At 31.0% G+C, this 54885-nt stretch overlaps 4 protein-coding genes and 1 long non-coding RNA gene across 5 annotated transcripts; 1 reads left to right on the top strand and 4 right to left on the bottom strand.

The window, feature by feature from the left end:
• Positions 1 to 10907: 10907 nt before the first annotated feature.
• LOC120251602 (protein SEMI-ROLLED LEAF 2-like) lies at positions 10908 to 23999 on the top strand. The gene is made up of 20 exons (XM_039260179.1): positions 10908 to 11010; positions 11511 to 11651; positions 12291 to 12365; positions 13941 to 14056; positions 14896 to 15010; positions 15119 to 15247; positions 16126 to 16173; positions 16935 to 17125; positions 17218 to 17414; positions 17581 to 17873; positions 18115 to 18264; positions 18352 to 18753; positions 18878 to 19027; positions 20204 to 20279; positions 20513 to 20640; positions 21307 to 21489; positions 21587 to 21727; positions 21799 to 21921; positions 22719 to 22946; positions 23427 to 23999. The coding sequence occupies exons 2-20, from the start codon at positions 11517 to 11519 to the stop codon at positions 23586 to 23588; spliced, it is 3042 nt and encodes a 1013-aa protein (XP_039116113.1). The 5' UTR covers positions 10908 to 11010; positions 11511 to 11516; the 3' UTR covers positions 23589 to 23999.
• Positions 24000 to 24580: 581 nt separating this feature from the next.
• LOC120251393 lies at positions 24581 to 25546 on the bottom strand. The gene has a single exon (XM_039259922.1). It carries the CDS (start codon positions 25544 to 25546, stop codon positions 24581 to 24583), a length of 966 nt encoding a protein of 321 aa, XP_039115856.1.
• Positions 25547 to 27260: 1714 nt separating this feature from the next.
• On the bottom strand, positions 27261 to 28516 carry LOC120251780 (GATA transcription factor 19-like). The gene is made up of 2 exons (XM_039260424.1): positions 27896 to 28516; positions 27261 to 27770 (listed from the first exon to the last, which is right to left on the bottom strand). Exons 1-2 carry the CDS (start codon positions 28256 to 28258, stop codon positions 27417 to 27419), a joined length of 717 nt encoding a protein of 238 aa, XP_039116358.1. The 5' UTR covers positions 28259 to 28516; the 3' UTR covers positions 27261 to 27416.
• Positions 28517 to 33201: 4685 nt separating this feature from the next.
• LOC120251244 lies at positions 33202 to 36468 on the bottom strand. Its single transcript, XR_005533404.1, has 3 exons — positions 36402 to 36468; positions 35910 to 35957; positions 33202 to 35740 (listed from the first exon to the last, which is right to left on the bottom strand). It is a non-coding gene; the product is annotated as an uncharacterized LOC120251244 (long non-coding RNA).
• A 517-nt stretch (positions 36469 to 36985) lies between these two features.
• Positions 36986 to 39069, bottom strand: LOC120251648 (3-ketoacyl-CoA synthase 4). The gene has a single exon (XM_039260249.1). It carries the CDS (start codon positions 38839 to 38841, stop codon positions 37267 to 37269), a length of 1575 nt encoding a protein of 524 aa, XP_039116183.1. The 5' UTR covers positions 38842 to 39069; the 3' UTR covers positions 36986 to 37266.
• Between the last annotated feature and the right edge of the window lie 15816 nt (positions 39070 to 54885).

The following is a 54885-nucleotide window of genomic DNA, read 5'->3' as shown; positions in this document are numbered from 1 at the left end:
TATATATATATAATTGTTAGATTTGATGATGAGGGCCATCAGATTGACTATTTGTTTTTTACCCATTATTTGTGGAACCTTTTGATATTTTTGCTTTTAAAAACTTTATATTTCTCTCCAAGATGGGTTTGATTAAGTTTAATATCGAATTAATTTATTTACAAACCTAACATATACTATTTGGTAAAATGTTTTGGAAGAGTGTGTTACATAGTTTTTCTTTTTTTAAACATGGTTACTGGGAAATATTTTGTTATTTGTGCCACAAAAATTCTAAATTTGTGGCCAACTCATGAAAAAATGACATTAGACATGAAAAGATGGAAGCCTAACTTTATTTGTAAATTCATATTTATTGTAATTAAATACTTTTTCCCATACCCATACAATTGCATGTTTTAGTTTGGGTATATAGTATAATTGACTCTTATGTTTTAATGATCAAATCCAACACTCAAGAATAAAATTATGTGCATTTAAATTTACAATTGTTGGTGCTAAAGCAGTATTACCATAAAATTTAAAATATATATAATAAATTTGAGTGTATTCAAAGTTTAAATTGTTGCTGTGAAGTGGTTTGTATTTATGTTTATTTATTTATCTTTTTCCCTGTCTCTATTTAAAAAAAAAACCCCCTACTATTTAGTTAATGTTTTGAATCAATGTGTCACATAAGGTGTTTTTTTTAAAACCAACATGGTTAGTGCGGAATATTTCGTTATATGTGTTTTTTTTTAAACTTAAAGAAAATCTTTAGTCATGTTTATCTTTTACAATTTTTTTAAATAGAGTTTTGTTGTTTAGCACTAAGACTAGTAAGATCACCAACAATAGTATAATATTAAAAAATTGACAGCTTTGTTATTGTTTGAAATAGTTAAAAAATGATAGATGTATTACTTAAATTGCAAATCAAATCATATAACTATTATGATAACACTACTATTATAGAATGTTATTGGTTTCCTAACATATACTATTTTGTAGACTTATGTTTGACATGGGTTAGGTTTTTTTTGGGTTTTTGTGCAACTCTGCTGGATAATAATTAGTTTTTTGTGTTGAGGGAAAAAGACTTGCACAAAAAATATTAAAATATGAAAGAAATGAGTGGTGATCCCACAGACTCGATTTTTGGGATTTAAAATGGAACCGAGGTGTGGGATCATCTGGTATGCACAATCACTTGATCTATAGTGATATTAATTTTTATATTAAAATATTGTTAAGGGTAAATGAGGTATTTTACCCTCAAAACACTTCTCCCTTGTCCATGCACTCATCCACGCCTTCGCCCTAAAACAACAGAAGTCCTTGGGAATCACCACTGTGACCTCGCTCGGTGTCGCTCTCCGACCACCTGAATCCGTCCTCCTTCTCCTCTATATCCTCCTTCTTGAATGGGAATGAAAAACTCCTGAATCATATCTACAGTAAAAACCTTTCTCTTTTTTATTTCAAAAATATGATTAAGGGTAATTTGATTCTTATTTATAGCAAGTACAAGCTCCAATAAAAAAAAAAGAGGCGGTGCTTTGCTTGAGTGAGTTGTACATTTTGATTCATCGGAGATTGAGACCTTGGCGCTATTGAATGAAGAGAAGAGCGAATGGCGAAGACCCCTGAATCCACTCTCTTCTTCTCCAATTTCTATTTCTCTCTTGGCGATATTCAAGGGTTTTTTTTATTTAGTAAATAAAAAATGTACAAATAGCAAGGAGAGGGCAAGGCCCGTTATCATTTTGAAGAACGATCAGAGTAGAGCAGCCAAGAAACTCAACTACCTTTGTCTCCTTTGTCTTGTAAACAATTTTCTTCGATTTAGGGACCTCTTTCTTCATTTCCGGCACCGCCTCCGCCTCGACGTCCATCCCGGGCCAGTCAACACCTCTTCAATCGAATCCTCAAACTCTCAAGGAGGCAAACAAGGATTGGAATCACACTATTGAATCAAGAGAAAGAATGGCGAAGACGCCTAAACCCACTCTCTTCTTCTCCAATCCCTCTCTCTCTCTATATATATATATATATATCATCACTATTGAAGAGTATATTTTTATTTAAGAAATAAAAAAATAAAAAATTTGAGAACGGTTGTGCTCCCGATTACTCTTAGCAGCATATGGTTTTGGTGGACCGGTTAGGGATTCAAGACACAAGAGCTTGCCAATCAGAGAGTGAGTTTCTTAAGGATCACATCAACGCCCATGAAGAAGATGCTGACCTCACCGACGTCACCGCTCTGAGCTGCTCCCAATTCTTTCCCTTCTGTTTTGATGAATTTTGAAGCAGGGAATTGAATAAAAACCTTGGATTCAGGTGGTCAGAGAGTGACGCCGGCGAGGTCACGGTGGTGATTCCCAAGGACTTCTATCATTTTAGGGTGAAGGCGTAGATGAGGGAGAAGTGTTTTGAGGGTAAAATACCTCATTTACCCTTAACAATATTTTAATATAAAAATTAATATAATTGTAGATCAAGAGATTGTGCGAACCAGATGATCCCACATCTCGATTCCATTTTAAATCCCACGGAACCGAGTCTGTGAGATCACCACTCGAAAGAAATAAAGTGATTTAACCAAACTTTATTTCTAATATTCTATTCATGACCCGTTTTTGTTTTTAAATAAAAACCATACAAATGTATGCTTGGTTTTGCTTATATATAAATGACTAACCAAGCAAACCAACTTGCAAACTCAAGAGTGAAAACAACTTTCTTGATGGCAGGAGTAATGAAAGATCAGCTAGACTATTCTGATAAGCAATTGGGATGACTTAAAGGTGTTGTTAGCTTATTAGAGTATGTGATCAATGCATTTTTGGATGGGGTTGCTGTAACAATTGTGGTTGTACGAACTAGGCCATTTGTGAGGTGGTGGATTCACAATCGTCAAGACTGTCAAGCCCACCGGAGGCGGAAAAATTCAGACACAGGCCAAAAAAAAGGAAGACAATGAGAGCTAAAGTGTAGAGGGCTGAGATGTAGAAGCGGCTTTGACACGAACCTTAGTTTGGAATTAGGAAATATGGCTAATGAATGGTTTTTTTTTAATGAAATGTATTAATTTTGGAAAATATTTTGGGCTTGTTTGCTAAATTGTGCTTTCTTTAGTTGTTATTATTTATTTGGTTTATAAACTTAAAAGACTGGGTAACAACGGGATTTGTATTAATTAATTTAATTATTTTCCCTAACTAAATATATGGATTGTATTTTGCAAATCTACTATAAGTTCTGAATAATAGAAATTATCAAATGGGATATTTAATAAAATTGATATTTTTTTTGAACTTTTTATTATATTTTCCTTCTTATCTAAATACTCTATTTAAGTTGAGACATGCTTCATTGGGGAACCATATCGAACACATTATTGGTGTCTTGAAAATGATATTTCCTCTACTCAAAGTTACAACCTTTCATCCAATAGATTCTCAAACCGATATAGTAGTTACTGCATGTGTCTTGCATAATTTCATACGGATACACAATGGCACGGACGAAATTAAGGAAATTAGTAATAGAGCTGACGAAGTTTCCATTCCAAATGGAGATTATACATACGAAAATGATGTCAATGTAATGAACTCTGAACATATTGCAGGTGCTCGCAAAAGAGATGAAATAGCAATGCAAATGTTGGATGATTATTGTAACTTTGTAGAAATGTAATATAAATGATGTGTAAGGTTATCTATGTTGCCTTGTGTTGGGGCTACGATTATTATTTACAAACCTTCCTTTTTGTTATTAAGTTTAGAATTTCAGCAAATAATTCAACAAACTATCCGCAAATAAACAAGTAGTTCTAAAATAAATAAATAGAACTTATAAACAAGACGTCTTATATAAAAGATTTAAGTCATTGTGACAATATTAAACATCCTCAAACATAAATTGCATGTAACTAAATAGAAAAACCATAGCACATAACATTGTTTTTAATCAATTATTTGTCGAAGCCACTACACTTTCCGATCTTCCTTGAGACTCAAGAACATTTCACGATTTCCCTTATCTTTAAACAATGTTGTAGCTTTAACCAAGTCTTCATCTGAAAACATATTACACCCCACATTAAATGCCGTCATGCATTCTCCTATGGTATACTTCTCCTCTACTTGGTTCATTTTCATAACATTAATATATCGATCAGTCTCAGAGTGACGCATATCTAAATATTGTTCTAAGAATGCCTCTTGTATATTTTTTTCTCTTTTGGTCCTTTTTCCTTCTTTGCATATCATCATCTCCTAACCTTTGTCGTCTTTCACTACCTGAACTTTGGTGTTGTAAAATATATGGTTGATTGCATGGAGGTCCCACTTGTGCAAAATAACGACCCTTTATCTCTATTTCAGGTGTAGACAATGATTGAATGGGATCATTTAGAGCCGGAATACTTGGAGATGGAGTGTCCATTGGCACATTTGCATAATAATCTACATCACGAGAGCGTCTTCCTTCTACATATCTCCCTGTATGATAAATCTACAAATGATTAGAAAATTTATTATAAATCTTTAAACAAACATTAGTAAACAACAGCGAATTTTTACCCTCATAAATCTCCTGCAATACTGTGAGATATGGAAAGGGTCTTTGATGTCATCTCCTTGTTTCTTTATTTCTCTGCATATTATGATGAAAATGTTTAAAAAAAAAATTATTGCATAAAGTTTGTTGGTTATGTGATAAATATATATACCTTTAGTAGTGGTGCCCAAACTTCATCAGTAGCTGATACCATATTTTTATCATAATCCCATTCAAAGCCACTTAATTTAGTAAACCCCTTCAGAAGCTTGAATTTTTTTTTTTTTATCTCTTGCTCTAATGCTTTAACTTGTACAACAATGCAGTTTATATTAGAGAATTTTGTTACCATGTCACGCAATATTCTATTCCATGCCTCTTTAGTCTATCTATTTTGTGAGCCGTACGCTGGAACATTATAATCACCTAACAATTTCACTAGATTAGCCTTATAATTTTCATTCCATTTGCCCTTGTGTTGGTTTTTTCTTGATTTGCCATCCATAATACAAAGTCAATGGTATTAGTCAATGTCATTTTTATATTGCTGCACAAGAAGCATTCAACAGTCCCTTGAAAATTAGAGAACACATAACAAACACACAGAAGGAGTCACAAGTTAAGTAGATAAATGCATGATTTAGGCATCACAATTTAAAATCACTAACATCATGACGGAAAAACCTAACCTCTCTTATTAAAAAGAAAAAGAAAAAAGAAAATTCCTAAAATTTGGAAAATCCTTCAACTTTTACGCAAGTGGCAGAAACAATGTGCAATATACAAGGGTCATCTCAATATACATGGGTCATCCATGGATTGAGAATAATTGTTAAGATGAACCACAAGCATTAATAGAGTAGTTGAAAAAAAAAAGAGAAATAGAGGGAAATAAAACTTAACATCCAGGGAGATTAATAGATTCGGAAGTAAAATAAATTGATAACCAAACAAGCATTCTCTTTTGAGCTCACAACAACCATGAATTAGATTTTAAAAATAATTATCAAACTTGAGTGGAAGTTTCGCACAAATTTGGGTAACATTCTAACTTTATCCTGAAATACAATCACATAAATGTAACTAAATCAAAATAAAAAAAATCAACAAAACAACAAACTGCATCTTAATTCAAAACAAGGTTGCTTTATCACTTCAATGGAACTGCTATATAATCTATTGTAAAATAAACATGCAAAAAACCATCATCTAATCATGAGGAAACCATCTAGGTTCTTTTAAATTAATTACTTATTATAACCCTTAATTAGCAACATGAATTTGCTAAATAATTAGATAATAACTAAATATTTAAATATATTTTAACTATTAAGACAGTAGACATCATTCAATATCAGTATCTTTCAACAGTTAAATAGATTTATTCCTATGAGATTCTCTATATTCCACCACCATGGCAATTTTGAGACCAAATGTTTGGGACCAAACTTCTATAACACTTATCTAGGCAAATATCGTTTAGATTACACTAATAAGGAAGGGCTTTCAAAAAGCACTTCTCATATGAGAGGTGTTAGAAATGAGCAATCTTTCATCACAAGCCATCATCAATAATCACAATGAAGCAGCCGATTATAAGAATTAGACCAGATCAATGTGTTCAAACCTTTCCAAATATCATCTTTTATTAATCTGCCATGAAGAGATGTATATATTAAAAAGAGAGAATGAAAGATAAATAGTCTACTAGAGCACATCAACCACAACTGCTCTGCTAAAAAAACACAAGCATTCCTCATAAAACCATCCCTTCCCCCATTTATGAATTAGATAAATCAATAACAAGAGTAAATATTTGAAATAGTTAAATCTATGATCAGGAATAGACGCATCTTGTCGAATAATAACATGTTTTCTGCATCACTCAACAATTGGTGATTGAAGCAAATAAATCAAAGGAGACAAATTAAAAGCATTTCCCTCTCTCAACAGGGGCATAAGTAAACCATCCAAGCGATATACCAAATAATAATAATAACACACACACACACACACACACACACATATACCTATATATTACTTGTAACTCTCAGCAATTTGTAATTTGTAGAAATTGATGATAATATAAGAAGAACAGAGAAGGAATACAAAGCTATAAACCTTTTAAATCTAGATCATGAGGAAGCAGAGAGATTGATCGGGAGAGACGAGATAGGTAGGGTTTCAAGTTCCCAATGTCGAACGCGGTGAGGCAGGCTAGACCTCGGATCCTCTCTATTCTCTTGCCAAGCCAGGCTCGGTAGGCCAGCAAATGGCGGCAACAAAAGGTAGCTGCAAGCAGCGGCCGTAAATCAAGATGGTGGAGAGTGTGAGAGAGAAGAAGATTAATGTGAACCTATATGCACATCGGGGTGGATGAAAGAGATGGAGAGAAGGTTGCCACCACGGATCGAGGTGGATGAGAGAGATGGTAAGAAGGCCGGAGTGGATCGGGGAGGACGGGTGAGATGTTGAGAAGGCCAGCGCTGCTTAAGATGGACGAGGAGGCCGGGGTGAAGGAGGAGGTTTTATAATTTCCCAATCAATGCTCTGCCCGAAATGTATAGGAAAAAAAAATTGGGGGTCACCTCTTTTACAAAATTAGTATGGAATCATATGATTCCATACTAATTTTATACTGTCAAAACAGTATCTAAACACCCTTTATTATACTTTCCTCCATAATACTAAATTCCATAGGAATGGGCACCATTCCTATGGAATTTAGTGGTACCCAAACAGAGCCTTATTGGCTATTTAGTTTTTAAGAAAACTAAAGACAAAACCATAGCCATAATTTTAAAATGATTGTGAAAAAATATTTAGAAAACAAAAACATGCCTATCAAATCATATCAAATAGAAATAATATCTGTAATATATACACATCAAATCATATCTCATATCTCTTTGACTAATTTGCATACATCTACACATCTAAAATTTGTCACAAATCCCAATCTTCATTTGATCTCAATTCACATTAAAAAAAAAAAAACTTAGAAAATACAAAATTGATGACTACCAGTAGTAATTAAACTAAGAAAAAAATACAATTGAAATTGTATACAATATTTGAATTGAAGAAAATACAAGATAAATACAATCAAAAACTGGTTTTTCAAATATGAACAAACTAACAAGCTGGGAAAAAGGTATATAATTTCCTTTGAAAATACTATTCAAACAATTGCGGAACAATCAATACAATAACAAGCGGAACAGTTTATATTGTTGAACAATTCTATAAAATTATTTCAAGACAAAAAATAAAAATATAATTCTACCAAATGGAAAATCAAATATAATAAAAAATATATATAATATAAAAAATCTATTCTTCTTTTAAGAAAATCTACTATTCTTTTGGATTTTGTCATAATTTTAACATTTTAAATTACATTTTTTTTTTTAATTTGTTTGAATTGAAAACAAATAAACTCTTCTTTTAAGAAAAACCGACAAAACATAATGAATATCTTTGACTAAGCATTCAAAAATTTAATTTAAAAAATTAACCAAAGAAAAACAACACAAGGCAACCGCTCTCTCTCTCTCTCTCTCTCTCTCTCTCTATATATATATATATATATATATATATATATATATATATATATATATATATATATATATATATATGTGCATTTCTAAGGTAGTAGTGGCTATCTTAAAAAGCAAAAACATATATATATATATATATATATATATATATATATATATATATGTATGTATGTATATAACACCTGATAGAAATAGAGTAATCTTCTCACACAAGCATCAGTCTCCTAGATCAGCCTGATAGAAATAAAGTAATCTTCCCACACAATCATCAATCTCCTATATTAGACGTGGTAGCACTCAAACAAAAAAATACATATTAACAGCCTTATTTCCCTCTCGTTCCAAGATCCTCTTTTGCTCATCCTTCCTTATTATTATTGTTATTCAATTGTCAACCAGTTTATTTTTTTTTATAGCAACAAAAAAACATAGCATAGTTGCAGCTTTAATTTATCTTTCCTTATTATGATTTAATGCAATTTGCAGTGTTAGTAAATCAAAACAAAAGAAAGAGAATGAGTACATCCAAGTTCAAGACAATTTGTGTTTTTTTTGTGGTAGTAACCTAGGAAAGAAAAAGAGTAACCAAGATGCTACCATTGATCTTGGCAAAGAGTTGGTTTGGCTACTTCCTTTTACTTAATTTAATTTCTCTTTTCATCACTCTCTCTTCCTTTCCATCATTTTTTCTCTATTATTGTTCTTATAATCATATAGCCTACTCATTTGTGTATGCTTAACTACAAATATGTGAAATAACCTAGCAAATCCCTTAATGTGATGAAAAACATTAATTTAGTATATGGAGGAGGCAATATTGGATTAATGTGCTTGATATCTCAAACTGTCTTTGATGGTGGAAGACATGTTCTTGGGTATGGTTTTTTTTTTAAAAAAAAAAATATTGAAAGGCCATTCGTTTAAAAAAAAAAACTTACGATATTAACATTTTTTTTCCCATATACTCAGTATCATTCCTAAAGCTCTAATAGATAAAAAGGTATGAAAAAAAAAGAATTTTATGACAAATTATTCTTCATTTTTTATACCCTTCGAACCAAGGCCTATTCAGTAATATATTGTCTCTTGAATTTGTTAGATCATTGGTGTCACTTTAGGAGAAGTAAAACCAGTTGCAGATAAGTATCAAAGAAAAGCAGAGATGACTCGCAATCTTGATGCCTTTATTGCTATGCCTGGTTAGTACATAACCTACATTTCATATTTATTATATGCCATAACATTGTTTTAATTTCTTATCATTCTTTCATCACTCATTATGCACAAAGACACATCCTCTCACAAGTCATTATATTTTTATTTTCTTGAAATAAATAACCAAAAAAATACAGACTAATTAATCTCAAGTGGAATTGTTATGCATGAGATTATGGCACTCTTGAGGAGCTTTTTGAAGTGATTATTTGGGCACAATTAGGCATACATAACAAGCTGGTAATTCAATGGCAATTATACACATACACAATGGAAATTACGAACAAAACATGACTAACTTATTCTTTGTTTTAGGTCAGGATTACTGAATATTGATAACTGCTACAACTCATTGCTTTCTTTCATTGACCAAGCTGTAGAAGAAGGTTTCATCAACTCAAGATCACAACATATCATTGTCTCCGCTTCAAATGCAAAGGAGCTAATTGAGAAGCTCAAAGTAATATTCAAATGCTGAAATATAATATTTACTAAATGTTACTTTCTTAACAATTATTATTGATTATTAAGAATTATTTTGCAATTACAAGACTATTATCCATATCATGAAGAAATTCCATTGAAACTAAATTGGAACTCTGAGCAACTCACCCATTCCCAAGACAATTAAATTTCTACTTAATTAGAAAGATATAATGGAAAACAACATTTTTACCAAATTTTGCCAGTTAAGAATGTCAAACTATATTTGTAACGTCTTGTTATAAGAAATGTTGGTTTGCGTAGTAAACAACTAATATTTTTGTTTAGCATGTTTAAATAAAAATGCATGCCAAAAAAAAAAAATATATAAATAAATTGTCAACAAACCTTACAACTAAAGCTTCTTTGCCACATAAACATAACACACTATGAATACCTTTAAAATAAATAATTTACTACAAATGCAAAACTAATCTAATACTAAACTATTATATGCATGAATTAATAGACAATAATTTTTCCAAAAAACCCATTCATTAATACATTTTGCTTTTACAGGTCAAAAAATACACTACAAATGAGAATTGAGACCCAAAAAAAAAACATATAAACAAATACTCCAAAAAGCAGAGTAACATCTCAACATGAATATAAACAATACAAAACTATAGAGTACAAGAACACAAATTACAAATGAAAACATAGTTCTTCCAAACTCAACTTTACCACTGTGAAAAAAAAAAATCAAATTGTGACTGTATTCATACTAAATATGTGTTTTTTCCAAAATTACAATATATTTTCAATCTGATATAAACCAAACGAATTTGATATATAAACCCTTATTAGCATCATCACGGGTCTTCCACATTAGTATCTTTTATAAGCATATAGAAATAAATATTATTTTTATTACAATAATGGCAATTACCCATTTGGCCATTTGTAACAGTCCAACGGATATGCAACCCATTATAGAGACTATTTTAACAATATAATTTTTTTTTTTTAAAAAAAAAACATACTTGGAAATGCTGTCCGATTTGAACGGGCGGGCTGCGGGGCCCACCAGAAAGAGAAAGAAAAAGAGAGAAAATGGGAAAGAACAAAACCGATTTCTTCTTTTTTTTTTCCTTAAATTTTTCTCATTTTCTCGGAGGATGTTGGAGATCCGCAGCTATATTTCTTGATTTTCCTTTTTTTTCTACGGATTTCCACAACCTCCGTTTTGCTGCCTTAATCCCAGGTATCATTGTATTTATTTTATTTTATTATATATATTTTTTTTTTGAGAAAGTGGATAACAAGTATCATTGCAATTGAATTCGGAAGAGAATTGTTTGTTTCTTGATGGATTATTATTTTATTGATTTTTATTTCCTTTAATTTGCAGCAAATTATTTTTACCTGAATTTGTGGGGTGGGGGTTTCGTGAATTTTGGTGAAATTCGGAGGTTTTTAATGGTTTTTATTAATTTCTTCATTCTATCTTCGTTTTTGTTTTCCTTCTCTTCTATTCATGAATTTTGGTTGTCTGAAGGACTGTGATTCTGTATGTATTTTTCTCAAATTGTTTCATTGTTTCCTTCTTTATGTCGGGTGAGATTTTTTTTTTCATGGTCCAATTTGACGGACTTATTATTGGGAAACATCATAAAATTTCAAATTGTGATTTTTGTGTGCAAATTTTAGTGTTTTTTTTTTTTAATGCTGATGGTTGTTCTTCTCTAATTGTTTTTTATTCAGTTAAAGATGGGGATTATGTCAAGAAAGGTTCTGCCTTTATGTGGGAGATTGTTATTTTTATGTCCCTCATTGCGAGCCAGGTCTAGGCAGCCAGTAAAGCGTTATAAGAAAATTCTTTCTGAAATTTTCCCTCGGTTACAGGTTTTGTCCTCATATCTATTGCTTTTGCTATGCTGATTTATTGCATATTCTTGTATAAACAACTCTGGGTTGTCATTGGTTGATGAGTTCTTTCTATCAATTTGGTCAATTTTTCTGTTAATGTGGAGAATAATGTTTTAATTTTGAGAATTAGTTTGAGTTAGGGAAGTCTATATTAGTGTGGCAATTTGGCTTTAGTTGTCGGCATCCAATCATGATATGGTGAATTGGAGTTGTCTTGTGCAATGTGTATTAGCATTGGACAATGCATACAATTCCCCTCCAAAATGTTCTCTTTTTTTTTCTGTTCCTCCCAAAAGCTTTGAGACCATTTCCTCTTTTCCTAGATGCAAATTGAAAAACGAAGAAGTTATAGAATTGAATCACTTGTGCTGAAGTATGCCTTTGCATTCTAATCTTCCTTGTCATTTTTCCTCAGATTTAACAATCGTCACTCTTAAATGATAAATTTTATAAGTTAAGGCCTCTTCAAACTCCCTACGGCTATGATACTGTGAAAAATGGTAGAATATTGTAGTTGAGAATTTTCAATCATGCTGTAAAATTTCTCTAGTAATGCTTGCTCATTCAAGTTCTCCATACCAAATCTAATCCAATTATCATGCTATTTTCTTGAAGGATGAAGAACCCAATGATAGAAAGATAGGCAAACTTTGTGAATATGCGTCAAAAAACCCATTGCGGATTCCAAAGGTAAGTTCTTTTAAATGTATTGATCCATATTAAATAGCAATTTTTTCGTGCGGATATTATAGTATATGTACAAGCTCAGCTTGGCAAGGATCTTCCGCTCATTGAAGCTTCCTTTGCTCTATATATAAGCAAGTTTGCAGAATACAAAAAACATGAGGGAAGTGAAAGTATTTGACGATGACTTATTTGTAGTAATTTAGTTAGGTAGTTACATATGATATTGTAGAAAATATTGCAGAAAATATTATCTTTTCTGTGGTTTGCCAATGTGTTTGTTTTAGATAGTTTTCGATTCATTTAATGCAGAAAACATTGTTGCAGAAAGATAATGGAAAGGGTTGGTTATTTCATTATATTTAGAGAAATCACTATTGAGTATGAAAGGAGTTAATAGCAGATCTTTGAGGCATTATGATATATGCATATTTGTTTTGTACTATAGGTGTCTCTTGTGCAATAAACATGCTTTCAGTTCCCAAACTAAGGCCCTTTTGTCCTTCTGGTCCCTGATTGGAAAAGTGGGCTATTTAGATCCCTAAACTAGAAAAATTGTGCACTTACAGTCACTCAACATTATGTGATCAGTTTCCACTGGATCATTGGGCTTACATGGCATATGGCTTGTGATGTACATGTCAGCACATATAACATGTCATTTGCCAAATGTGTTATGGTTTTTAAATAGCATATGTGGCAGAAGTTGCCATCTTAGATATCATGTCATCTTCCACTTGTCATTTGAGTTTACTTTCTTCCTTAAATTCTTTATGCCATGTCAATTTTCTATTTTTTTTAAACACCAATAATAAAATAAATCTATATGACACATGGCAACTGACATGACTTAGGTGAAGGCTATTGACCCACTTCAACAATGAAAGTTGATGAAGCACGGTAAAGGACTAAAATTGCAATTTTTCCTAGTTCAGAACCTAAATGACATTTTAGTGGTTGGAATTAAAATGAGTCAAATGACTAAAAGGCCTTAGTTTAAGAAAAGGACTAAAATTGCATCTTTTTCCTAGTTCAAGGACCTGAATGACACTTTAGGGCCGTTTGATTCGCGGTAATGTAGAAAGATTACCACGTGTTAAGTGGTAATCTGAATATATTACCACGTTTGGCATTGCACCAGTGGTAATCAGAATGGTAATATCACATTACCAACTTATAAATATTATCAAGAAAGTTGGTAATCGTATTACCACCAAATTTGGTGTCTATCTTGGATTACCGTGGTAATCTTATAATTTTTTATATTTTAGCAAATTGATTACCATGACAACCAAACACGGCAATGAACTATTCCCAGTAATAAGAATTCCCAACCAAATATGGTTATATCAAATTACCGCAATATTTCCAACCATATAACATTCCCACTCATATTACCATGGTAATATGTCATTACCACGAACCAAACGGCCCCTTTAGGTTTTAAGGAATCAAAATGACTAGAAGACCTTAGTTTAGGGACTTAAGGTGTACTTTGTCCCATCTTTGTTCAATCGATGCATGTTACATTTTTCATCACCCCGCTTTTTCTTAGCTAACTATATGCATGTTTTTTACCAGATTACAGATTATTTAGAACAGAGATGCTACAAAGAACTAAGGATCGAGCACTTCGGCTTTGCAAAGATTGTCATGCGTATCTATCGCAAATTATTACTTTCTTGCAAGGAGCAAATGTGAGATAATTTTTATAATACATATGCTTTCCTTTTTCCTTCTGGATGCCGTAATTTTAAAGCTTTGTGGATCTAGCAAAGTTCGTATTTCTTTGATATCATGTGCTTTACTGCATAATAAACTCATATGGATTCTAATTCAAAATGATTTTATTTTCTATATTATCAACATGATTATATTTCCTATATTACTCTTTCATTTTATTTGAGAATGTGTTTCTATTTGATTATGGATTGGTCCAGTTTCTAGCTTTGCTATATGGAGTCTTTCAAAGCATCACATCCATTTCACCCATAATGTTTATAGAAAGAGCTCCAGTATGATATCATGTTCAAAACTTGGCCTCCTCTGACTTGAGAGTTACCTTTAGGTTTTCAGAATCATTTTCTAATTCTCCTGCTATGGTCTTGGAATGGTTTACCAACAGAATGATTTTATCAATGTTTCTCTCCCTTCCACCAATTTCAATCAATAGGAAACCTCGGAAATTCCACCCAGTAGAATTGACCTATAGTCAAATGATTGTCTTATAGTTTCTTTTGCTATTAACATTTGATTATCCATTTCCTGCACTGTTTAATTGTGGTTCCAAGGAATGTTGTTAAGGAAACAAGTAGCGGCGACTTACTGCAATTCATTCATATTTTGGCTTATATGTGGTCACATATTCTCTTGTTATTGTTAGATTTTTACTAACTATAAACCCTAATTTATGTTCGCCTTTTCTGGGTGAAATCATTTAACCGCCAATAGTCAATATTTATTGTCTTATTTTTTTTTGTTCAATCCCACTCTCTTCAGTGTATGAGTTGTCATGATTAGACTGGATACGCTACAGGCCATTGTTTGCAGGTAGCTTGCTGAGTATCATACATACATTATTGGACCAAACAAGACATGATGAGATGCGCATCATTGGATGCCAGACACTTTTTGATTTTATAAATTGTCAGGTGGGTTTATGCTCTCTTTCTCATCTTTAGATCAGCGACATCTGTTTGAGCCACATCATAGATTGCTTTTGATCAAATGAGATTCTTTTCTGTCTATCATCATGTTAGATGGATGGCACGTACATGTTCAATTTGGAAAGCATGATTCCAAGACTCTGTGAGCTTGCTCAAGAAATTGGAGAGGATGAGAAGACACATAACACACGTGCGGCTGGGCTGCAGGCTCTGTCTTCTATGGTAAGTTTCCATTATTCAAGTGGCTTATAATCTTAATACAGTGCATCCTCGCATTTGCTTCTATTTGAACGTTAGATCTTGATTGCAGAAAAATCTTCGCATGTTTGCATATAGCTTCTTAGATTTTTTGCATTTACCCTATATAATCCTCTTGCCTAAATTCCTGATACAAACTTTCATTTCATATCTGATCATTTTGGGAATGTCAATTATACTCTTTACAGTTTCAATTTGTAATTGGAGAAAAGGAAATGAACAAAGCTCTTACTATTAAACCCAATTTGTTGATGCAAAACTGAAAGGTCATATTACAGTCATAGATAACTATGTTCTCCTTTTGTTGATTTGGGGTAGATGAATGAGAAAACAACTTAACCACAATTGATGTAATATTCCTTCTTGTTTGGGTAAATTTTGCCAGAGGAAGTATTTGCACATACTATTCAAGATTTCTTACATTGAATACTAAAGGAGAATGCATGTGAAGGACACATAAAAGAATTTGCTCTGTTATTACCCTTTTTATTCCTGATTTAGTGTTTTTTTTTTGTTCGATGCAAGAATTCATGTCCTTCATTAGCCAAAAATCTGATTGTTTTTATGTGAGAATAAATTTAAGCTCCAGATTTTAATAGGTTTCAACCACAGTGACAAAACAGTTTGATGAGAGGATATGTTAAGTAGATTGAAACAGTGGAATAAGTTTATCTCATAATTTGCCAGTTTGATTTAGCTTCTAAACTTTTGATTTGACCTTCAACTTGTTCATAATTTTCAACCATTTCTGGTAACTTATGATTTTGTTCAGCGCTTGTTCCCTGTTTAATTTTTTGTTTTGTATACACTGACTAGTTTCTTTTTTCTCTTATCATCTGCAGATTTGGTTTATGGGTGAATATTCCCATATTTCAGCAGAGCTTGATAATGTAAGATAATGTGAATGCATATTGTGCCTTTAATTTTGTCAAATGGTTGGTCATAAGTGGTTTCATTAGCCTAGTCCTGTTACTGAAAATTTATGAATCAGTTTTTAGTCTTATCATTGTCATCTTAGATGTTATCATAGCTATTTTGGTAGCAACTGGATCGTTTATTTTCATAAAAGCTCACTTGTGTGATTTCTGAATGTTGGCTGGGAATGATTGAACGCAAAGTGCTTGATAACCAAGAATCTATTTGTAACCTTGGACACATTGAGGAAAGGGGAAAGAAGGCAGTTTAGTCAAAAAGTGAATTTTTAGAAGAGAGTATGATGGGAAATAAAGCTGCATAATCCATTACAGTAGGCATTTTATTGAATGTGAGTTTCTTAATATTGATATGGTCAACCTTATTTTTGACTCTAATCATTCTTGATTTCAGTCAGTGTTATATCTTGTAGGTTCAATGTCCTAAGGGATTTGAGACTCAAGAATAGTTTACTAAGGAAACATGGCCTAAGTTTGGAAATATGGGTTTTAGGATCTAGGGTTTGGATGCTATCAATGATAAAGAAAATAAAAGAAGTTAGGATATTGTCAATAGAGTATGACCATACTCCCTATGAGTGATGAGAAAATTCCATTTTCTGTCAGTAAGAATCTTTTGAGTTTGAATTATGGTGGTCACATGAGATCTGATCTTGGACATTTGCAAATACATTTGTTGGTTTATTTGTTAGTGAACATTGACTTATTTTCTATTATAGATTGTTTCAGTAGTCCTGGAGAACTATGAAAGTCCTCAAAAGAAGCCAGATGTTCTTAACAAACAGCCCTCCCAGAATCGGTGGGTGCAGGAAGTTCGTAAAACTGAGGGTCATATGTCTCCTTCCCCAATTTGCATTACAAGAATTCCATCTTGGAAACACATCGTAAAAGATGAAGTAAACCTGACATTGTAATAGCCACCATCTCAAATCCTGTATTAAGTCATTCTTTGTTCTTTTCTGATAGATTGTTGTTATTCTTACTGTCCCAATGTTTTAACAGCGATGAAGGCAGAAATCCTAATTTTTGGTCAAGAGTTTGTCTACGCAATATGGCCGAGCTTGTGAAGGAGGCCACTACTGTACGCCGTGTTCTGGAGTCTTTCTTTAGATATTTCGATAATAACAATATGTGGTCACCTGAAAATGGGCTTGCTTTATGTGTTTTACTGGATCTGCAATCATTAATGGAAAAATCTGGTACTTTTTTAGGAGAACAATTGATTTATTTTTTATCTTACTTTAGATTTCACCAGTTTTTTCATCTTTAATTAGATCATGTTGATCATAAACCTGAACACTCTTACTTAATGGCTGTTTATTCCTGATCTCAATTGACTGGTTGTGTTCTGTTTTTAACTTATAGGACAAAACACTCATTTGCTGCTCTCCATTTTGATCAAGCATCTCGACCACAAGGCTGTATTAAAACAACCGGACATGCAGCTAAACATTGTTCAAGTTACCACTAGCCTTGCTGAACACTCTAAATGTCAGACTTCTGCTCCACTGGTGACTGCTATAAGTGATCTTGTTAGGCATTTGAGGAGAACCATGCAATGTGCACTTTGCAGCCTAGACTTGGGTGATGACATTATCAAATGGAGCAATGAATTTCGTGCAGCATTAGATGACTGCCTAGTTCATTTATGTAAGAAGGTCTGTGTTTTCCCTTGATAATTACATTTCTTCCTTCTCATGGCCATCTCTTAAACTCACAAGCCAAGAGGAAATTCCTTAAAAAAAGATCTGCTTGCATAATTGATCACGTTCTCATGTTGCTCCTGTTTCAGTTGGGATGAGCACTGTATACATCTCTATTAGCAAGTCGATTGTTTTTCTTTCAATGCGGAATGCCATCAGAAATGTTGTTAATAACCCTCTTTTCTTATGCAATCAGGTTGGTGATGCCGGACCTGTTCTTGACATGATGGCCGTGATTTTGGAAAACCTCACATCTACAGTGTCAGTTTCCAGGTCCACAGTTTCTGCAGTTTATCGTACAGCTCAAATAATTGCATCTGTACCAAATTTGTCATACCAGAATAAGGTGAGTCAACACGACAAATGCTCTTTTTGCTGCTATCGCTTGGTTGACCGTTTGTAGTAACAGATTAGCTTCCACTCTCCATTTCAGGCATTTCCAGAAGCACTTTTTCATCAGTTACTTATAGCAATGGTTCACCCAGATCGTGAAACACATTTGGGAGCACACCGCATTTTTTCTGTGGTTCTTGTTCCGTCTTCTGTATGCCCTCACGGTTGCTCGGCTGTTCCAGATTCACCAAAGATGTCTGATCTTCGAAGGACTCTCTCAAGGACTGTATCTGTCTTTTCATCCTCAGCTGCTCTATTTGAAAAATTGAAAAGGGACAAGTTTTCATCCAGAGGAAATGGTAACCAGGACAGTCAGGATAATGTTACTGATGCAAAACTTTATAAACTTCAGTCTTCTAAGAGTAGAATTTATAGCATGAAGGGCTCTTCTCTACCTTCAGCTGGGGACAAACACTCTTCGAACAATTCACCTAAGGAAATGGTATTTTATTTCGTCAATAAGTCATATTCAATTTTTTTTTATTATTATTTTTTTATGATCATTGTATCATGCACAATTTTTGGAATACATCTTGACTCTATACCTTACCTTTGCAAATCTTCAGGATCCAGTTCCCTTACGGCTAAGCAATCGTCAGATTATTCTTTTGCTTTCATCAATATTTGCTCAGGCGACATTCCCTGAAAATACTCCTGAAAATTATGAAGCAATTTCTCACACTTATGGCCTTCTATTGTTGTTTTCTCGAGCAAAGGTAGAGTAGATCTTTCCAATGGTTTCACCTAAATTGAATTCTTTGCAAGATGGATGATACGTCAAATTGTTTTTGTTTTTGTTCTATTCCTTTTTTTTTGTGACCTTTCTCTTTTTAGAATATGGGAAGTTGTTTTCTCATCTGGTATAATTTCCTGCTGAATCATTGGGAAGCACAAGAAGCTTTCCTTGCCATTCTGGCTGTGATATATTATTGCCTATTTTTGCGTTTGAAAACAAGACAAGGAATTAAAATAATTCTGAAGTCAAACCGGAGATATGCATTGTAGGATGCAAGCTAAACTAAGCAGATTAAAGAATATGAAAACAAGAAAATCCATTAACAGATATCTAGTATTAGTCTTCCTAATTTCAAATAGGGTTTTCCATACTCTCACAAAGAAAAGAATAGAATTAGGGTTATCAGCATAACCCAAAAGACGTAAACTGTTTAACTTGAACTAGCATACTGATTAAATAATACTATTTTAACAACCCCTTAGACCGTTGATGCAGTGAACATTAGTAATTTTGCTAAAAAAAAGTAAAGAAATTGAGGTAAAGAGGGGAGAAGGGGAATTGTTGACAAAACTTGCCTGAAGAATCACCTTTGCAACTCTTACTCGAGTTGAAGATGAATGACTAGGAGATTGTGAGGTCAGGGGATGAGGTATGATCACTAGGTGATGCAAGATGAAGCAAAGCTGATGGGAAGTGTTGGGAGATGGCTTTGCAAAGGGTGGGTGGGGGTTGTCAGTGAGGCCTTTTAGGTTTCAGCTAAAATTAACCAAACTTGCCCAAGATTCCTTTCACTTGGACAAGTCAACGAGTCATGCGCAAACACAAGTGATTCACGCCCCAAACAATGCCTTTTAGAGGAAGCCCGAGTTGGCTATGTTTTGCCACCCTGATGAGAGCTTAAAACAAGTAATTTGGCCAAGTTGGCCGACTATTTTTATTTGTTTTGTGGTTGCTGGTATTGACCTTGTATATATTTAAGTTCTGAAATGCTTCTCATCAAGTATTGATATCTAACAATCTAACCCACTCAGTGGTGTCTCTTTCCATGATTTCATCTTTTATAATTGTTGGCATTTCCTCATTTTTCATGTTTCAAAAATTTATTGAGTTTGTTGTGTATAACTTTGTTGTTGTACTTACTATTTGACAATTACAGACCCCAATTAGTGAAACTCTTGCTCGAAGTTTTCAGCTTGCATTTTCCTTGAGGAGCATTTCACTTGGAGGAGGCGGTAAGCTTTAAATTTCACTTGAATATCTAATTTAGTTGTATGCTGCCAACGTCGTATTTTTTTCTTTAATTTTTCTACTTTTCACTTGTGTGACTGTGCACACAGATAAGGTCATTTCTAGCATGTGAATATGTGACTTAGATTTGTGAAATTTATCCGCTTAAACATTTGGTTTCTGTAATGCTGGCATAAATACAACTTGGGTATCTGATCCTACACCAAATCTTTTGTAGGTTCATTGTCACCATCACGCTGTCGATCCCTCTTTGTGTTGGCGACATCAATGATCATATTTTCTTCAAAAGTTTTCAATATTACACCTCTTGTTCCAATTGCTAAATTATCCCTCAACGAAAAACTGGTATACAACTTAATGCTTGTGCAAGTTACTTCTGTTCTTTTATACATGTTTGACATCTTGTACCTTTTGATATATATGGTATTGTGTTTAATGCTTATATACTTGCTTTTGAGGAGACTCATAAGATAGTCAACAAGGAATTCTTAGTTTATTTTTAATATGGTTAATTAATAGAAAACAATGCGTAGTAATTCTACAATGCCTAAAATTCTTAGTATAGCTTCAACTTCTTGATCTTAGTATTGAGAAGTAACATTTTTGTTTGAAGTTGACCAAACTTTTAAAATAATTTTTTTATATCAAAATTATTCTTTTCTAAATAATGATGGTTGTTTGTTGATATTTAATAAATTTTAAAATTGATTACTAATTATATTTATTGAAATAATTAAAATCTTTTAGAAAAAAAAAAAATGTGGGATAACCCTGACCTAACTTGGGGTGGTTGGTTGGAGGTAGCTGGATACCCTGGGATAACTCAAGATATCCCTCAAGTAAACAAATTCTGCCTCAGCACTCTCAACTGAAGTTTACCTTACATAGAATATGGTATATATAATATACTTATGAGAAGTGGTAACTTTTTGGTAATTTTGTTAAGGAAATATATTTGCTTTTGTTTCATAAACTAAAAAGTGTCCTTTACAATGGTGATCCTTGTGTCAGGTTGATCCATTTCTTCATCTAGATGATTGTAGACTACAGGCTGTCAAAAATGTGAAAGTTTATGGATCCAAAGATGATGACAACGCTGCTTCAAAATCTCTTTCAGCTGTTGAGATAAAGGAAAGCCAATCAAGAGAAGCTATGGCTTCTGTTATTTTGAACTGCTTAGGAGATATAGCAGATGTAATTTTTCTTATGATCCATTCAGTTTATCAATGAACTGTATTTTTTTTACCTATCTGTTTGGTTAACATCTTATTGACTTAGCACATCTCTGCAGTCAGAACTATCTGTGGTGAGAAAGCAGTTACTAGCAGACTTTGTCCCTGATGATGTATGCCCATTGGGGGCTCAGTTTGTTGAACAATCTGGCCAGCTCTCCTCACTAGTTTCTAAAAATGACGTGGAGTCTCAAGAAGAGGTACTTCAGTATCTTTTTAGAGTTATAATAACTTTCATGAGCTAAAATTGCATTATTCTGTTTGCTTATAGGTCATAGCTGCAAACCTCTCAGTAGAGGACGATCTCCTAATATTTGAAAATGTGGCGGATCCTGAACCTCAATTACTTCCAGACACATCCACTCTCTTGGGTGTCAATCAACTTCTAGAATCTGTAATGCTTTCCTTAGACTATTCTCTATTTTATTTTGTTCTTGCATGAAAAAAAAAAAAAAATGAAGTATCGTGACCAACATTAGATGAAGTAGTTTAGTTAATGCTTAATAGGGGTGTGACATTTCATGTTGTATCACCGGTTTGCCCGTTATTACGTCATTTTGGCATGGTAGATATTTTCCATCTCTTGTTAACTTCTTAAGAATCTTCTGTGCTCTAAACCCTGTTTCTATATGGCCAGTTTCCTATGAGTGGGAACTTGCTCCAGATGAATATAGACTTCATTTTTCATTTCTGCTTCCTTTATATATATATATTGCTGCTCCTAGTTAATGCTTGGTCAGTTTTTGTTTTTTGTACATTTAGTCAGGATCAACTCTTGTATGGTACTCGAACGTTTTCATAAATATGGGATTGGTACAGTGAAGGCTTGGCTATTATTATTATGGTAGTTTAATTTTCTTCAGCTGATGTGTTATTTTTTAATAAAAACTTGTTGAAAGTGTAGCATTAACAGAGAAGTAGCTATTGTGAAGAAGAGAAATTGTTTAGGAAGATATGGGCATTGAGAAGTTCTTTGATCCATAGGCATGATAAGGACAGTGTATCCTTGAATCTTTGTTCTAATCAGTAATCCTTATTGTTGCTTTGGTTCTGCAAGTATCTGATTCTTCTATAATATATTCTTATTGGAGAACCTGTTGTGCTCGTTACTCGGATTTATTTTGCACTTAGTGCTGTGTTTCATTAGACAGTATCTTATATATGTGCTTATATAGAAAGAAACTGGTGCAGGTTCTGGAAACTGCATGGCAACCAGGAAGATTTTCAGTGTCAACCACACCTGATGTACCATTCAAAGAAATGGCTAGTCACTGTGAGGCTCTTTTAATGGGAAAACAACAAAAAATGTCTGTTTTCATGAGTGCCCAACAAAAACAAGAACGATACTTGACTGATCTTTCGCAAGATCAAAATGAAGTAAACCAGCCCTTATATATGTGCACAGAACAATTCTACAGGGTGAGAATGTTGTACTAATATTCCATGTTTATGTAGTTGTTATGCATGTGCTTCGATATATATATCTGTGTATTTATGTATGTATATGCAATTAGATATGTGCTTACAAAGTCCTGTAGATAGCATTCCAAGCATGCCAAATTGTTTATTTTGTTATATTCATTTTTTTTTTCCCTTACTAGCAAGTTTCTTTATATTTGACTTGTATCGTCTTCGCTTATATTAAAACAATAGCTATCAATTGCCAAGCACTAATGGCTTTATCTAAAATTCTCTTTTATATATCTTATGGATGCCACCTTAACCATGGAATTATTTGATGGAAGGGGATCTAAGATCTATTTCTCATAGACTGTTAAACTAAACTAATTTCTATTTCTACAACACAGCAATGCTCTGTTCGGTTTTTGGAATCTGTTGGCTGAACAAAGGAGAATTTGATTTCCTGCTGCCAAACTGACAATGCAATTTTCTATGCAGGTCGGAAATCCTTTTCTTGATCCAGCTCCCAACTCCTATCCATATGCCTTGTCTACTACTGCACCAGTTTTCTACCCATCACAAGTTCATTATCAACCAGAGCCTTTCAGGCTCCCAGCATCAAGTCCTTACGATAATTTTCTGAAAGCTGCTGGCTGTTAAAGTTGCATTCTGCGAGGTGGTTCTTTACGGATAGTTGCTATTTTTAAGCCGGAGAAGTTTTACAGTATCTTGCTTGATGGCATCTCAAATCTGGAAAGCATCAATATGAGTCAATCTAACTGATCATAGAGGTGTATTCCATTTATTATTTCCTCCATTCTTTGATTTAATATTCCATTGTAAATGTGCATAGTTGGTAAATATTAATGTGGAAAGAAGAAGGTGAAGGTGGTGAGCTTGTTGTCCTTGGTGTCCATGGTACCTCTCAAATCCATTAAACGTCGGCAAATATTTCTATAAAATTGTAATTGATGTGTATGTAACCTTTGTAGAATTATCATATGGTTGGAATATATGGCAGAGGAGATCAAGTGACAACATCACCATCTCCTTTACCTACAGTTTTGTTTACTTCTCATGTTGGATGATGAAGGCATTGTATTGTTTATCTTTAGGTTCCATTATGCTATTCATTCTTCTTTCTTTGAAGGAAACCAGGTCTCCTCTATGATAAGCTACCAAAAACAAGGGAACCAAGATGCCAAGGAACGCGAGCAAAGGAATTTCGGCAACTCTAGCGTACAATTTGAGGTATATCGATAAAGTTCGATGCTATGTTATTTATCTTGTTTCCGACAATATAATTGCATTCTTTTTTTTACAGTTGTGCTCTAAATAGTGAAAGGTCAAGCTTGCTAGGATTTCAAGAAAAGAAATGACTCAGTGCATAAAGAAGCATGCAGACATGCAGTACATGATACTCTATAAGTCAGTAAATAGGTATATAAATATACAAGCTTTGAATCTCTCATCTTATCAACTTAATCTTTAGGCTTAGATTATGTGTTTTTGGGAAAAGAGCTCTTAGAGCTATTTTATTGATTTAAAAATTAGGTTACAAAAAGTTTCAATTACAGACCACCCAATCAGTAAAAACAAAGAAAACAAAAAGAAAAACAAAACAACATTCAGACAAACACAACAGAAACAAACTAAAAGGATAAACCACTCAAATTAAAAGTCTTCATCAGCCACCTGGGGAGTTCCCTGCCATGATGAAACAACGAGATCTCGTGATGGTTAAGTCCATGAATGGCGAGAGATCTAGCCGGCCGATTCCAATCCGAAGGAACAAAAAGAATCTTTGGAACCAGCAAGGTGTCCATAATTCCCTTGATGACTTCGATTTGCAGGTTCAGACGCCAGTCATCCATACAATCACCAGTCTGCACCACTCGAACAAGCTCAGCACAAGGACACAATATTGTCTTGACATTCCTAACTCCGTTGGCCTCATTCTGTAAAGCAAAGCAAAGAGAGCTAGCTGCTGCCTCAACATATGAGGACACATGAGATCGACTACTACCAGCACATATAATGTTAGCTTTAAAATCTGAAAAAATAAAACTAAGCCCTGCCATAGAGGTATCATCATTAAATATTGCATCAGTAAACAAAATTGGGCTATCAGCAAACTGAAAATTATATAAGATGAAATTCTTGCTTAAATTTGGTGAAGGGGCATAGAAAAACTCCCTGACATAACCAACTGCCATTTGAGAGACCTTAGAATAGACCAGCTGATCATTGTTGAAAACCTTGTTACATCTGGCCTTCCAAAGAAACCACAGTGTAGATGCAATCAAAGACTGAGCAAATAAATCATTACCAGACACTTCTTGTTGCAACCAGAACCCTGATGCAATCCCCTGAGAAAGATTAATAGCTTTGCCATAGGCTGAAGAAACTAAATTCCAAACCATTTGGGACTTCCAGCAACTGAGAAACAGATGCTCCACATTCTCATTATTCAACCCGCAAAACGAGCAAGGGGATTGAGGACCCAAGTTCAATCTATAATGGTATTCATTAGTTTTAACAGCATTGTGTAATAAAAGCCATACAAAAATATTTAACCCGCAGGGCAACTTTAAGATGCCACAGTCTATTCCACCCATCCCACAGAGGATCATTCACCTTACTATGATTCAAGAAAGAGTAAATCATAGAAGAGATCTTATAACCCTTACCTTTGGGAAGCCAAACCCAATGGTTATCCTGCTGAAAACAAATATTGCTATAGCAGAGAGTGTTAGCATTAGATTATGTGTTTGGTTGGATTAATCTAACAGTGTTTGCATATCTTAAACTAAACTGCTATAATATATGGTTAGGCTTTTAGTTTTTTAAATTTCACTAGTGATATCTTGTTTGGCTTTTGGTTTTGATTTTGAAGGTTCTTCAAATGATGGTAAATGATTTATTTTTTGGAGGAAATATAAATATTTATATATATATATATATATATATATATATATATATGAAGAGTGTTTGATTGCTATGGCAGACAGATCATTTGGCATGTTTTCATATGATTAATTGTGTTGTTAGATGTTTAAATGTTTTTTTTTTTAATTTTTGGATTAAAGCAACAAATGGCATTTATTGTTTTTAGTTGATATTAACTTTTATATTTTGAAGTAAAATAAATATTCATTTTGGTCATGAACTGCATGCATGCATTTTTGTTTTGGATCTTCAAATAATGTAATCAGTTGGCATTTTGTATGGATACATTTGTGTAGAAGTGAGAAGGAAAAATGATTCAAATTTTTTGGGTTTATTGGTTGCTTTAATTTTATAGAAATGATTTTTGAATATTATTAAATGTGAGTTCTTGCACACTAATTTGAATGGAAGCCTGGAATTGATTGGAAATTTTGTTCATCAATTTTTGCTATTTTATTTCCTTTTATTTTATTAAATATAATCATTTACTTATTAAGCCTGAAACCTAATTTTCTAAATTTCAAGCATAAAAGTAATAAAGCTTTATAAGGATTTCATCCACGCGTTTTTTTTTTTTCCTAACTAAATTAGCTATTCATCATTAGAAAATTAATTAATTAAATTGCACTTGCAAATCCCATGATAAATCAAACTATGCCTGAAACATTTCAATCTCAATGTCAAAAACTCTTTCTTACATCAATTTTCTTATTTTCAAGGAATATTTATAATGCATGAGTACAATTATTATAATTTTCTTGTTTGCCCAAAAACAACCTACATTTAATTCCAATATTTATGTTTTCTTCTCAAGATAAGACTTCAAAGGAAGCAAAATTATAAATCATGTCTCCTACATTTTGGTCAAAGTACATGGACTAAATCAGATAAAGCAAAAATATCCAGGGACCAATACATAATTTCAAAAAAAAACTTTTTTATTTTTTTATTATTTGATTTTAAAAAAAAATCAAAAATTATAGATGAAAAATATTAATGAACAAAAAGGCCCTGGAGAGAGTCCTGACTGACCAAAGAAATCTACAAAACTCACTAGTGGCAGGTAAAAAGCCAACAAGTAACAAATATAAGAGTGCAGTGTATTAGCCATTGGATCATGGTCATCCCTTCTGCTCTCTGCACTGCATGCCCACTGCCATCTTCAGCATCAAATCCCATGAAAACAAAACCACTCACTAAATTCCAATTTTACCACAGTGTTTTCCCTGCCCCCATTTGTACTTTTGATTCCTCCTTTCCATATATATATATAATATATACATACACATACATATATCTCTTTATAAATAATAATAATTAAAAAAAACACATATCATTAATTCAACAAAAAAAGGAAAAAAGAAAAAGAAAAAGCTACAAGTATTGAATCAACATCTTCAAGAACAAAACAAAAGAAAATAATTAACAAAAAGTCTAGAGGGTTTTTTCATTCTCTCTATTCTTGATTTGTTTTTGCACTTTAACTTCATTGTTCTAAAAAAAAAAAAAAAAAGAGATCTAAAAATATAACTTCTAGTACTACTGGTATTGAAAGAGGCTGCAGGGCCTGTTATCTCTAACATGATGAAACTGAGAAGAAGAAGAAGAAGAAGGCTGCACCATGTTAAGCCTCCATGAAAGGTACCCTTGATCATCTTCCTCATCATCATCATCATTATTACCAGAGAACATAGATATTGGTACTCCTGTTCCTGAAGCACCATAACATCCCCATGGACTCTGTTGTACTGCTTGTTGGTATCCATAACTCATCACTTTCTCATTTAACCCTGATTGTGATACACTTGAACAAGATGAAGTTGATGATGTTGACGAAACTATAGCTCTTCTCTCCTCTTTCTTGTACCTTATCCCACATGCATTACATAGTGACTGCATGCATGCAAATATATATTCAGTAAGTCACTAGTAATTGATGTTATATATATATATATATATAAGTGAAAGTTAAAAGTGAAAGTGAAAGTGAAAGTGAAAGTGAAGGGAAGGTTGTTTACCTTGGGGCCTTTGGGACCATTGCGCCAGAGAGGAGTGGAAGTGGTGTCACAGTTGGCACAACGGCGAGCATGCAGGAGATGATCACGTGAGGCTGGTTTTGAGGAGTTTGTGAGGAAGTCCCAGTAGCCATTGATGGGGAGCTTGGAAGTGGTACTAGTGCCATTAGAGTTAGCATTTGCATGATCACTTTGTCTTGTTGATGGTGTTCCAAGAGATAAAGTACAGTCCACTGAAGAAGAAGAAGAGCTTGTGTCCATGGAGGATAAGGATGAGGATGAGGAGTAGTAGTATTTGGGATGAGAGTTTGTGGTCATGGGAAAGAGGATGGAGAATGATGTTCCTTCACTGTAATGCTGTGGCATGGCTTCAAAACAGAAGATGATGAAGATGAAAGTAGAAGAGGAGTTGGTGCATTGGGATGAGAAAGAGAAAGAGAAAGAGAGGAAGTATGAATGTTGTTTATGGAGTGATGTTTGTAGGGTTTTATATAGAGTGATATGTGTGCTTTATTAGGGTTAAAGTTTAGTGAAGGTAATGATGTTGTTTGGTGTGGGAAAACAAATTAAAGAGATATGGATGTGTTTGTAGGTTTTGTTTTTCACTCTTTATTTTTATTTATTTATTTCAATATTGTTCTTCTTGTTTTATGTTCTTTGCTTCACTATGTACTAGGGATGTGTGTAGATCCTGAGTTTGTTTTTTACAGAGAGGTTGTGTTTTGTTTGAATGGTGTGTCAATGAATTTTTGGGTGAGTGAGACTTGTTGTACTGTTTTTCTTGTACTTTGTTTTTTTTTTATTTTTACCTTTCCTTTCTTTTTGTTTAATTATATGTATATATTGGTTTTTGTATTAATTACTCTTCATGTCCTTAAGTTTAATAAATTATAGATTAACTATCTTAAGTTTAATTCATTGTTATATAATATTAATTTTTTTTCTTGGTGTATAAAATATAAAATCAAAATGAATAATTCTATATTCAAGAAACCATAAATATATATATATATATATACAAAACATGATGCATGATGATCTTATAGGCATTAATTGCTAATCCATCTCTAATTAAACACCACATAAATAAAACATAATCATGATGCATATATATATATATATATATACATAAAAAGAAAAGAAAAAGAAAACAAACACAAAATTAAAAAATGAGAAATAATAGTGATGAATAGGATCCATTTTTTGCGCAATGAGTATGTTCCCATGCTAATCTTTTGCAACAACGACGTATGACTGATGTGCCAGTACAAATTGAATGATATCATACCACATAATAATATAAATATACATAAATATATATATAAATATATACATATAACTAATAAATATATTATATATATAGAGAGAGAGAGAGAGGAAATTAGGAAAAGAAAGATATAGAGGCACAAGAAACAAAGCTAGTCAGAAGAGACAGATGGACTCGGTCAATGGACAGTCAAAAGAACCCACGTGACTCACGGAACAGTCTTCCATGGACCATGGACCATCATCTAAAAAAAAAATACTAATATTATGTAATCAATCTTACGTTTTTACACTGATCACGAGGCAAGATTGGACCGTCTAGATCTCCTCTCAAGTTCATCACGCGAATCAGGAAGTTGGATTTGATTACGTGTCGGGTTTTGATTGGATGGATTGCATGCAGTGAGTAAATGGGGGAAGTGGAGTTACAGTTTGGGTTGGGTCGCGTGTGGAGTTCGAGTTACGTGGGAATTGTAGCCAATGAGGAAAAAGTGTGGAAATAAAAAGAAAAAGTTAAAATAAAAAGGAGATAAATTAAATTAAAATTAATTAATTTAATTTAAAAAAATTGGAATAAATGGATTTGGGTGGGTCATCATTGCCGACGCTTGAAAAGGGATGAACCGAATCATCGGTTCAAGAACCGGTCGGGTTCAGTCTTGGAAGATCCCCAACTTTTGAGACTGAGAAAAAGAGGGAACCCGTTTTCTTACTTATCACTCCCTTATTTAAAGTTTTAAAATTATTATTATTTATTGTAGTTTTGGATTAATTTTGTTATCAAATTAAAATTGATGATAAAAATTAGAGTTATTATTTATTTTTTCTTAAAATGAATAAAAGATTTTTATTAGAAGAATTTATGATATATATATATATATGATCATCATCTACTAACATTTGTAGATTTTGAATCATATCAATTATTGGATTTCAATTCAACGGTTGTGCATTGTGTAATGAACAGTATCACTATATTTATAACTAGTAGTACAGTAAAAAGTGAGATGTATAGTATTTTGATCTCATAAATCTAATTAATACATCATTAATCCTCAATGTGCTCACGGGACGTTTTTCCTACTATATTTAGTGTTTTTAGTTTTTGAAGTTTTTAAGAGGCTAATGTGTTATAAGCTCTATAAAAAAAATAATTTTTTTAATAAAATTTCTAAATACAGAAAAATTTAAATTTGAATCCACTTACTTTAACAATCCTTGTTGGTAATATTTTTTTATTATGCCTCAAAAAGACGAGTTTAAAACCTTCAACAAATCAATATTTCATTGAAAATGAAAATTATACATAACAATGTCTTAGTTTGTATTTACTTAGTGTAATAATGTGTCTCAATTTAAAATTGTTAATGGATAGATCTCATTGGAAAATGTCAAAAAGTCAAAGAGAAATGAGAAGACATAAAAGTGAGTAAAATGTGTATAGAAACTATAGAGAATTATCAAATAAAAAAAAATAAACAAAAAAAAAAAAGAGAGAGAGGTGGAGCCCATGATTGTTTTAGAACAAACAGAGAATCAGATAGAGAAAGAAAGAAACAGAGGTGGTGGGTGCCATTGGAAGGGTGAGAGTCACATCTCTCATTTATATCTTCTGAGATACATTATTATTATTATTATTATTATTATTATTATTAGCTATACGTATTATTAAAATAGATGTATAATCTCTTCTTACAGTGATTCAATGAACAATTTAAATTTTTTTATTACATTTAAATTTTAATTTATATTACTTATAATATTAATTATTAAAAAAATTTAATTACACTTATTTATTATTTGTACAATAAATATGTATAAAATCTTTAAAATCTAAAATATATAATATATATGATATTATTTCGGAACCTCTCATAATTTTAAAAACTCCAATGCAAAATCAGAAAAAATACCTAATAATTATTATTATATAAAACATTTATAATATAGCAAACAAGGAAGCCAGGAAAGATGCGAGAATATTGAAAAAGTGAATAATGCTGGCAATGTAGGAAGAAATGAAGAATGGGGACTTTGATTGTTTTGTTTCAGGCTTCACACCAACTAATGTCTAGTTCCTGATTATGCCAAAGTGTTATCAGCCTTTCTTTCCACCTCACTCACTGCCTCTGCGTCTTAATTTACCTTCTTTATTATTTATTTATTTATCTCTTTGATTCAATTAAAACATTTTTTTTATATAAAACAACTTAACTATAGTTTAAAATCTCTTCCTTTCCCTTAGATATTTCTAAGAAAATCAATATAAAGTTTTAAAAAATAATAACAAAATTCATATACTTTAAAAGAAAAAAAACTTAAACTGGCATAATATGTAATAATTATCAATAGCAACTTTGATTTTTTTTGCGTCTCTTCTAGTGTTCGAAGAAGTTTTTTCTTATCAAAAAATTGATCGAAGATCTTTGACACTCCCAGATTGATAAAACAACAATAGATGGATGATTTTTTTTACCGTCATTAATTTTCTGAAAACTCTGACTAGTTTTTTTACTTTAACCTCATTTACTTATTTTTGTTTGTATCTATCAATTTTTTTATTGAATCATGTTTTATATTATCTTTGACAGTGTAATCCAACTCTTTATGCATTCAAATAAAACAACCAATATTTGTACTTGTAAATTTGTAATAGTACTTGTATTTCTCTCAAGTACAATTCGGGTGGTTTATAAACTTTATTTTTTTTTTCAAAATAAATAAAATAAAAAATATATAAAAGTAATCAAAATTATTTTTGTAAAATCATATTAAAAAAAGAATATGACTCGGATCTATCATAGAGTATCTAATATTTTTTTATTATTTTTAATTTTCAAATTCAAATAAATAAAATAAATGTGTATTCCGGACAAAGGATAAGAGAGAGAGAGAGAGAGAGAGAGAGAGGGAATATAGAGATCGGTGCACTTGTTCCCTCACCAACGGATCTGTTTTGGAAACAATCATAACGCTTTCCAAAAGATACTCTCTCTTGCATTTATATATATATATATATATATATATATATATATATAAATAAAGTTATTTAGTCAAAAGTTGGTAGATTCAAAATCTACAAATATTCATTTGAACTGTTAAATTTCAATATAACGATATTCACCAATTAACACTCATATAGTATCCTTCTTTCAGCCTCCTTATATTCTACTTACTGTAGACTCTTTTTATTTAAAAGAATAATCAACTCACTCCGTAAGAGATACCGAGAGAGAATTTTAGACATCATTTTAGATTTTTTAATTGAGAATACTCACTTTGGGACTAAAAATGATTTTATGTGAATCCAACTTATGAATAGGTCCGTAAGGTTTTTTTTTTCTTGACTTTTATGTACATTCCCAAGGTTCCCATTGTTATCAATTACGGATGTCTGTAGATGTTTACAAAATCTTTTTTCTCTAGATATTATTAATATATATATATAATCTCTTATTATTATTAAAAGAAAAAAAAAAGAAAATAAGATTATTATGATGTTGATCATGTCTTTCTATGCTGTCTGTCTTGTCTCGACAACAGTGAGATCTCTTGCCCTTTCTTGACTCGACTTGACTGCTCCCACTCCCCCCAACCCAATCCATCACTCCATTCCACAATCCTCCTCACTTTTTCTTTTTCTTTATTAATTTTGTTAATTATAAAATTCTAATATTCAAAATTTTAACACACTAAATTTTTTTTTTATGTATGAATATGGGGGCATGCACATCAATGATAGATATGAGAAATAAGAATAACTTAAAAAGACAATTGAAAATAATCTTATGATTCTTTTCATTAATTTATCTTTTAAATCAGGAAAAAATTAACTTGTGAAGAGTATGTATAAACAGAGGGCTTGGTTTTCTTTCTGATCATCTGATTCAAATGCTAATATAAAATAATCAAAATGACCATTATACAAATTAAGCATAACAATCACAAAAGATATGATGTTAAGAGTAGAAATAGAATAATTTATAAACTATGAATTTGAATATATAAGTTTGAGTTTCTCACCATTTAATATAATACTTAATATTATTCAAATAACTGATACTCTCATGTCAGTTACTTAAAATATATATATATATAGATATATATAAATTTGAATACATAAGCTTGGGTTTCTCATCCTTTAAGAATTGGTTAAGATAATAAAACATAAGAATGTTGCCGTGTCGAGACAAGCCCGCTTCAAGAAGTGATATTGATAGCACATTCTTCCTTGAATTAATTTGTACATGAAACTGGTCTATTGTTGGCATCAATGTGGATCGAACAAGTGAAGATAAAATAAATCCATGCATCTCGGTTTGTTCTTCAGTGTTTTCAACTGAAACATCTGACTAAAGATCAATGAGTTGTAGGGAAATATTGAAGCCATTCTTTCAAGCCATAGCTGTGCCAATGCAGCAAAGCTTGTTCAAATGCCTTCTCTACTCCTGCAAATTGATAACCCTTTAAACAGTCAATAAATGGTATACTTGTTGAAGATGAAAGACATTGAACTTACTCTTCAAAAGTGAATGTAATTCTAAGAGAAGGATTTAGTAAAATCCAAATCTCAGTTAAATCTAAATATATATATAATTGTGTCAGTTCAGTTAGAGGGGAAAACAGAGTCAAAGAACAGATAAAAAGCCGAGAACTTGTTTTCTTGTGCTCGAATAAATTGATGAGAGAAAAACAAGAAATTTATAAGAAGACACAGAAACAACTGTCATAAAAGTCTTGGTTTGGTTCTACTTGTGTTCAACCTAAACATTTGAAAGACTTAAGGTGGGACCTAAATCATCTAGTTCTTTTGCAACATGAACATGAGATCATTATGTAAGTTTACCTACTGAAGCTAAAACAATCATTTCCAAAATACCACGATAAAATATTTTGGGCAACTTTCTTTAGTATTTGATATCAGAATAATAAAATCCATCCTAAGTCAAGGGACATTTTACTAGGGCACAATAAAAGTAGCCTCTCATTCAGATTAAATCATATTCAAAGAAAAATCCTGACTTCCTTCTTGGTGATCATATAAATGTTGAACACTGAATGTATGGGAGCTAAATGTATCACAAGGTACTATTGACAGTGCTGTCAAACACCTGAAGGAAATTTCACAAGTAGATGAGGGACTATAAATACCATATGAATTCCCGTATTCTATCTCTTCACCTTTACATATTATCTTTAATCAGAACAACCAAATGTGTTCTGTTGTTACCTTCAATGCCACTCCTCAAAGTATCAAATAAATGGAGATTGCAAGTCCTTGATAGATGAAAGGACCAGCATGCAATAGAGTCAAAAATCTTTCCTGAATGAATCACAATGGATGCAGAAATGGCTCATGCAGGTTAAGAAATTATCTGAAACAAGCAACGATGGTTGAGAGAGATCAACGGCGGGAATTTTGTAACAGAAACACCATAATTTTGCTTATACAAAAAAAAAAAGAGCAATGACCTCTGATGCATTTTTGGCAGACTTTTAAGCTTAAAACATATACATAGTTCAGTAAAAATAAACAAAAGTGCATCATATAAATTCATATCTCTGTTCCTCAATAGTAGCATGAATAACAAATATAAATCCAGAATTATGGCTATATTGAGAAGAAGCAAAGGAACCCTTTCCAAGGTCCAAAGAAATCAGAGGGAGCACCACCAACACAAAAGCTAACACATAAAAGTTAAGAAAGAAACCATCAGAAAATGGGGCTTTTGTCTTAACACATCACCTTCACAAGTTATCCCAGACATGGCTAAATGTAGAACTTTTTCTAGTTATTTCAACAATAAGTCAGATTTCAGATTAACCAGCATTACCAGTTATCTGGTAAGCAGGGTTGGGCAGAAACTTCACACACAATTGAAGATAAAAACATGTGCTGAAAGCAAACTTGAAACAAGAAAAAAAAAATAATAGGTGATAACACAGAATGAATAAAAAGAACCAGTAAGTAATGCTCATACACTTTTAACTTGAGGACTTAACAAGATGAAGGGGATATTAGGCTAAAAGCATATAGCACACAGCTATCTGAGGAAATTTCAGCAACTTAGTTAAAACAAGCAGTCACCATCATGAGACGAAAACTTTGAATTTCTGTATTGCAAGAGCTGATCTACCGATGCATTTAAAGAATAGCACAGCAATAAGGATTTGACTGCAACTAAATACTTGTTCAATGTATTGCCTTAAACAATGCTGAGAGCATTAAAGGCGCAATTATTCAAATTAAACTTTAAACAAACAATGTTCGTTTTGCATTTTTGGTTTTAGTAGCTCATATGATCATGTAGAAAGTGATGCTTTTATAACCTAGGGCAAGGGAGAAAAAGTTGGGCCATAGACAGATGAGCTTTCCTTATATATATTCAACTGTAATAACAATAGTAGTCCTCAACTACCCTTGCTTACCTAAATGTTTCAAATAGCAGTCAACCAAAGCAGCTCCTATATACTGACCGGGCTATGGGCCTAACATTCTTGAGTCTGCTGCCGTTACACCTAAGTCAGGCTTGGCAAAATGTGGTTGCGTTGTTGTGGTCCCATCAGTGGCCAATCACAAAGCTACATGATTCAAATTCCCAAAAGAATTTTGATGATACAATCAATTATTTATCTTATACCAAACAAACTACATAAATACATAAAGATATTTAGGGGGAAAAAATGGGATGATATATCTGTAACATAAGCCCATTAAGCTTTTAAGCAAAACGGATGTAAAAGTAGATACCTGCTCAAACACTTTACTCCTTCCAGTGGTTCGGTTTCCAAAAGTTATCTGAAAGGAAGCCTTGATAAGCACTAGGGTAATAAACAACAAAGAAAGTAAAATAAAAGCCAATAGCATTATAGAAACTAACAGTAAGCAATGAATTCTAATCGTTGCGGCAGCATTACTTCACCTTTGTTGACCTCCCATTCTTAATTTTTAATACACTGAACATTGTTAAATGCATCATGACTGTCCAATTCACTTCACCAGATCAGACAATAATACCTCCATACAATGAAGTTTGGCACGGTGCAAGATTTGTTTTTAATTAACAATGCATTATGAAGTTCTCTCTAAATGTACACAAATTAACTAATAAATAAATGTCCACAAATATTTTTTTTTTCTACTGGATCTGATGGAACAAAGGAACATAATTTCAGCACTTCAGTAGTTATTATTCACAGAATATGTCATATGATCTAGCTAGAATAGGTGATGTAATTTGACCTTGGAATAGGTCATACCATCTCCATCTTTCGTTGAGAAGATTGTAAAAACTTCTCTGCCCAAAAAAAAAAAAAAGGTTGTCAAATTTCTTGAGCATACTGGCATTGGTGAGAAACTTGCTCCAATATTGAAGTTTACAAAGACAGTTCATGACAGGGAAAAGATTGGGATATACTACCTTGATGTCATATCCCTCAAAGATAACATTTTTGCATCATAGGAAAAACTGTCACAAAAATAACAATATTGGAGCATAGTACTTAAAATGATTTTATGAACACGCTGGCACAACCATGACAAAATTAAACCATGCCAAAAAAAAAAATATATATATATATATATATATGATCTCAATCCATAGAAAGATATCTGGCATTACAACCATTAATAGTACATAAAAAGATTTTATGAACACACTAGCACAACCATGACAAATTAAACCATGCAAAAAAAAAATATATATATATATATATATATGATCTCAATCCATCGAAAGATATTTGGCATTACAACCATTATTTAGGAGGGATAAAAAATTGACCTTCAAAGATCAAATCATTAAACCAAAGGATATAAGTAAAAGATGCACACAATCGAAGCAAAGCTTCTCTTTAACAGAGTGAGAATTAACTAGTTCACAAGAAGACAAAGGACCCAAAATCATTCACACTATCAAAGTACAAGAATCACAATCGAAGAATCAGAACAGTTTTTGCTGGCACACTAAATAGCTTAAGAATTAAATAGCAAACTAAATTATAGATATGCGTGATGTACTGGAGAAGAATACCCCTTTGATGGTGTTGTTTGTAAGAGATTCATCCAACCAGAGATCAACTGCAACATATTTAGAGGCCAACTACTACTATTGTGAAGCAATGTGCCCATCAACAACCTGAACGGGATACGAATTGATACAATCTGCCCACGGGCTGTGGGACGAGGCCTTCACATTGCAGAGGGCCTCCCATACAGCACTGTTGCATTTAAACCCGCTACCGAAGGCAATCTGCCAGATCCGGTGACCCCTCCGAATTCGGCCCTTGGCTTCAATATAAGCAAGCTCATACCAAATGGAGCTCGAGGAGGTGTTGCCGAACCTGTGTAAAGTCATTCGGGATGCTTCAACATGGACAGGAGAGAGCTGGAGGTTCTTTTCCAGTTCATCAATGACTGCACGGCCACCAGCGTGGATGCAGAAGTGATCAAATGCAAGCTTGAAGTCAGGTATATAAGGCTTGACTTTGGCATTGAAGAGCTTCTTGGCAACAAGAGTGGCAAAGAAGAGGAGTTGCTCACTGATCGGGAGAACAAGAGGGCCAAGGGTGGTGATGTTGGTCTTGAGGGCACCGCCGGCGATGGCCATGAGATCTTTGGACAAGGACACACCGACCTTTCCTACTTCGTCCTGCTCTTGATACACGCAGCGGAACGCATTGTCATCAGCGCCCTTGTGCGTGCGCACGACGTGGACAAGCCGGTATTTGGCTCGGCGGCGGTCAGAACGGCGGTTAGATAGAAGCACCGCAGCACCGCCGACACGGAACAAACAGTTAGGGATAAGCATAGACTTGCGATTCCCAAAGTACCAGTTTTGCGTGATGTTCTCAGTGGAGACAACAACAGCGTAGGAGGAACCATGCACCTGGAGAAGATCACGAGCGAGGTCGATGGAGATGACGCCGGCACTGCAGCCCATGCCACCGAGATTAAAGCTCCGGATGTTGCCCCGGAACTTGTACTTGTTAACGATCATGGCGGAAAGCGAAGGGGTGGGATTGAAAAGTGAGCAATTGACAACAAGAACACCAATATCCTTGGGATTCACACCAGTGGAGCGAAACAGATTATCTAGGGCACCAAACATCACCTGCTCAGCCTCAGCACGGGCGGCAGCCATGGATGGATTGGGGGGAAGATGGTGCATGGCTTCAGGAAAATAGGTTTCTTCCCCGAGACCAGAGCGCTCAAGGATCTTGCGCTGGAACTCAAGCGCTGACTCATTGAACTCGCCGCACAGCCGGGAATGCTCCATGAACGCAAGGAACGGAGCTTTGAGATGGGGTTCAGGGCGGTAGCAAGCGAAGTCAATAAGAAAAACAGCGCGGGGGCGGGTCATGATGTAGACGGTGGAGGCGAAGACGAGGATAGCAGAGAAGACGAGGACGCTGACAAGGTTGTACTGGAGATGGAGCCAGAGCTGACGGAGTTCATCGGGGTCGGTGCGGGCGGCTTCGAGGAGGATGATGACGATGAGAGGGAAGAGTAGGAAAGTGATTAGATGCGTTATTAAGTAATGGTACCCGAGTTTCACGTACTTTAGGTTTACGCTTTGGAGGAAGTCTGGGAGTCGGCGTGCCGGTGCCGGCGCCGGCGCCAGAGGTTGAAGATGATGCTTTTGGTGATGTTGATCTTGATTTGGAGTGGCCATTGAACCCATGAGGGGTAGGGGAATCTAGAGAGGAAGGAATTGGAATATAAAGAGGAAGGATGAGGTGGAGGAGTAGGTGGGGGAGAAGGAGGAAAGGGGCGGGGCGGCGGAGGAGAGAAGAAGAAGAAGAAGACGAAGAAGAAGACGAGCAAACGCGGGCCAAAACTTGGATTTTTAACTGGAACGCTGATGTTAGGTCTTTGTGGAACGTGTGAATTCTTGAATCCAGAGTGTTTTTTGTTTTAATTAAAATTTAAGTGATTTGTAGGTGTTGAGGGTATATATATATATATTTTTTATTGAGGAAGGGAAAATTTTGAAGGAATTTCTCTGATAATTTTGGATGATTTATTTAGGGCTGGATTGTTTTGAATTTTTTTTTTTTTAGTGTGTGTATATGTATATATGCGCAAATATGGTACTTCTATTATATATATTATATGTATAATTATAATAATAATATTTAGTCATCTTCAGCGTAGCCAAAGATAAATTTATAACCCTAGCTCCTTCCTATTTTGAGCAGAGAATATATCTATTAATTCTTTTATTCCAATTATTAAGAAAGAAATGTAACACATGGAAAAATAACGTTATTCATTGAAATAAGATACTGAGAGTCTTATAAAATAATGAGCTTTTTTTTCTAATTGGATAGAGAAATAACGTAACGACTTATTCATTGAAATGAGATATTGAGAGTTCTGTAAAATAATGAGCTCTTTTTTAATTGGATGTTTTTTTACATATATAAATATTTTAACTTGAAAGTTGTTATATAGTTAGAATTATTTTTTTAAAAATGGTTTTTTTTTTTTGGAAGAATGTATAATATTAAAATATATTTTTCAAAAAGTTTTAGTTTTTTTTAAATTAAAACAGAAACTAAGAAACAAGTTTATTAGATAACTGAGAATGTGTTTTTAAGGGTTTTTTTAAAAAAAACGTGGGTTTTTAGAAAAAAGAAGTTTTTGTTTACAAATATGTTTTAACAAAAAAAGTCACTCTCAAAATTTCATATGTAGTTATCTAAATAAAAAAAAATTTAGAAACTTGTTTGAGTTCATGTTGGATGGAACATAAATAAAGAGTGCTTTTTTAAAATAATCTTTATGAGATTAAACATGATATTTATTATATAAATTGTGATTTTGTTTTAATGATATACACTAAACTATTCAAATAAGTTGTCTACTTTGTCATATTTCTAACTAGCAACCATTCAAATTAATTTCTATTTAGCCTCACCTATTTATGAATTAAATCTAAAACATTAATTCTAAATAATTATTTATTTTTAAAAAATTAAAACAAACTCTCTAACAATGCGGCCACCACAAATCATGTCAATAATAGGAATCTCTAGTATATTTAAATATGAAATGAAAATGATTTATGGATTGTAATATATATTATTACATCACAAGAAACACAATGTCAAATTATCTTATTATGGTCAAGTATGTGATCACAAGCCACTGACAACGTTGGCCCATTCTAGATAATTTTTATTAATTATTTGGCACATTTACATCATAAAATTATGATAAACAAAAATAAAAACAAAAAAAATTAACAATTTAATATATATATATATATATATATATAATCAACTAATTTAAAACATTATCAAAAAGACAAGTGCTAAGCACTAGATCAAACTATAATTTATATAGCTTATGAAATGGGAAGCTCCCTCACATGTGAGATGATAATTAAATGGAATCAAAAGGTGAAAAATAAAATAAAAATAAAATATTAAAAAATTTATATGCAAAGTGATGCATAGAAAATGACAAATAATAATTGAATAACATATTTCACATTGAAGCTTGATCAAAATTGGATTATGTGAAAAATTCACTGGCTCTTCATTGAAATTTATGTCCAAAAATTATATATATATATAACAAGTGGGGTCCATAATTAATATTATGGACTTATAAACTGATGACTTTGTCAAACAAAGCAAACAAAATTATGTTAATGGATTTAGGTATACTCCAAAATTGATTTAAAAACCAATAAAATAAAATAAAGCATTTAATTCCATTGAAAAGATTGATATCTAGAAGAAAATTTCAAAAATAAATAAATAAATAAATAAAGAATACAAAAAAATTTTGGACTAAAAATGGTCCCTCATAATAGTGGACATTAAGAACCAAAAAAAAAAAAGTATGTGTAAAATAGAATATTAAAAAAATTTAATAGCAGATAAGATTAACTTTAATAGTGTGACCTATAAAACTCCGCATATAATTAATTAGTTGGTTACAACTAAAATTTTCTATAATTAATTATAATTCAACTATATTTTATAGGTGAATAATAAATTCTTTAAGATCTTTCTAGATAAATATTCAATTAATAAAACCTCTTTTTTCTAGAATGAGAACATTATATTTAATTGTGGTGAGAAAAAAATTGATTTATATCTGACTTATAAAAAGTGGAATATAAGTGGACTATGAGCTATTATTCTCCAATGATATGGCTCCCATAATATTAGGAAATTAGAAAAGCAATTCATGGACTAGTTCTTGTCTTTGTTGGATAAATAGCCACAACAAAAATTATATATAATTATAAAAAATAAAAATAAAAATTTTTGTTCAAAATTCATATTGATTGTGTTCCGATTAACGTTTTAGCTATCTAACACAACCCTCCTCTTTTCTTGTCCTCGACTAAGATCATCTCTAACAAAAAAAAAAAATTCTAAAATGATATTTGAGTTTGAGTTATCTAGTCTTTTGATTTTTATTTTTTAGTAGAGTAATATAAAAGTAAAAGTGAAGGATTTATATAGCTAACTTTAAATAGTTGGGTTTCAAGGTTTATTATTGTTTTTGTATAAAAATAAAAAATAAAAAGACTTAGAACACGATTTTAAAAAAAAACAAGAAAAAAAGTTAAATATGATTAGAGGTAAAAATATTTATTTGTGAAATTATGGAATAAAGCAATTAAAATATTTCTTGAAAAACCAAAGTAATGGAAATCGAACCTTTTGAAGTGATAAAAGGAGAGGTTTATGTAGTCCACGGGACAAAGAATCATTTTAAAGATCATTGAGCTTTTGAAAAGTTAAAAATGAAATGTTTAAGATCTAATTTTTTTTTTAAATTTCAAATTTATTTAATCTTTGATTGATTATTTGAACTTTAATATTTGATGATTTTTTTTAAATTATAATTTTCCTAAGTTTCAAATTTAATTAAAAAAAATCCAAAACTAAACTATAAATATATATATATATATATATATATATATAAACAAGGCATCTTATTTAGTTAAACAATTGATAGAAAGATTAGAGTGGGTCGGGTGTTGGCGCTTTGCTCACGCGTCTTAGCGTCCCCAGGGTTCAGTCTTGTCGCGCTTTCTCAAAAAGATTAGTAGCTCATTGGAAATCAAGTTGCATTAATTAAAGTTATTAAACTAAACAAGTTCATCACCTCAACTAATGTGCATAATTAATTTATTCCCATGCACATGCCCAAATTAATGGGTCAAAGCCAAGACTTGAATAATTAATTAATTAAAAATAAAAAATTCTTTATTAAGCTTCTTAACATTAATTATTAAATATAATATTCAAAATATAAAAGTGGATAAATTAACAGGAATAGCAGAGTAGACTACTTGGCCCTCAAATGATCACCATTCATTGCATTGAAAATAAAGTGATTAATTATTAAATGCATTATTAACATTATATTCTTTCAATGGTCCAATCATTTATATAGAGGTAGAAACTTAAAAGTTTTATAAAAAAAATTATTATTTATCACAAATTGTTTTGCAAATTTACCACAATTTTCGCCAAACTAAAAGTTGCATAATTTTCTATTTATTTATATATTTTAATCCAAATGAAACCATATAAATTATATGCAATTGAATTTTCCAACAAATTTTCAAGAGAGATAAAAATAAGAACTCACGATTAATTCTTTGGATTTTTATTTTATTTTTTTTTTAGTTTTTGCAATTTCATCAATATCTATAATAATTATTTATCAGATTTTTAAGTTTTAGTTGCTTAAAGCGATCCCACTCAGTAAATACAAACTAAATGTTTAATATAACTTATATACATGAAAGTGAAGTTATAGTAAAATGACATTGAATAGCAAAGATTAATTTAATATAATTAAGTTAACATGGTGTATGAAATTAATTATAATTAAAAAAAACTCATGCAACTATTAAACTACCGCTAGTTATTTTAATTTTATATTTCTAATAATAAATGAATCATATATTTAGCATGAACTAGTTGCATACTATTATAGCCAAAAGGTTTGTAAAAAATTTAAATTTTTGATAAATAATTATTAAAAAAATTAGCTTATCATATAAATTACATTTTTTTTTAATTCAAATGCTTCTTATAATTATTAAATTTGTGTTTTTTAGTAGTAATTAAATTGCAAATCACACATTCCTTATTAAGTATGGTAAAAATATTATCATATAAAGATCTTTGAAAACAAACATCTATGTGCATGAAACTTAACTTTGCTAAATATTTTTATTTAAATACGTATGATCTTTCCAAGCAATTGAATATGATTTTTTGATGGATCTAAAAATTATAAATTAAATAATTTAACATAAAAATAAAAGATTTTTATTTTTGTCCATATATATACATGATTCCATTTAGGTATAAGTTTCAAGCCAAACCGTTGATTTTTCTTAATCAAGTCAAACTTATTTCAAGAAAATTCGAGAGTTGAGTATGTTGGTTATACTTCCTTCTAGGCAAACTTCATAAGACAAAAATATTATCTATATATATATATATATACCTAATTTATTTAATCTAAATTGTGATATATATAGAGTAGATAACCAAAATAGGTGGTCATTTAAAAAGGTAAGATAAACCTAATCCCAACTAATTAATATAGCTTATCTATGCTTGCCAAATTTGGCCAAAGGGTCTAATCTAAAACTCATACCAATCAAATCTATCTTTTCTTCTAAAATGAGTTCAATATTGCAAGTTTCTCAATTTTATGACCAAAGTGTTAATCAAAGAACATTTGAGAAGAGAGCGATGGAAAAGAAAATGGGTACAAAATAAACATTAGGTGAGAGATTAAGGCCCATGCACAAAAATATATATATATATATATATGAATAAATAAAGATTCATATATATATATATATTAAAATTTTGTTGGTCTTGTGGACAAGCAAAAGAAGCTCAAATGAGTATGCAACTTTGTTTTTCCAAAGTAGCTTTCAATGAAGCCATAAAATGATATAATTGGGTCCACATTGTTAGAAGACCATGCCTACTTCCAAGATCTAGATTATAGATTCATGTTATTGTACTAAATAATTTTTTTGAATTTGATTATATTTACCAACTTTAGTCTTTAGCTTTATTTTTCTTATTAACGACTTCATTGAGTATTTGCATGATCATTTTCGATAAATATTATTAAGAATAATAACTCAAACCATTGAGAAAAAAATAAAAATATTGTAATTATTTAATGCTCATGAACAAATTTTGAGAAAATTCAATCAATTTTAATTGTCATTTTTATTAATTTATCATAACTATTAAAATAGTGATTTAATATTTGGCAATGAAACCTCAAGTTGAAGTTTCATGACACTCTTTAAATATGCTATTTATTTATTTTGTTATATGTCCATTTTCTTATAATTGATAACTCTCCGTTTTATTACTTTATTATAATAAAATATTAAATAAAATAAATGAAAAATATTTGATTATGTGTATTAACATAGACAATAATTCCAAACAAAATATTGTTAGGATCAAATAGATCTGGTGAAGAAAAACAAGTCATATCAATCATTAATGTTTATCTACTAACCCATACTGCTTAGCAAGTTTTGAATAAAAACTAATGATTTGTAGAGTTATAGACTTATAGTCGGCATTTGTTAGTTTACAATACCTTTCAAGAATAGGGACATAATATTAATTAATGACGACTCCAATTAAACTTTCATAACTGTTAGTGCAACCACACTATTATTGGCATGATTTGACACATAGTCAAGATGACGTGGCAAGCATTGTGACATGGCAAGGAGATTTGGAGTGCAAGGCATACATCTTGAAGATTATGGTGAAGCTATCTTGAAGATCTTGGTGGAGTTATTTTTGGCAATGCATTACAACTTGAAGACAAGATCATATCAAGACCATATTTAAGTGATTTGATTGAAGACTAAATATGGTGGAGCTTAATTAAAGAAAGATCTATTTATGGTGTGAATGAAGACTAATTGAAGATATGATTTGAAGAATCTTTGATGAAGATTGATTGAAGTCTATTAACGGCAAGATTTGAGGACCAAACTTGGGTGAATTGAAGATCAAGTTTGGAGAATCTTTGAAGACCAAACTTGAAAGATTGAAGACTAAGTTTGGCAAGTTTCATGAAAGACGCTACAAGGGCGTGCTCACTTTGCGAGGGGCTGCGTGATGAGGACCCGAGGAGGTAGGGCTAGTTGCTTGCGGTCGGGATCGGGAGATTTGGGTGCATCGACTCGGACTAAGCATGACCCAGGGAGGTTGATGGGTCTTGAGGTCATCCATGATGTAACGAGACTTCGGTCAGTCGTGAGTTAGAGGGTCATGTTGCGATTCATGTTACTGACGAGGAGTTACAATGACTAATTTCAGCGATTTTTAAATTAGTAGCCGCGGAGATTTTAAAAGAGGTATGTGCTATATTTGGAACGTTGAGGCATCTATATAAGCTACCTTGCTCGTAGATTGTAGGTGTAACTCTTGGGGAACTCTTGGAGAAGAGTGTGTGAGCACGGACAATCTAGAGAGGGTAGTGTTCATTGTTGTTGAGTGAGTGGTGACGAGTGTTTTTGTACTCATGTATTTTCACCTCTTTTTAGTGGATTGTTTTTCTCGGGCTTGGCCCCCAGGGGACGTGGGTGAGGAGGGGCCAGGCCCCGGGTTAGCAATCTTATGTGTCTCCTTCTTGCTTGGTTTGTGTGAGTTTTTCTTTGAGTGTTGTGAGTGTTCACTAAACCACAAACCACATCGCCGGAACTAACAATAACTTAAAATTTTTTTTTTCTCTCTCACATGAATATAATATATGTTTTTTATTTTAAAATATATTATTTATTTATTTTGAATTTCTCTTTTTATATATATTGAGAAGCGATCTTAAAGATAATTTCCTTTAGTTATATAAAAATGTGTTTGATTTGCTGAATGAGAATAAAGAGAATGAGATAAGGGGAATTAGAATGAGGGGAATAAAAATAATAATAAAACATTGTTTGGTTGGAGGAAATAAGAGTGTGAAATAGGAAAAAATATGAAAAAGAATTATAGTAAAATTACTTATATACACTTTACAATAAACGAATGTTATTATATAATATATTGGATGATATTTAATTATAATTAAATTTATTAGATTATAAAATAATTTGAATAATAATTATAGTTATATATCTTAATTAAATCAATTTTATACCTTTTTAATTATCATACAAAAATATTTAAATAAACTAATTTATGTAACTATTATTCATTTTAATTGTTATGAGTAAATTATTTAATTAAATAATTCATTTTATTTAAATAATTAATAATAAAATATAAGTGTGTATTATCCAATTCAAAAAATAACAAAAATAAAAGGAATATATCAAGAGCGATAAAACCATCATTTCAAACTCAAAAGAATGAGATTCTTCTTAAAATGGAGAGGGATGAGATGGAGGCGCATGGAGAAATTTAATCATGCACATGATAGCATCCTTTACTAAATAACAAACAAACAAGGTGTAATAGTGGGAAGAAAAAATATTAATTTGTTGATCGTTCATATTCCTATCATCCAAACACACTCTAAGTTTTCAAATTTTTTGATTTGAGGTTTATTCAAATATTTAATAGTTTGGTTTGGTTATAATTAATTGGAATAACCTATGAAAATATATAATAATCTTTTTTTTTTAAATAACCTTCAAATCATATCTTGCATCATTTGTAGCATGAGTTATATATGCTAAGTATATACCTTGTCAATTATTATGATTTAATTAATGATGGCATTATTTGAAAATAAAATTTGGAGTAAGATTATCTTAGAATGATTCAAATCATGTCATCTATAAATTAAACATCCTTTATTTGTGTTAGAAATGATGTCATACAAAACTAACAATTTATTATTTCATGATTCAGAAAGTATTATTAATATCATAAGTATCTGACTAGAAATTTATTATCAAATTAATTAATTAAAAAAAATTGTTTACTTGCCATTATGTAATAATTTTCTATGTTTTAAAATGACTTTTTTTATAAACCATTTTTGTAATGTATATAATTAGATATCAGATATAAAGCATGAGAATATTCAATTGAAACTAAACATATAGATTTTTATATTTAACAAAAAAAAAAGCTCAAAATTTATTTATTAGAACCAATTATATATCTAACATTTAATGCTATAAATCACAAAAGAGAATTTATATAAACAAAAAGATAAAAAAAAAAATCATTTTAACGTAGGTTAAAACGTCAAAAGTTGTTCTATTGATGGTAAATAATACTTGAAATGTCAAGAATTCGAAGTAATTTCTCTATTTTTTATGTCGATGGAAAATAAAAACTTCAATAAAAAAAGGCAATTGAAATAAACTTTAATTCCAAGCATATATATGTATATGTGTGTATATATATATGTATATGTGTATATATATATATATATATATATTGGGTGATTGGTGATCCTAAATGGGTTAGGCCGCTATCTTTTAGGCTTGGCCCAAATGGACACTTAGAATGAACCTAGGATGAAATATTGATGTCCAAGTACTATATTTAATACAAATGCACTGAAGTTTGACTTGAAGGTCAAATTTGAATTTATTTATTTTTAAATTATAATTATAATTATCAAGGAAGTACTAACGAAATTTATCTTCATTCCTTGAAATTTCAAAATTTTATAAAATTTATGACTTATAAGTAAGAAAATCAATTACTTCCTTTCTTTTCATGCATTTTACTATTGAAAAAAATAAAAATCATTCTAGTAAATATTTTAAAATTATAAAAAAGTAAAAACACACACACACACACACACACACACACAAATATGAGATTTCATTGGTCTGACTAGTTTTGCTTGATTAGTTGTACACTTGAGTAATCCAACTAATAAATAATAATATTAAGATAATTTATCATTCAATTATTCTTTTAAAAAGGAAAAAAAAAAGGAGGAAACAGGGAAAAAGGGAAGACAGACGTAGCAGGAATGAACATGATGATATATATGAAATCCCATGCAAAAGCATTCACGTGAATGAGTGAACAAGTATGAGAGAAAAAGATGATGACATGATTTGATTATATATTCATTTTCAGAGACACAAACAGTCTTCAAAAGTTGTGTTCTTTTTGCTCTTCCTTTCAAAGTTAGAATTTTGCCAATTCATTATAAATTACTATATCAATCAACCTTATATATATATATATATAGTCATTTTATTCTATTCATTTAATAAGAAATACTTTTAAAAACATGTTACTTTCATTACAACATCAACATTCAACACTGATTGTTTATTTTAAAATTTTTGGTGCTAAAATAAATATCTTCATAATTTAAAATGATCCAAACTTTCTTTAATTCTTCAAATATATTGCCATTGATCATTTTATTACATGTGACATTCCATGTAAATGGACAAAATCATTAAAAATATTTATTGAATCAAAGATAGTATTTTCAGTATATGTTTTTTTAATAAAATAAAAAATAAGTATTTTGCACAATTTTACCATGAAATCATTCTCTCATTTCTCTCCCACAATATGGCCTTGTTTGGATTAGCTTAATAAAAAAGTGCTTTTTTTAAGTTTGGCAGAAGGCCTTTTAAAAAAAGTGCTTATGAGAGTAAGTTAAGTATTTTTCTATATTTTATATTTAGATATGTTAATGTAGAAGCACTTTTATATAATATAAATTTAAAATAACATTGTGATACTTTTATTATATATTTATAAAAAAATGATAAAGCCATTGCAAGTTACATTAATCTAACAAAATGTTCTCAATTTCACTGATTAATTATTAAATATGTAAAAACAATATTAGCTCCTCTAATTCATCAACAAATTAATCTCCATAACTCATCTTTTAAATAATAATAATAATAATAATTTTCATAATTTTAACAAGAGAAAATAAACCTTTTTTTTAAATCAGTGACAAATTCATTCACAAGCTTTTGGCCAAGTGAATTTGTTCCTATCATAGATGACATAGGAACCTTCAAGTCTTCATAAATTAGCTAGGGTTTGTGTCACATAGCGTTGGACATATTTTATATATATATATATATATATATATATGAGACCTGTGATTCTGTGAATAGGAGAGCTAGCTGTAGACACTTCTGGAAAGGTTCATTTCTCTATGAATTTCTGTAATTCCAAGAACAAATCTCACATAAAAATATCATTGAAAATAATTGAAAGTAGAGCCATTCAGTATTCTTGTTGTTATTTGAAAAGCAACTTCTTGACTTATACTTCATGTCATTGAATATTGAATAATTAATCGTGGTAAATATAAAATTCCATTTTCTACATTTATTTTGTCAATGTAGCTGCTAATATATATAATAACAATGAGAACCCATTAATCTCAACTGTTTTCAATAGATTATTTGAATATTTTCTTTCTATGTTGCTTTCTTAAAGACTTTTTGACATTATGAACATGTCACTCCAAATACGCTGCATAGGAGTGGCAATATTTTGTCCAGGCCCACCAGCCTGATTTTGTTCGGTCCAAAATAAAAAAGATTTGGACAAAAGTTGTATTAATCTGGGTAGGGTTTAGGCAATGTTTGATTGTCCGAATTTAAATCCGGGCCGGGTCCGGACAAAAAAATTCAGACAACCCAGGCATTTGATCTCTAAAAATTTTAAAGTCTCGAAATCATGAGTCCAATTGTTTTTAAGTTCGATTTTTCCAAAAACTTCAAACTTATATGGTTTTTATTAAGACTTGGAATTTTTGTATGATTTGATTTGAGACTTTTGGATTTTTGGACTTTTTTTTTTACATTTAATGTGAATTAAATTATTTTTTATAATTTAATATTTGAGTGAAGTTAAATGTAATTTATAAGATTTGGAGAAAATTCGGATATCTGGACAATCCGGTTTTAAAGAAACCGGGTCCGGACAAGTTAGATTTGTTTGGATTTAAAATTGGGCCAGGTCCGCATAACAAGTTTATTTATTTATAGTAGTAGTTGCCCGTACCCGGTTTTGTTCGAACTCGAATTTTTGCCACCCCTAAATACGCATAAACATATTTTTTTATCATTATAGCTTAACCATGTATTAGAAGGGAATCAAACCCTCAACCTCTCACGTAAGAGTTTAAATATCTTGACAACTCAGTTTTTACCTTGATAACAATGAAAAAAAAATAGATAAACCAATTTCTATTTGCATATATATATATATATATATATATATATATAATGGAGATTATCATGGATTTGATAATAGAGTTAGATATATGGAAGAAGAATATTGTTAAATATACAACTTATCTATGAGGGAAGTAATAATAATAATAATAATAATAATAATAATAATAATAATAATAATAATAATGCTTTGTAACACATTTGTGAATGAGCATACAAAAATATATATGATGGTCATATATATATATATATATAATTAAAATCTTCCAAATATAAAACTAAGTGGCTTTGTTTGAAAATATATCATTAGAACCAAAAAGAAAAAAAAAAGTTTAGGTTTTGTGTGAGTATGGAGATTGAGTCATATAATTAATGTTTAACTGAAATTATTTTAAAATATAATTTATTTTTAAAAAAATTTGTTCACTATACATAGCTTCATTTCCACATGCATGAACCATCTAGCTAGCTATTTAAATCCTAAAAAATATATATATAATTATAATTAAATAGAAAACAAGAAGAAGAAAACAAAAGAGAAAGAAATAGAATATGCATGGAGTTAAGTTCACGAGAGTGGCTAAAGTACTCACGAGTGCTCCTAAAGCTAAAGGACAGCAAAACAAAAGGATTGTCCTCATTCCCCCACCTTTCTGTACGTCCATACAATTTTTTTTTTTAAAATATTGGTTTCTCTTTATTATTATTATTATTATTATTATTATTATTATTATTATTATTATCTGATGTTGTTCAAATGTTCTCCAATAATCTTTGCATTTTTTTTCTCAAGTAGGATGCCCATATATTTATAGATAATGAGTTTGAATTTTAGTTCACGTAATGCGAAAATACAAACGGGTCAAATTTTTATATTTTTGTCTATATACATATATATATATTTGATTTAGCATGGATAGAGGTTTAAGAGATGACAATCAAAGAAATTAAATTAAGATATTATTTAATTAAACTGAAATATTGTTTTGTGTCTTTTGTGTGGTTATAATTAAGGTCCTAGAAGATCTTCACATAATTTTAGTTATTATGATTTCAAATGTTTACAGAGCTTAATTGATGCTGAAAAAAATGAGAAAAAAAATTAAAGAAAATAAATAAGGACAGTTTTGATATTACAAAAATTCATGATTCGATGCCTACCGTTCTCAAGAAGAAATTATAGGTATAATAAATTATATCAAATTATATATTTTTTGTAAAAAGTTACTTAATATATTTAGATTAATACATCAAAAATGGCAAAAATTAAAGTAACACTAACAAATTTAATTATATAAGACAGTTTCAGAATATTATTTTTCTTGGTTAAATTTGTTAGTTTTTAATTTTTTTTACATTGTTTTAAACATCATCTATCTATTTTAGCATTGATAATTTTTATATCTTTATAAATATTTTTACTAGTTGATTTTATCCACAAATTGAACCAATTTCATACTACTGTATAGTAACCCCTTATGTAAGTTTATACCATTATTAAACATTATCTTTCAACCATAATTTCAAATGGAATTTTTTAAAAATAAATTAACATCACTTTCATTTTATTTGTTGTTAATTTAATTTTTTTAATACAAAAAATCAATTTTTAAGTTTATCTTTTTGTCATGCGTGTTGGTGAGTTGGATCAAACTTCATATGCAAGTGGGATCACTTAATATTATTATTAATTTAATTTAATTTTATATATAATGCACGTAAAGTTTGTAATAAAAAATAAATTTTATCCTATAAATATTTTAGGATACAATATGATACATAGCCAAGAATTTACATCATATATGTTTCTAATAATGAATGGATGACACTTTATAAAGTTATGTCGATTGAGATAAAATGTTTAAATAACTTAATACCTAACTAAAATAAACTAAGTTAAAAGGCAAAAGGAAGTGGAATGTGAGGATTAAATAAATACATAAATAAATCTTAATAGTAGGCATGGTTAAAGGAAAAGAACAAGGTAGGCACTAAGAACAAGTTACATAAATATTTTAAGAAAGTAACATTACTTTATAACAAAATAATTAAAAAGAATCAAGCCTGTTTATTTGCACCACTTAAAAAGTACACAAGTACTTCACAAAATATTTAAAAATAAGTAGTTAAAAATAAATTTCTTTGGCAAAGAACCTTCTGCCATCCATAAGAAGACATTGGAATTAATTAGGTTGCATGCATGACTTTTGGATTTGTTAATTTTGATTAATTTGAAAATAATACAAGGTGGAGGTGCAAATGGGGGCCAATGAAATGTCATGTATGGTAGAGAAAGGGAAGAAGACAAGCAAAACCATGCCGCTGTCTTTAATGCTACCAATACCACTATGATACATAAGCTAGGTTAGATGCATCAGAGTTTGTTATATATATACATAAAACATTGATAATCTCTAGGCAACCTATTTTCAAATCTTATGTTGCTTTCTCTAAAGAATTATTGCTATATATATATATCATAATAATTCAGAGTGATATTGTCTTCATATTTCTCTTTTTAATAAGAGATATATGGAGAATGTAAGATATTGTTAAAGCTGGTGACATAAATTCATTTTTTATCCAACCACAAAACTATGTATAAAAAAAAAAAATTATTGTGTGATTTATGTAATTTTTTGGAAGATTTGTGGTAGTAATTGAGGGATCAGGCAAGCAGAATTTGAAACAATAGAGTTAAACAACTGCATAGACTAAATCTAGACTAAATTAACTTGTGGTCTAGGATCTAGTTAAACATATTTTTATGATTTTATTATGATAAAATGATTTTGATAAACTGAACTATTACCATTGTACTTAATTTTGACATAATTAAATCATCTTCTCCTTCTTTTCTTATAGTTTTTCTCTATTTTAGATTTTCACTTAAATTTATGTAAATTTATTTATTTATTTACTTATTACCGCTTGCTATTTCTTTCATACTACATTTTTACCAAAATGGTTTGTTAACATTTCTTTTTAAAAACTAAAAAGAACTAATTAAATAAATAAATCATAGGTATTATCTAAATAAATGTTTGAAGTTTGATGCTAACATGTTCTTTTCTATTAATTAATTAAAAATATCATTGCTAATGCAGATAATAATTTATATCAGTTATTTTAAACAAATTCTTTTAGCTTCAATGTATACAGCATGTATTGGTTAATTTATATTACCTCTACTGTATTAATATAGGTTAATTATAACAACAATATAGTTAGTTGATAATGAAAAACATACATGCAAAATAATTTCAACCACTACAATTGTGTTGTTTTAAGAACCATATTTATTTATATATTGTATGTAAAAACAATAAGTATAAGGTTTGGTATGGGTATAGTGAGTATGCTTGTAACTGTTTGTATCATATAACAAAAGGAGAAACCTGACTTTGGCGTTGTTGCTCTGTGGTCTAGTGTTTTCTTAACTTCTTATTTTCTTTTGTTTTGCATTATTTTAAATAAATTGTTTGCACTTTTAATAAATGGATAACATTCATTATTTCTTAAAAAAATGGAAGTTTTTATTAGTTTTTTTTTTATATTTCTTTTATATATCAATCTTTGGGTAATATATATAGTTTCTGTTTTGTATTATTTGTTTTTTTTTATATATATATATATATATATATATATATATATATATATATATATAGTGATAAAGGTCAGGGGTGAAAGGTGTCTTGAGTTCTGGTCCCTCATTATTACAGGATGGAAATCTGGTGATCGATGTTTTTGTGCAGCCGTTGTGATTTCAAAAGCAAGTATTCACCAATTTTTTGTCATGTTTATTTTTATTCATTTTAGACTTATATTTGGTCTCTGGGGTTCTTTATCCTTTTTGGGTTGTGTTGGGTACAATTGCAACAAAAGAACTTTTGGTTCTTCGATAGGTAACCGCGTCGCACGTACCGGTTCAGCGATAGCAATTGCAGTGATAATTTTGGTTCATCCGTGCTGGTTGCGAGATTACTGGTTGTTGCGTGATGTTGCCGGTAACTTCAGTATCCATTTGGTGAAATCCCACTCTATCGATTGGTCCTACTGGGATCATAATTCTCATTTTGTTCCCGACATCTTATTTTGTTGTACATTTATTTATTTGTTTTTATTTTATTTTCTACCAGTGTTGTTTTAATAAAATTTTTTTAATATTTACCCAATAAAATCTCATGTACATATCAGGACTCCAAGTAACTCAAATAATAATTTTCTCAATTTCAGTTTTATCAACGCATATATATATATATATATATATATATACCTATATGCTTTTCTGCCATAACCATATAAAAAGCAAATGCGGCCATTTATTAAAATATATGAAATCCGGACGGGTATATATTACTAAAGATTTGATATGCATATATAAAAGAAGAAGATAAAAAAAAAACTATACAAAACTTTCCATTTTTTTAAAAAGAAATGACAGAAATGTACATATTTTCATTTATTAAAAAAGTGTGCAAACAATTGTTTATGTCCCGGGAAATAAATGCAAAGAGCAAAGACAATAAGAAAATAGTTAGGGCAAACACTAGA

Source organism: Dioscorea cayenensis, chromosome 20 (genome assembly GCF_009730915.1).
Source record: "Dioscorea cayenensis subsp. rotundata cultivar TDr96_F1 chromosome 20, TDr96_F1_v2_PseudoChromosome.rev07_lg8_w22 25.fasta, whole genome shotgun sequence".
Classification (NCBI taxonomy): Eukaryota; Viridiplantae; Streptophyta; class Magnoliopsida; order Dioscoreales; family Dioscoreaceae; genus Dioscorea; species Dioscorea cayenensis.
The sequence above is the reverse complement of the archived record's forward strand: the minus strand, read 5'-3'. Positions and strand labels throughout refer to the sequence as shown.

What these genes read in the sequence shown, in the direction of transcription:
- LOC120251602 (XM_039260179.1), top strand. Translation starts at nt 11,517, where the DNA reads ATGGGGATTATGTCAAGAAAGGTTCTGCCTTTATGTGGGAGATTGTTA. An exon ending in ATTTGTCATACCAGAATAAG is followed by an intron (nt 18,265 to 18,351) that starts GTGAGTCAACAC and finishes TCTCCATTTCAG; the next exon opens with GCATTTCCAGAAGCACTTTT. An exon ending in CATTTCACTTGGAGGAGGCG is followed by an intron (nt 20,280 to 20,512) that starts GTAAGCTTTAAA and finishes AATCTTTTGTAG; the next exon opens with GTTCATTGTCACCATCACGC.
- LOC120251393 (XM_039259922.1), bottom strand. Translation starts at nt 25,546, where the DNA reads ATGGGTGGAATAGACTGTGGCATCTTAAAGTTGCCCTGCGGGTTAAAT.
- LOC120251648 (XM_039260249.1), bottom strand. Translation starts at nt 38,841, where the DNA reads ATGGGTTCAATGGCCACTCCAAATCAAGATCAACATCACCAAAAGCAT.
- LOC120251780 (XM_039260424.1), bottom strand. Translation starts at nt 28,258, where the DNA reads ATGCCACAGCATTACAGTGAAGGAACATCATTCTCCATCCTCTTTCCC. An exon ending in ATGGTCCCAAAGGCCCCAAG is followed by an intron (nt 27,771 to 27,895) that starts GTAAACAACCTT and finishes GCATGCATGCAG; the next exon opens with TCACTATGTAATGCATGTGG.